General features: G+C 39.5%; 1 protein-coding gene across 5 annotated transcripts in view; it reads left to right on the top strand.

Annotated features, from left to right (window-relative positions):
- The window catches only part of PRKACB (protein kinase cAMP-activated catalytic subunit beta), a 51,218-nt gene extending 50,869 nt beyond the window's left edge, over positions 1–349 (top strand). For all 5 annotated transcript variants that reach the window (XM_069094607.1, XM_069094606.1, XM_069094605.1 and 2 more), the window contains one exon: positions 91–349. In XM_069094607.1, the coding sequence (XP_068950708.1) occupies positions 91–216 (126 nt within the window). In that variant the 3' untranslated portion in view covers positions 217–349. The remainder of the gene's footprint in view (positions 1–90) is intronic.
- Positions 350–72,089: the final 71,740 nt, after the last annotated feature.

Here is a 72,089-nt window from a genome sequence, read left to right as displayed (position 1 = left end):
GAAGGGTCTTTCTAGTTTTAGGAATGTACAACCATCAAGGACCTACTTTTTCTTTCTTCTCACATTTTTCTTTTTCTTTTCTGATTATAGGTGGAAGCTCCTTTCGTGCCCCGCTACCGGGGTGCTGGCGATACCAGCAACTTCGATGATTACGAAGAAGAGGAAATCCGTGTTTCTCTTACCGAGAAATGTGCAAAGGAATTTGCTGAATTTTAGAGTGAGCCAAGCAGTTCTCACACCTTTGCACCGTGTTATAAGAAAAGGCGAAGCTGAATATTATTGTGTAACAAAAAATCCATCTAGTTCCTTCATTCCACACCGTTCAGTCATCTTCATGCGTGCAATTATGAAAACCCAGATTACTTAGGTACAGGGCCGGCCAAGGGTATTATTTTTACTTTGCCCCCCCCCTCTCCTTCTCTCTCCTCTCTCCCTTTCTCCCTCTCTTTCTCCCTCTTCCTCTCCCTCCCCCCCCCCCCCCCCCCCCCCCCCCCCGCAACGACTTATTTACTTATTTAATCTTGATTGGTGTTCAGAAACGGGAAGTGGTACAAATAGCAGTATTTCGATGGGAGAGGGAGAGAGGGGGAAAGGGAGAAGGGGAGGGGAGGAGGAGGGAGAGGGGGAGGAAGAGGGAGAGGGGGAGGGGGAGGGGGGAGGGGAGGGAGAGGAAGAGGGAGAAAGAGAGGGAGAAAGGGAGAGAGGAGAGAGAAGGAGAGGGAGGAGGAGAAGGGGAGGGAGAAGAGAGGGAGGAGAGGGAGAAGGAGAGGGAGAAGGGGAGGGGGAAGGAGAGAGAAATATTTCTTTTTGTCTGAACCAGCTAGTCCCTTTTATTTACAATCCCAAGAGATGGTTTCTAATACTTATAATATTTTTAAAAAATTTTTCCTAATTCAAACTACCCCCAAATTATTGGAGATTTCCAAAGACAAATTCCCAGTGCTATGTAAATTTATACAAAATTAACCTAAAACAAAACAAAGCAAAAAAAAAAAAAAACAAACAAACCCCAAACCCCAAAACACACCATCATTCTGGAAACTAAATTAGGCAATAAATTGGCATCAAGTCAGGGGTGGCCGGCCGGTCCCTGTGCCTCGGTTTTCTGTGATCAGTATATTCTTTCATCTCTTCCTTTTGTTGTAATTCTTGCGTGTGTGTTCTGTAAATCATGAGTAGCCTGTGCAATGGGAAGCATGTGATCTCATGCAGCAGGAATATTTCTAAATGGTCTGGATTGTAAACCAGTTTCATTCATATAGGTAACAGCATCGCCGTCTGTATTCAATAAAATTAATGGTTTCAGTATTGTAAACAGCGCATGAGTATTTAAGTGATTATTGTCGAGGGTCATAAAAATCCCTCACTTTTAAACCTTTTCGCTTTTAAAAAGGAAAATTTAGCTTCATTTAAAAAGGGCAGTCTGTGTGATGGAGAATGCTTGGCCCTGCTAGGAAAAGACAAAAAAAATTAAGTATTTAAATGGCTTTGCTACTGCAGTTTATATTATGAATGCACTGCTAGCTGAGTGCGGCTATTTATTTTTTGTTCTTAGTGATTTTGACTTAGAGCATTTTTTTTTTGCCATGTTTTTATTCTGGTATACTATATTAGTAAGCTGAAGATGGAGTACTGCATCAATCATTTTCAAATTTAATTAGTATAACAAGGAAAGGAGAAACAAAAGTCTACAAAAACTGCCACAATTTGGTTTAATTTTAAAGGTGCGCTCTCTTTTTTTTCCAACAAAATCCTCTCTTAAGTTTGTAATCAATCTTTAGTTTCCGGTGAGCCAGAGGTTACAGCTATGTAACTGCAGCATTTGATTAAGCTTTTGGGCGTAGTGATGTTTTGTACATTCTCACCAAATGACTTAACTTAATTAGATCTTGCTGCCAAGTGCTGGCTTTGGGCGCTCTGATTTTTTTTTCCAATTTTTCAAAATTCCATTGCTCAGCACTTTTTTTTCCTTTCAGATCCATCCGGTACTCGTTTTTACACTTCTGGATCTATCAGTGACCTATCTTCACACAGCACACCTCCACAGTTTTTAAAACTGGGGCATAATTGCAGATCAATATCTATCACAACTCAAAACTTTACAGGATGATCGTTTTTTTTTTACAAAAAAAAAATCGATCTATATTGATATACCACAGTTATATCACCAAGGTTTCATAGGTCACTGAAACGACTTCCTTTTAATCTGCTTACTACTCCTTTCTGAAAAAAAAATTAACCTTTATACTCATTTTACAATTATATTTGAAAATGTACTCTTTCTCCAACTTTCAGTATAACACCAGATTTTTTAGTATCTTGGTACCAGCAATGTTGCTAAGATGCTGACACCCATTTTTAGTATTGTTCTACCCACCTTTTCCCATGTGCAAGTATAAGATTATTTGCTGTATCAGAATTTAAGTAAAAAAGATTTGCCATCCCATCAACAAATTTGAAGATTATTTGTAAGAAAAGGTTTAAATCTTTTGTATTTCATTTAGCTCCAGAACATGCATTGGTGTACGCTAGCTGTATGCGATAAGATATATAGTAACTTTGATGTTGGTTAAAGTTTTAAATAAATGCTATCTATATGTCGCAATTTGTCTCTGTTGTGCTTTTATTCGTCTGATTGATTTTCTTCTCTGTACAAACATGCCCTGTCCTTTAAAAGGAAAAGTTACTGGCAAGATTTTTTGGGGGGAAGCAAATAGAAGAGCAGCAAATAGCCTAATAGAGTAATTTGAATCTCTATAAGGTAGAAATTGAGTCCCAATGGACATGTTTTAAGGGCTATTCATTCCATTTTATTCTATAATTTAAACTGTATCAACACACCAAACTCTTGGATATGTAAGGAGTGTCCATTTTCAAGTTACTTGTTACACTGAACAAGAAAATTTGAATTTGGCTCCAGATGCAATTTCCCTTACTTTAGTAGGCACGTTGAACATAAAAAAACCTCTCATTTCAAGCCCCACTCTTGGGCAAAAAGCATTGGTATGAATTTAAATGAAAATGATTTTCACAGATTAGTATTTAGTATCAGTTGAAACTTTTCACATTTGAAGAAACTGTGCTTTTGCCCAATTGAGAACAGGAAGAGAACATGATGAAATGGAAAAGACTAGAAATGGAGTCAGAGACCTGAGATGAACACATGTAAGCTCTGCAATTAACCAATTTTGTGGCCCTATATTTCACTTACCTCTTTGTAATGAGAATGGGAATTTGAAGATCTTCCCTGCCCCTTAATAGACCTAGGGGGGAGTTTGAAGACCTCCCCTGCTTTGAAAGTAAACTCTGCCCCCTGATTGGCTGAATGTAATCCCATGGAGCCTGGGGTGGGAGGAGTTTGCTGAAGGGAAGCAGAGCCCATGGGAAGCTGGTTGAGAGCTAGCCAGCCTTGGGGGAGAGAGAGGATGCTCATTAAGGAGATGGAGAGGTTTATGAGTAAATATTGATCTTGTATTGGTTTGTGGGAGGGCTGAAGGATGCTGTGGCTCTCAGCGTTATTATGGATTCTGAAAATCTTTGGTACTATAATGGAATTGGCTTACTGATTTTGGGACTGGGTTTTCTGGTGTCTAAATAAATGCTTCAGTTCTGTCCTCTATCTGGAGAGTTTGGTATATTTTGCAATCAAACATCATGTGAACAACTTATAGTCACGGTCTTTATCGTGATCGTGGATGCTGTAAATATTGCACTGGTGCTACACTCCTCTAGGTCTCATTTCCTCAGCTATGAAATGAGAAAGAGGGACTACATGATCTCCAAAGTTCCCTTTAACTCCCAAAATTCTAAAATGATGGTCATGATTCAAAATCTTTCAGATCTAAAATCAAGTTTCGGAAAGGATATTTGAATAAAGTGATGCTCTCTAACTTAAATATCTCCCTTCCAGTGGTAGGTTCTGTATGTTATTGGGTACACTGCCTTTTCTGTCATGCAAATGAGTGGGCAAAGAAATTCATGCATAACCCAGAGATCTTTCATAAGTGAATTCAGTTAACTACCACAGATATCTTGTATTCAGCTATCTGTATTTCTGGCTCTTTATGCTCTTCACCCACACTTTACCCTGAAGAAATCTTCAAAAATAGCTTTGGGTCTAGATCACTACAGATGTGGGTAGAAGAGTATCCTAGACTCCATACTCAAGGAAACAGCACCTTTATTCTATCCCATGGAAAAATGCAAGAGACTCAGGAATAATAATAGAGAAGACTTGAAATAGCCCAAAAGCAATGAACACAATTCTTCTCTGGAGGGTCCTCAAATTCTCTCAACTCAGAACCAAGTTATTTGGACTCCTCTTGGCAGGGGAAACACTTGGGGCTCCCAGATGGACAATCCTAGCCTGGTAATCAGATGCAAATTGAATAGCTCATTTTAATAGCTTAATGCAAATTCCAGATTCCTTGTTCTTCCTTACCCAGGATTGAGCCATTTTCTTGGCTTCTCTTCCCAAAAACAATACATGCATAGGCCTTCCCTGGAGTCAAAAGAGCACCAAGGGTAGTGCTATTTAAATGATTCCTCTTCTGTTCATCAAAAGCCAGGATTACCTAAGAGACACACCCCAAGACAAACTCTGCTCAGAAAATCCTTCATTGACTACAGGGCTAGATTTTGGGATTGTTAACCTGAAAATCCCCCTTCTCTGGAGAGGACAACTTTTGGTATTCTCAAACTTGTGGCTGCTAGAAGCAACCCTCAAGAACTCTCATCAGTAAGCCACGTGATTGCCCTCTCAGTGGTTGTCACTTGCTTTAAAGACTGTTTCCATGACTGGGGCCAGGAACTCTTCTCTCAATAAAAGTTTAATGCTGGCCAAGAGATCTCTTTTCTCAGAAAAATGGAATCTGTGGTCACATTCTTTGGGAAAAATCTCTTTCTAGAGGGAGTCCAAGGTCTAGAAAGCTAGATTCCAGGAGTGTTGAACTTTAGGATACCAGACAATCAATCCTCATAAATTCCCAATACTAGGACATGGTGTTCCCTCTTTGACTTCAACATTGTGGGAAGATTGTGTTACTTCCTCTCAGAGAAAAGGAGCAGGAACTTGACATTGAGGAACTCAGCTATGTGCCTCTCCAGATCTCTCAACAAGCTACCACAGCCTTTGATGTTGCTATGTCTTGGTTCAAGAGGCTGGGGATTAGTCAGGTCAATCCCTGTAGTCTAGGAACTCTCTCCTTGGGTTAGGAACACATGCAACTTGCTATGTAATTCTGACCCAAGGCAACCATTACTGGCTTTTGGAGGAATCCTTTTCTGAGCTGCTGTTCTCCCAAGATCTCTTTGGGGGAAAAAGGGAACAAATATCCCCAAAGGATCAATTGTCTCCTTTTACTAGCTTTTTTTATAGGCTAGTACAAAGGGTTGGCTCACCCCCACCCCAAATAGTCCTCAAAATAGAGGAAGTCAACTGACTCACCTTGAAGATTAGTATAATCTATCTTCCAGGAGGTTCCAAAGGTCATGCACATACCCTCCATAGAAAGATACAAAGACCCAAACAAAGACTTATCAAGCCTTCTTGACCAAGTTTCTCATCAAGCTTTTTGATCTAGTTACTCATTTAATCAACCTCCTATACTTGAAATAGAAGGCAAGATAAATAACAAGAAACTATAAGCCGACAGATGCTCCATCATCTTCCCAAAACTCCTTCCCTCCCCTCAGTCATGAGAGGATTTGTCTGTTCATCTCTCTCCCTGCAATGGTTTCTCACCAGAGCACAACAAATTGTTGGGGTAGGGTCACTTCTAGTGTTTTCTTCATCCAAATATCCAAAATCACCATGTAGTACTTTCATGACCATGGATTGGTATTCTTTGAGAAGCACCCACTACATTCTTACACCTTAAATTGTCTCAGTCATAGGCTAGAATGACACCACATTGAATAGAACCAACCCTCTTTTTTATTCTCTCAAAAACAGAGTGCCCTTCTGGGGAATGGAATTCAAAGTCCTGAGAATCATTCTCCTCTTTCTTGGTCTGTATGTATTTCATCTTTGTCATGGAGCTAGTATCCCAATTTTAACCATGCAAGGACAACCACAATGGAGAATGTTGTTTGAATGTTGCACAATTTACTTGCATTGATGGTACATTTCAATGGAATTCTTGGGCTCTCAACCATATTTTAATGTGTTAATCATCATAGCTATGGACAAATAGGGCATATGGTGTAGTGCTTTTGAATACAAATTAGGTATCCCTGACCACTTTCTTAGAACCACTTTACCTCAGAGTTGGTCAGTACTATGACCTATCTCCAGCAAGGAGCATTCAATTTAGCACTGGTCAGAATGTATAAGTGAACTGTCTGTCCATACTAGAATTAAAACTCTATAGACAGTCTTAGAATTTATCAATAATATCTCTTCACAGTCAGAAACTCCAATTTATAAATGGGATATCAGATGTCATTGTCAGTAAATATCTTTGTAGGAACAGAAACCTGGCTGCCATTGTTTTCCTGTATAAATCTAATGTCCTCTGGGACTAACTTCAGCACAAAACAAACGGCTACTTGGATCTGTGTAAGCCTACACTGTAACCTGCACATATTATTGACCAAATCCTTGACTTGCTTATATTTCTCCCCCTGATAATTTCAAATTGTGCCCAAGAGTTCAGGTCAGATTGCCCCTTTTGTCAAGTTCTTCTGGACCATTTACCCATGGATAACAATAATTAAGAGGCTTAGCAAAAATAGTTCACTCCTTTACAAATTCCCAGTGATTACCAAAGTCCATAACCATCTTCAGTTCTTGAAAATTCTTTGGATGTGGCCAAGTGGTATGATCTCTTCTAACTCATTTCCTGCAGAGATACCAGGCATCTATGCACTATGTACTTGATGTAAGTTGCATGCAACTGTGCCATTTGCTAATTGCTAACTTTCAGACCAGAGCTTCCTAGCCAGTCTAACATTTTAAATGACCTTTTATAATGCTTTTCTAATGTCTTTCCAAGTGTTAGAGGATTACTCATATCACAACTACTTTCTCCATGAGCAACTAAAAAATGTCAAGGGCTCAAGAAATGCCTTGGGATGTTCATTGAAATTGGCAGAATCCTTTTGGCCATCTTATCTGCATCTTCTATAAAATTGCACTAATATCCAGTGCACAAATCCAACACTGAAAATGTGAGCTAACAGGTAGTAACTTGAACTCATGGTCCATCTTAGCTTTTTTTTCCCCATTTAATAATTCATTTTAATCTGGATCTTCGCAGTTTCTTTCCCTACCACCTCTGTGGGTGGTGTCTATGGTCTATGAGAACACATGATGATGACATTGATCATCAAGTCCTTTGCAGAGATTTTTAAAGTTCTCCATCTCAAACAGGGTAGTTTTCCAAGACCACTTTTTTTTTTGAAGGGCAATTGGGGTTAAGTGACTTGCCCAAGATCACATGACTAGTTTTTTGTGTTAAGTGTCTGAGGGTGGATTTAAACTCAGGTCCTCCTGACTCCAGGGCCAGTGCTCTATTCACTGTGCCACCTAGCCCCCCCCCCCAAGATCACTTTCAAGGAAGAGAGTCTTTGAGTTGGATGATAGGCATTGATTCTTAAGCATATTGTTCATGTGTATCTCAGGCTGGATTTCCTCCTCAGATGATCCTCCTCCAAAGCAATGTTGGAGTTTCACTGAAATCACCTCTCTCCAGACTCATCTATGACTTTGAAAGGTCATGTAGGGGTGTGCAGAAAGCAGCTCAAAATAACTTGCCAAGAGTTGAGTAGTAAACCCTGAGGTTTTATTTGAACCCAGGTATTCCTGACTCCAAGTCTAGTGATCTATTCACTATGCCATGTCTCTGCCATGCCTCTTTATTTAGTATTCTTTTAATGAGTACACCAAGCACGCAGATGTTTAATGAACAGCAAAAATAACAAAACACGTTGCTTTTTTTTTTTGGGTTGTGGTCCTTTCAGTGCTATGCTGAAAAATGGGCTGCTTTGATTTCTGGTGTCATGTTCCTTTGTCCTTAAAGGGATAGCAATTCTATCTACCATAACATCTTCTATTAGTCTTGCCCAAGTTTTTACAGTGGGATCTAATTGATCTAAAAGAATCTCTTATTTAGTCTTGGTGATCCATTCCTGAGGAAGGTTTTAAAGCCAACCAGAATCACTTATTCCCATTGCCTACCTTTCTGTCTCTGTACATTGTCGTTGTTGCAAATGTCTTTACCAAGAACATGAACTGCAAGTAATTGAGAAACTGTCCTTGCCGTTCATCCAAGGACAGGTACCCCCATATGGTTTTGTCATATACCAATACTTTGTCAATTTGGATCATTTTGACAGCTTTTCCAAATGGAACACAAATTCAGAGGCCTTCTCTCTACCCTGTTATAGGATACTGAGGAACTGATTAGAGGATTCTCATACATTTTTAAATTTTTATTTTTTTTTAATTAGCAAGCTTTTATTTTCTCTCCTTATCACTCTCCTCAAATTGTTAAAAAAAAAAAAAGAACCCATATAACACATGTTCATAGCCAACTAGGAGACAAAGGGGATGGAACACAGCTCAGAATCAGGAAGACGTGAGTTTGAATCAGACACTGCTGAGCTGGGTGACCCCGAAGCAAGACACTAAACCTCTTTGTATTTCAGCTTCCTCATCTGTAAAAGTGAGATGAAAATAACATCTACCTCCCAGGTTTATAGTAAGGATCAAATGAGTTAATGTATGTAGAGTGCTTTGCAAATCTGAAAGGGCTATACAGATACAAGCTATTAGTACTGGTAGTAGTCAAAACAGACTCCCATAATTGATCATGTCCAAAAATGTGCATCTCATTCTGTGTCTTGAATTCATCACCTTTCTGTTAGGGTAGCACGTTTCATTATCTGTCCTCTGGAATTTTGCTTGGTCATTAGTCCTTAAGTCTTTCAAAGTTGTTTGCCTTTACACAGTTGTGGTTATTGTATAAATTGTTGTCCTGGTTCTTCTCACTTCTCTATGCACTTTCTGTATCATGCACTGTATTTTCAGGGGGAGTGTAAGGTCGAAAGTTCCCAGGGGCTTTCCTGTAGCCTTGTATATTTCTCTACATCATTTCCTTGTCACTGCTTCATTGCTTCCATTACTTTCATGGCATGTCCTAATTAGTCTTTAAGCCTTCATTTGATGGATGAGGAGAATGACCCCTTGACAAGGACCCTATAGCTTCCCACATTGAGTCACTCGAATCAGTACTGGTAGGCTGACACTCTATATTCCACTGTCTGCTGCTTCTGTGTCCTGCCTCTATCCTGATTTGCTTTCCCCAATTAGCATGCCCCTCACTTCATCTTCAGGCACTCCTCACACTAGGAAGGCCTCAAATTTCCTCAGTCATTTCTTGTCAGCGATAAAATGTGCTTGTGAATTAAATAATTGCTCCCCTCTGTATTTGTTTTTTTTTCAAGAGAATGTTTCAAATGCCTCTTTTTTGTTGAAAGTCCATCTTTTCACACTGATAAGGCACAATTTTTCAGGATAGTTTCCATGTAATCCCATTAACAGATAATTCTTTGGAATTTCTAGAATGCATTTGTAATTGACAAATATGACCACCATTTTCTTATATCTATTTTCCCTAGTTGATACTTTATATTCCTTCCTTCCCCCAACCCTAAGTGTCCTCACCATGATGTAAAGGAGCTCACTCCCTACTTGTGCTTATTGTGTAATTATTCTCTTCTGAAATTCTTTCTTAACCTGTGGTGTTTCTTCTTTATATTTGGAGCTTTCTTCTGTTTTCTCATGTCTCCAGTTTCATTTCCTGGATTGGGACTTCATGTCAGTACCACACTGCCCTTTCTTGCATATTTGGAGGAAAGTGGGTGAATCTGCTTGGTCCTGCCCCTGTATGTAGAATATTGTTATCACATCAAGGTTTACCTCCCCCCCCAAATACAACTTTTACAACTACTAATCATGGTAATAATAATAACAATAATAATAGATTTCATTTGTTTAGCACTTTAAGGTTTCCCAAGTTCTTTGTCAAAACAATACATAGCCTGTGTAATCAAGTCCCAGCAAAAAGCATAGATCTTTCAAACATTTCATTGTCACAGAATCTCTTCAGCTATGTACCGGATACAACGGCCCTTCAACAGTGTCACTTCAGCAATAAGAAAGAAAAGTTTTTAAAGAATTTTGACACACAGCAGTACAAAATCTCAATCGTTCTTTGTCACATCATAGCACAATGATTATAATGAAATAATTGGTGTGTTCAATAGAGATTTAGTAAAAGAAAAAAAACTTTTTTTGGCTATCAATTAGAAATTTTTTTTTTTACATTTCAAAGTCTCCTCACATTGTTAGAGTAAATAGGTTAAATTAGATTGAAAACTGAGAGTGATATAATTTATGTCATCTTCAATTTGCAAATGAAGAAACAGAAGCTCTAAGAAATAAAATGACTTGCTGAAACTCAGAGTTCATAAGATGCAAAGGTGGGATACAGTTCCTGATTCTCTGGCTCAAAATAGAGCACTGACTCCACCATAATACGCTGACTCTTATAGCCTCAGTGAAACACAATATTGAAAACAATTTTATTTTTTTATGCAAAAAATCCTTTAAAAATAGTATTGTGAACTCAGTCTAATAAAATATGGTGGCCCAATACTATGAAACTTTCTAAAACCTATTTGTATTCATCATCCATTCAAAACTAATGTTAAACCCATAATTTTCTCTGAATCCCCCCACTGTGTTCAACCAGTCAGATTTAATCACATGATATTTTAGTAATGAAAAAGAATAATTGCTTAAATTAGAAAACAAGGTAGATAAGAATGTTCAAAATGCAATAGACATCCAATCATCTGTTATTCCAAACTACCTGTTATCTGCCTCCAGTCAATGGGAAAGGAGAACTCCATAGATACCAGAAGGAAAAATGAAAAGCCATAGCCAAAGGAAAAACAAAAAGGAGAAATAAGAAAAATATTGTAAGACGAAAGACTTGATCTGAAAATATTGAGTCTCCAGGTCTTTAGAAGTAATTCTCTCCAGAGATGGGATTTCTATCCTCCTGTACAGATGTTGCTAATAACAGTGCTAGAATAAGGCTTCATGATCATCTACTATAGATGCTTCTCTAATCTCCTGTCTGTCATGATGATGAGCCAGCATGGAGAGGAGAAACAAATTAACTCACCCTCCTAAGAGGTCATTTTGAATGATGGAGTATCTGCTGCTGATTTTTACTCCTTGATGGTTGCCTTGCATTCTGTGTTAATTAAATTTCAATTTGTCTTACAATGTCTTACAATGATATCATGTGTTTAATTGTATTTGGTTGAGAAAAGATTCAGAAGAAAATAGAACCTTGTGAATAGTGGTTATGCACTGATAGTGGACCCACCCAGATTCTAGGAATTTGAAAGACATATTGGGGTAGTAGGCCAATTTGGTGCATTTATTTTTCCTATCTGACATCTTTGGGTTTGAAATTTTCCCATTCCATTTTCTAAACATCCCCTTCATGCCAGTTGGAAGGTTAACTATCCAATATTTATTTGCCTCTACAACTGGCCTTTGAAACTACTGAGCTACAAGTTCCCATGGTGAAAGTCTGGCATATGTCTTCTTTCAAATATTGGGTACTTAGCAAAATCTAATCCAAAGTTCCAAAGAATGAAACAGTTCTCTATGGCTATGAGATGAAGGGAGAACAGAAACCTCAAGCCAGCTGCTACCCTATTCTTGGTCTTCACAGAGATAATCATGGGAAATTCAGTTACCTTTCAACTGTCATCACAAAGTACATCAATCATTTAAACCCTTATTTTATCCCTTGACTTTATTTTCTGGGTGTCTTTCTCTCAAGTGTACTCATTGCTGGGGAATTCTGGAATACTAAAGATGTGAGATAGATTCTGAACTGAGCTCCTCTATATCACTTCTTTTTGAGGCAGAGAGATGGCGCAATGGATGATCTCATGCTGGATAGAGTCAGAAAGAGCAGAGTTCAAATTTGACCTCAGACCTTTATTAGTTGTATGACCCAGGGCAAGTCACTTCACCTCTGTCTTCCACATCTCCCTTATCTGCAAAATGGGAATAATAATGTCACCAACACCTATGGTTGTTAGAATTAATGAGGTAATATTGGTAAAGTGCTTTGCCACCCTTAGAGTGCTAAATAAATGCTATTGTTATTGTTGTTCCATTGTTTAGTATTTCTTAAAATTGTACTTATTTTCTTTTCTTAGGGTCTTGGTTGGTTGAGATGTTGGCAAATCAAGTAACTGCTTACGTGTGTGTGGGGGGGTAGGAATTCTTCAAATGTTTCTTTTTAGTGAAAAGTTCATTTTTTTCCATCGATGACTAGGTTCAAGGTTTTAGGATTTGTCATTTGGAGTTGTAGTTTGAGCTCCATTGCTTTTTGGAATACACAATTCCAATCTCTACCAAACTCCCCAGCAGCTGACTTGCCTTGGAGTGTACTCCAAGTATTCTTCCTGACCACCCAGATGTCACAACATTCAGCTAGCCTGGGTGTCTTCCAAGCATTCTCTTGGGCTATCCAAATTCCTTAGAAGTTGGCTAGTCTGGTGGCCTTCCAAGTATTTTCTCTGACTGCCCAAACTCATAAAACACATAAAACCAAACTCCACTGTACCTGAACACCAGCCTACTTTCCAGGGACACACTGACAATCTGGGCTATCTTCACCTTCAGGTTGAATCTCATTCTTTAGCCCTCTTTGAAGTTTGACTCATTCTTCCTTCTGCCTTTTCAATCTTCTCTACTTATGTGCCTGTGATCTAGGGTCTTTTTCTGGCTTTCTTCCAGGCCTCCTTTAAGATGCAACTCAAACACCACTTCCTCCAGGAGACCTTTACTGTACCCTCTCTCCACCCACCCCCCAGAAGCTAGGGCCATCCTCCCTAAATTACCTTCCATTTATCTTGTATTGTTTGTTGTTTACTCCATTAGAACATAAGCTCCTGGGGCGGCCAAGTAGCACAGCAAGTAAGAGCACTGGCTCCAGTGTCGGGATAACCTGGAGATCAAATCCAGGCTCAGATACTTAGCACCACACCCAAAAATAACTGGCCATGTAAACTTGAGCAAGTTACTTAACCCCAATTGCTTTAAAAAAAAAAAAAAAAGAACATAAGCTCCTTGAGGGAGGGCAGGGGAGAGGAGGGAAGAAAAGGTAGGAGAGGGGAGGGGAAAAGAAATATGTGATAGGTACTTGAAGATACATTACTGGGGCTCAGATCTGGGAATCTGTATAGATATAATAGTAAAACTGGGGTGGGGGGAGCAGAGGGAGCACAGCTAATAAGGTTACCAAATGAAAGAGTGTAGAGAGAGAAAAGAAGAGGGTACAGGACAGAGTCTTGGGGCATGAGATGAACAGAGTGTCCTAACAGATAAGGGGAGAATCAGAAGAGAATACCATCAATAAAACCCAGGCAGAAGAGACATACTCTAGGAAAAGAGAGTTGTCAACAGAAGCAAACACATCAAAAAAAATCAAGAAGTTATTGAGGAATGAGAAAAGGCAATTAAGAAATCATTGGTATCTGAGGAGAGCAATTGCAATTGAGTGATGACAAAGGAAGCTAGATTGTAGAGGGCTAAGAAGCAAGCTTTTCTTAGCAGAGGTCACCCTTTGGGAGGTGATTACCCACTAGAGGGTACTGAGTTTTTAAGACCATTAGAGCTGTGTAGTTAAGTGAGAGATATAGGGAGGCCATAAGTCAAAGGAAAGATTTTATAACAAGAAATATATGTAATAAGGGGTAAAATCCCCAGTAGATCTAGCATTCTGCAGCTTGGGTTACAAAGTGCTCTTCATTCTACCATACTGTCTCCTTCATGACTTAATATTTTTACAAATAAGGTTCCTCAGAAAGAAAAAAGAAATGAAAGGGGAATAGTGTATAATAGGCTAGAAATCAACTTGGAGCTAAGCTGGCAAGCTCTTTGGAGGAAGTTTTCCCCCAGGTGGATGATCAAAGGTTGATCCTTAAGGGAGAGGTCATCTGAAGGAAAAAGGCCCTTCCAAAAAACATAAGGGTTGCTTTTTCTATCCCACTGGGAGTGCTTCAGATTTGACTGAAAAAAACTACCATTCAATCCCCTATCTCATTTAGGGGTTACTAAACCTGCCAACAAGGGAAGACAGGATAAGTTTTACTCATTATTTGTCACTGTGAGTCTGTTTTAAGTACAGCAGCTGCTGAATAACATATTGAGGGTCTGGGCATTCTATTGGGTTAAATCAGATTCAAGTCTCAGGTGGGCATAAGGGGGCAAGTTAGAGATTTTTAATTACTTTAGTATGTAAACTGGTTAGAAATAAGACCATGCACTAAGAAGCTGGTTAGAAAGAGGACAAGTTTATGCCCTCAGAAAACACAACAGTATGGAAAACACAGATAAAACAAGAGAGAAAAGCCCATGAATGAGTAATTAGAGCAGAGATTCTTAGATTTTACTGTATCATGAAGACCTTTTTACAATCTGGTGAAGCTGAGGGAGCCCTTTGCATAATAGTGTTTTTAAATGCATAAAATAAAATAAATACGGTTACAATGGAAACTGACAATCTTAAAAAAGAAACCAGCTGTCAATTAAAAAAAATACCCACAAGTTCATGGTCCCCAGGCTAAGGATTCCTACCTAGTGTATCTGAGAGGGAAAAAGGAACAAAGGATGAAATGAAAATCACATTTTTATAGGGATGTTAAAAATGAATGTCATGAAATTAAGAGAATGGTTGATGCAGAAGAACAGAAAGAATGTGATATCACACTGTTCTCTGACAGAAAAGGAAGAGTAAAAGGAGAAAGAACAATAAAATTAAACTCAAGGGGAATTTGCTATGTAGAAGGGTAAATTGATGGAAGGAAACTAGACTCGGATTGTTGTAGTGGTTTCTCAACCACATTTAGTCAAGCCAGACAACAAATATTTATCAAGTACCAACTATGTGCCAGGCACTGTGCTAAGCACTGGGGATACAAAGAAAGTCAAAAGACAGTCCCTACTCTTGAAGAGTTCAAAGCCTAATGGGGGAAATAACATACAAACAACTATGACACTCACACACACACACACACACACACACACACACACACACACACACACACACACACACACGGAAAAAAAACCACTAAGATAAAAGATGACTGTGAAAGCCTTCTTGTAGAAAGTAAGACTTAAGGCCAGACTTGAAAGAAGCCAGGGAAGCTAGAAGGTAGTGATGAGAAGGGAGAGATTTTCAGGAATGGAGGACAGAAAGTGAAAATGTATGGAGTCAGGAGGAGATGGAATATCTTGTGAGAGGAACACACAAAAAGTCATTGTCACTGGATCACAGATTGTGAGAAGTGGCCAGGTTATGGAAGACTTAAAAGCCAAAACAGAGAATGTTGCCTTTAAACCTGAGGGTAATAAGAAGCCACTGGTATGCATTGAATAAGGGAGGGGCACATAGTGATGTGATCAGAACTGCCTTTAGGATGATCCATCTGACAGATCAGTAGAGGATTGACTGGAGTGAAGAGAGACTCGGGCAGGCAGATCCACCAGCAGCCTATTGCCATGGTTCAAATGTGGGGTGAAGAGGACAAGAGTTTGATAGAAGTGTCTGAGGGCGAAAGAGGATATATACAAGAGATATTGCAAAGGTTGAATAAACAGAAATTGACACCTGATTGGATATGAAGCAGAAGGAGAGAGTGAGGAATTGATAAAGACCCCCTAGGTTGTAAACTAAGTAACTGGAAGGAGAGCAGTACCCTCCAGAGTAATAAGGAAACGAGTAAGAATGGATGACTTGAGGGAAAATATGAGTTTAGTTTTGAATATGTAGAATTTAAGATGTGTATAGGACATCCATTTTGAAATGTCAAGTAGGTCATTAGAAATGTAAGACTGGAGAACCCAAATGGTATAGGGTCTAAGTTCTTAAATTAAATTTTGATTTCAATATTCCTCTCTCAGAGTTAGATAAATACAACTTTTTTTAAAAGAGGAAAAATATAGAACTGAATAGATTTTAGAAAAGTAAATTTGAATAGCCTGTAGAAATTTTTATAAAAAATGCTAAATAATATAAATAAAAGACACTAATTTTTACTTCATTTACTGAATTGTGGTCTTATACATAGGAAGCAATGAATATTTGTTGGATTAAAATGAATTTAAATGCCCAAATAAATCCAAGGTTTGCATAATTCACTTGTGAAATGTGACTTTGTTCACTGAATAAATATGTTTATAGTTTTGGTATACTAACTCAAATTTTAAGCTACTTTTGGCAAAAGTAGAAAATAACAGATTTCCAGTGGAATAGAAAAAGTCTATAAGAAAGTAACATTGTTTTCCAGGCATGTGAAGATACTATTATTATTGAATTCAAAATGAATTCTAATTTGTTGGGGTTTTTTTTTTGCTCCCAGTATAAGGTAGGTTTACAGAGAATGTCATCATCTGATTTATTTCATGTCAGAAGAATAATAGATCTCTCTGACCAAAAACACATTTTTTTTTGCAATAGAATTTCCTCTGATTATAGTAGATACATAATCTAGCAAATGGAGCATATGTAGAGTTTTCATAAGACCTTTTGTATTTTTTTGTAATTTGTAAAGATAAAAGTCTGAATCTAGAGTCAGAAACCCTGAATTCAAGTCCAGAAATTTCTACAGGCTATTCATATTGAGATCCAGACCCTCCTTTCCTTATCGATGCCATTTTAGGAAGGCTCTCAACCAATGTTTCATATCATTCATGCCTAGACTCTCCTAATCTTCCTCATTTTTGCTTGCAACACTGCCCTTGACCAGTTACCCTCTCTCTCTTCCAGTTCTCATCTTATGTACTTCACCTTGGGAGTAGGTACTGTCTTCTTCACTTACAGAACTTAGTACAATATGTGGCACATAATTATTCATCAAATAGCACTTAAGTGCCTACTATGTGCCAGAAACTGTACTAAGAACTGGAGATGCAAAGAAAGGCAAAAGACACTCCCCTGATCTTAAGGAGCTCACATTCTAATGGGGGACACCACATGCAAACAACTATGTACAAAGAAGATACATACAGAATATATTGAAAGTAATCTCAGAGGGAAGGCACTAAATAAGAAAGACTGCGAAAAGCTTCTTGCAGAAGGGAGGGTTTTTTCTGAGAGTTGAGGCAAAACAGAGAATCTAGGAACTGGAGGTGAGAAGGGAGAGAGTTCCAGGTATGGGGGACAGCAGGTGAAAATTCCTGGAATCAAGAAGAGTATCTTATGTGAGGAACAGACAGAAGGCTAGTGTCACTGGGTCACAGTGTACATGTGGCTGAATGTGATATAAAAAGATTGGAAAAGTAGGAATGGGCCTGGTTATGGATAACTTTCAGTGCCAAACAGAGGACTTTATATTTGATTCTCTGGGTAATAGGGAATCACTAGATTGGAAAAAATCTGTTTATGTCTCAATCCTAAAGAATGGCAATGCCAAAGACTGTTCAAATTACCAAACAATTGCATTTATTTCACATGCCAACAAGTTATACTTAAGATTCTGCAAGTTAGGTTTCAGCAATGTGTGAACTGAAAATTGCCAAGAAGAGCAGATTGGCTTTAGAAAAGGTAAAGGAACTAGAGACCAAATTGCCAACATCTGCTGGATTATGGAGAAAGCAAAGGAGTTCTAGAAAAACATCTACTTCATTGACTTCATTTAACTTTGTGGATCACCAAAAATGTGGCAAGTACTCAAAGAGATGGGAGTATCAGATCATCTACATGTCTCCTGAGGAACCTGTATACAGAAAAAGAAGCAACAATTGGAACTAAATGTGGAACAACTGATTAGTTAAGATTGGAAAAGAAGTACATCAAAGATATATATTACCACTTTATTTATTTAATTTACATGCAGAGGACATCATGTGAAATGCCAGACTAAATGAATCAAAAGCCAGAATTAAGGTTGCAGGGAGAAATAAACAATCCCAGATAATGCAGATGATACCACTCTGATAGCAGAAAGTGGAGAGGAATTAAGAAGACTTCAAGAGATAGTAGAGGATAGAATAGGCTGGTGTGTTATGTTCCACGGGGTCACAAAAAGTCCGGCATGACTGAATGACTGAACAACAACAAGGAGTTTAATGAATAAAGAGATGGTATGATATAGTCAGACCTATGCTTCAGAAAGATCAATTTGACAGCTGAGTGGGAGGTTGGACTGGAGTGGGGAGAGACTTGAGGCAGACAGATCAGCAAGCAAACTATTATAATTCAAAGATGAGGTGATAACCTGCTGCTCTAGGGTGGTGGCAGTGTCAGAGGAGAAAAGATAACATGTTATGAAGGTAACAAGAGGATTTGACAAGTGATTGGATATGAGACAGGGTGAGATAGAGTAAGGAGCTGAAATGATACCTAGGTTGCAAGCCTGAGTGGCTGAGATGATGATAAAACTTTTTTTTAAGAGTTTAATAAATGTCTCTCCTTTTCTCCCTTCCCCACCTCTCTCTCTCCACCCCCTTTTGGAGAAGAGAAGATTCAGAGGAAACGTGATAACTTTGTTCAAATATTTGAAGGGTTGAGTTATGAAAATGGATTAGAATTTTCTGTTTAGTTCCAGAGAGCAGAACCACTAATAATGAATAAAAGCTACAAAGAAACAAATTTAAATTTGATGTCAGGAAAATCTTTCTAACTCATACAGGCATTTGAAAGTGGATTGGGCTGCCTTGGAGGAAAGGGAGAAATGGATGCTTAGTTCCTGCAAGCAGAGATTAATTTAGTAGGCATATTATAGCTGACATTTCTTTTAGGGTATGGGTTGGGCTAAAGGTCATTTCCAACTTTAAAATTCTGTGATCAATATTCAGAGCTTGACTTTGTCAACTGTGGGTCCTTGAGCAAATGGTTCTACTTTTATGAACCTCATATCTCAGCTTTAAAATAAAGGCGTTGGACACAGGGCTGTGGAACCTGTGACCCTCTAGGTCCCCAAGGGTAGCCTTTTCACTGAATCCAAATTTCATAGAATAGATCTGGATTGGATTGAGAGGGCCACAACTGGGGACCTAGAGGGCCACATATGACCTTGTGACCACAAGTTCCCCATTACTGGGTTACTAGATAATGTCTGAAGTCCCTTCCAGTTCTTAATCTATATATATATATATATTAACTCCACACAAAGTTTATGAAGATCTTATATTAAGACTTGGAATTAAACTCTTGAGTTTCCTATGGAAACTTATAATACCTTTTTTTTGTGATAGCAAGAACCCTAAGGATTAATTCATCTTGATTGCCAAAGGAACAAAATTCTATTCCTGAATGATATACTTCTCCCCACATCACAGGAAGGACCTGAGAAAACCTTTCTCCAGTTTCTCCTGATACCAGCACCAACACTTTTTACTACATTGGTAAATTTTCTGTTGGAGAAAGGTTTGTTTTTTTAGTCTTTTGTCTGCAAGAAGTTGATCTAAGCAGAAGCATTTTATCAAATGAACCATAGTAACAACTTTTGAAATGTGTTTTCTTTTCATTTTTTACTAACCCTCTGAAGGCTTATGTTAGACTAGCATTGTTCTGTGTTACAAGTTATAGTGTCATTCTCTAAACAGAATCCAGGCCAACTTCACTTTTCCTAGGTGGCAGAAAACTATTGTGAAAATAGAAATCTTGGGGCAGCCAGGTAGCACAGCGAGTAAGAGCACTGGCTCCAGTGTTGGGATGACCTGGGGATCGAATCTGGGCTCAGACACTTAGCACCCACCCAGAAACACCTGGCCGTGTAATCTTGAGCAAGTTATTTAACCCCAATTGCTTAGGGGTGGCCAGGTGGCTCAGCGAGTAAGAGCAATGACCCCAGTATTGGGATGACCTGGGGATCGAATCGGGGCTCAGATACTAAGCACCGCACCCAGAAATAACTGGCAGTGTAACTTTGAGCAAGTTACTTAACCCCAATTGCTTTAAAAAAAAAAAAAAAGAAAAGAAAAATCTTTTTTTTTCCCCTTTAATATGGGACCTCTCTGTCTAATGTCAATGGAATTATCTGCTTTGCAGCAGCGTAACACTTATGCCGTGAAGAATAAGAGGAACCACATTCAAATTCCTGTTCAAGTCAGTTAATCAATTTGTACCAGGGACTGAGGATACATAGAAAGGTAAAAGACAGTCCCTGTCCTTGAGAAACTCACAATCTAATGGGGAAGACAACACATAAAAAGAAGTTAAAAGGGGGAAGACAGAGAGAGGGCAGCTAGCTGGTGTGATGGTATCATGAAGTCCCGATGGGGAGGAAATATGATGAGATGGGTGCCCTGGGAACCCTCCTTAAATGGAGGATATGTGAAAAGCTCTCCTATTTCTGATTTCCACTCTTTCTAGAGTGGAGAGGGACCCTAGTGATAGGGGATACTGAAGAGGTATGATTTTCAGACCTCTCTCCATCTCTGTATGTATGTATATTCATACACATTTCTATATAAATGTAGCAAGCACTGCCCCCTCTGTAACATGGAGTGAGAGGTGGCTCAAAGGGAGGCAGAGTAAGTATGTCTAGCTTCTCCCCCAACCCTTCTCTCCAAGGGAGGTTTTAGTTCCTACCAGGAGGGGAAACAGGACATGGAAGCTGACCATTCTGCTCTCCTTAGATATAGTTCTAACACAGTTGCCCTAATCTCTATCTGTTCTCTTCAACATAATTAGTCTAGGGGATGTGATTTTCAGATTCAAATTAATTTCTGGTTGTTATGTTATTATTGGGAGGAGTGGGACCTCAAACTTTATATCCCAGACAACTCCCTTTCACTGAACACAAGGTCCATGATGAACACACACACATATCCCTTAACCAAGAAATCCATTTATCCAAATCAGTAGCAAAAAACAAAACAAAACAAAAACAACAAAAAACAAAACAGAACTCAGAGAAAGTATTCCTAGGAAAATATATACCGGACAATACTGAGTGAAGGAGGCCTCCCATTGGGAGCTAAGTAACTCAACCAAGAGAGACAAAGAGTCCCAGATCTCACCTAAGGGGAAGTTCCCTGAAATTTCTAGTGTAGCAAGCTGGGGATAAGGTATGATGGAGACTTCCAGCTTCACTCATACTGACTTTTTCCCAGAGGTTTTTCCTCCAGCAACATGAAGTGGGATTGGAATCATCCATCTTTTCTCTTGAAGCTGGAAGCTATAAGTGCCCAAAGAGACTTGGAAATGACTTAAAGTTTGAGGAAAATTGAAGCCCCACCACCCACCCTGTTCTCACCAATTTTATCCTGCCTCTTATATACAAACATATATGTGTGTGTATATGTTATCTATACAATATACACATATGTTTATATATACATATATACATACACATGCAATTTATAAATATATACATAGGTGATCAACAGATATCTTGTTTGTACATAATTGTTTCCATTTTGTTTCACTCACTAGTCATATGACCCTGGACAAGTGTGCATCAGTTTCCTTGACTGTAATATGAAAATAATACCACTTAACTCCCAGGGTTATGACGATCAAATGAAATAATATTTGTAAAGCACTTAGCACAGTGGTGGCACATAGTAGGTGCTATAAATGCTCATTTCCTTTCTTTCCCATTAGACTGTGAATTCCTTGAAAGACAGAAGGCACTATGATTTGCCTTTCTTTGGGTCCCCAGCACTTAGGACAATGTCTGGTACATAATAGGTGCTTAATAAATGTTATTGACTGACTGACTGACTTGAAGGCCCCTTGTGACTATAAATCTATAATCTAAGTCCTTCTCCAGTTCTAAATTCATGGTCCTATGCAGTGAACTCCCTGCAGTTGGAAGGCAGTGGTTTGTCTACAATGCTAATAGTAGTATGGAGACTGATTCTCGAATTTAGCAGGAAGTTAGGCTAGAAGACATCCAAAGTCCCCTCAAACTTAAGATGCTAGGTTTCTATGAAATAGCCTCCAAGTGATTTAGCAGCTATACAAACTCAGGTTTGTAGAGTAAGTCATTTCCATTTCTCCCACTGGTAAAAATGAGTAATGTTCATACATTAACCTTACCAGGGAGTGGGAGGCACAAATTTTCAAAACTCTGCTATTCTAAGCTTCCTTGTTATGTACCCTGGAATGGCAAGATGGAGGGGGGCGTGGGGAGAGAAAGTAGTCCATATTTTTGTGCCTTCTTAGAAATGGCAGAGGTCACTTGGACAGTAGCTATGCCTATTTCTTGGAGTAAAAATCTCATAAATTCCATTGTTTGGGGGAACTGCTAGATCAGTCCCAGACCCAAAGTTAAGAAGGACCCCAAGTAAATGTGGATGTTTAATAATAGGATGAGGGGGTATATGTTCTAGTAAAGTATGCATTGGATTAGATTAACTCATGGAAAAATACTTCAAGGAACACCAGAATTAACCCCCTCCCCCCCCCATAAAAAGAGTCAAAATGAAAGGGTGATTATGTAAAAAGAAACTGACTTTAAAATGAAATTTCAAATCTTGCAGCATGTAATGTTCTACGTGAATCAAAAAGATAATAACTGAATAATTCCCCCACCCCCACATATACACATGTCAAAATTGAAGTTTTAAGAGACTGTTACTGTTAGCACTTACTGCCGTGGCTACATGCCAAACCTAGCTGTCATGCTACTGCTGCAGTTTGGATTGCTCCAGGCCCTCTCTCATTTGCTCTGCGTAATCAAGTGGTCCTCCTTCCCTGGAGAATAAGAGGAGAAAGGCAGAAAAGAAAAATGAAAAGAGGAAGAGCAGGAGGCAAAGGGGGATAGAGTAAAGGAAGGGCGGGGGAGAGAATAAGAGTGATGATAGGGAGTAAATTAGGCTTTCAAGTCAATGTTCTCTTTTCATTCTGAGCATGTTGCTTCACAAGCCCAAGTCATGCAACCACATGGGATGGGAGGGGATGGGAGGTAAAATGCAAAAGGGAGTAGAAGTGAAAAAAATCTGTCAGTTCCAGCAAAGAAGGGGTGGTCAGCACCATGGCCAGCAGTTGTGGAAAAGCTAGCTGGCTCACATTTTGTTTCAGTTTGAGAGGCAGCTTTTGACGGGGGGAGGCGTGGATGGGGAAGGATCTGGAATTATATCCTCATTGGGAGTAGAGAATGCTCTTCTCCCCTGAGGAAACTCCATTTAACATACAGATACATACATGCTCTGCAATTTATCATCTCAGAGAATTGCAATGCTGAGACTTTGCTCAGGATATGACCAGTTATATTTCAGTGATAGGACTGGAACAAAGGTCTTCTAACTGAGGCTGCCCTATCCACTGATCTCATGCTGTCCCTCACTACACAGCATTAGTCATGATATTTGGGGCAGAATAAGAATGGGTAAAGATGATGATAAATTTAATTAGGCTAGTCAGAGTTTGTGCCTTTAGGTGATTTGAGTTATTAATGAAGCAAAAGTAAGGCATTGGTGAGATCCTGTAAGAAGTGAGAAGGGGAACACCACTTTGGGCTTCCAAAGAGGAAGTTTCTTTCACTTGAGCATGTCCTTGTGTCTTTTCCCCAGCTAATTGTCAGGAAGGCAGCTTGGAGATTTTATGTCTGTGTATCTTTCCTTGGAATATTTAGTATCTTGTGGCAGCTCTTGGTACTACTGTTTCCAAGTGTTAGGGATTCCATTTTCTGGTAAGAACAGTCTATTCAGAGAAGAATTTTGAGAGATGGCTTGTTCTGAGATTCCACGACATCACTTTAGAAGTATATTTTGAAAGTCCAGATATAACAGATTAAAGTGAAAAATTCATTCTACTCTGAAAATTCAGTCTCTTCATAATATCACTTTATGATTTATACATAGCTTTCCTCAGAATAATCTAGTTGGCATTTAAAGCTTTTCACAACCTGGTACAAAGTTACTTTTCCTGCCTTCTTTCTTACCATTTTTTTTTTTGCTTTTTGGAGGGAGGGAAGGTAGGGCAATTGGGGTTAAGTGACTTGCCCAAGATCACATAGCTAGTTTTTTGTGTTAAGTGTCTGAGGCTGAATTTGAACTCAGGTCCTCTTGACACCAGGGCAGATGCTCTATTCACTGCACCATCTAGTCACCCCCTTTTTACTTATTACTTCTCTATGTACAGTGAAGAAAGATATACAGTAAAAATGAACTTCTTATTCTTACTCACCCATCTCTCACCTCTGTGCCTTTGCAATAGCTGTGTACCATGCCTGGTGTGAACTCCCTTATTACCTTACCTTGTGGAATCCTGAGTTTCCTTCAAAATTCAGCTGAAATGCCACAAATTTACAATTCAGGGAGTCTTAACCTGGGTTTGTAAACTTAAAAAAATGTTTTTGACTATATTTCAACATGATTATTTCCTTCATAATCCTATGTATTTAATTTTATACATTTAGAAAACATTATTCTGAGATAGGATTTGTAGTTTTGATAGTACCTGTCAAAGTAATCTGTGACTCATAAAATGTTAAGCAACTCTGGTCTACGGAGAGCCATTCCTGATGCTCCAATTGCTAAAGCCTTCTCCCCAAATATTTTATATTTTTGCTTCTCCTCCTCCTCTCTCTCATATATATGTGTTTGTACATATGCACATTCATGTGTGCACACACACACAAATGATGTCTCTTCTGACTGGATTATCAACTCCCTGAAGGCAGGGAACTGTTGTTCCCTTTTATCTCCTCAGCATCTACCATAGGGCTTAGTACTGCTTAATATTTGTTGACTGATTGAGTAAACTGAAGTTCTTCATCACGTTCCTTCCAGTTCATATATCAATATAATGGGGAAAATACTTTTCTGTAGAAATGTTTCCTTCCTGTCCTCCATATTAGTTCTCTTCTGGCTTTTTCTTTTACTTGTAATGTAAATAAATAAATATTTATTCAAAAAACATTAAATGCTTTGAGGAACACTGTGTTAAATGCTAAAGAAAATGCAAAATCAGGGTGGCCAGGTGGCTCAGTATTTTAAGAGGGCTGGCCCCAGCATTGGGATGACCTGGGATCGAATCCGGGCTCAGATATTTAGCACCACACCCAGAAATAACTGGCCATGTAACCTTGAGCAAGTTACTTAACCCCAATTGCTTAAAAAAAAAAAAAGAAAATGCAAAATTTAGGTATGGTACAGTCTCTACTCTCAACAAGCTAACATTCTGGTAGAATAGTAATAATAATAATTCACATTTATATGTCATTTTATATAACATTTTAAGCCTTTGAAAAATGCTTTCCTTGCAACGCCATCAGGGGATTGTGCAAATATTATTCAATTCATTTGAAAGATGAGGAAAGCGAGACTCAGAAAAGTTAAATGGTTTGACTTTAGTCAAACAACTACTGAGTAAAGGAGCCAGGATTGGCAAACAAGTTTTTTTGATTCCATAAAGAACATAACTCTTCTTTTATATGGCATTTTGGGAAATGTGATACTGAAAAAAATAAATAATAGATATTGATTAAGATGGGGTATTCAAGATTGGTGTGTGTATATATATATATATATATATATATATATATATATATAATTGTAGATTTTAATATTTATGTATTTGTGAAAAACAACCCAAAAAAGTTTCATTTAAAATGTTTTAGTATAAATGAAGCAATAAATATATAAAGCTTTTTAAGGTTTTCTAAGGGAAAAATGTTCTGTAGTCAATTTTTAATCTTTCATGATAATGGGTAAAACTCATGGTATGATAGATCTGTGATCCTGCAAGTTGAGTACAGCTTCCAATGATACAAATCAAAACATAACCATTACTTCCATCCTTTGTGACTCTTGCCTATAACCTCCCATGAATTATGCAGGGAGAGTCTACCCATCATTCTGGGATTCTCCTCTAGACCATTTGACATTGTATAGATAAAAATGGAAAATGTGGTCTCTCTCTCTGTTAACCCTTGCTCTCCCTATGTGGCCACCTTCTTTTATAATCATACATCTTCCTGATGATAGTTCAATAAACTGTGAGACTCCTTAAAAACAGCAATTGGCAGGGTTTTTTTGGGGGGGAAGAGGGGGTATTGTATTTTTGTTTTATCTCCAGCACTTAACTGAATGTCTGGCACATAGTAGGTGTTTAATAAGTTATTTTAAATTTGACTTAATAGACTGTATATTGTTTCTGCTGTATAAACCATTTTTTGTTAATGGTGGTAGCCTCTTAATTTCCCTATGCACTGCCCCATTATCTTTTTAATGACCCCAAATTTTAATTCTTTAGACACTTTGATATTCCACAGTTTACTGTCAAAATGTATCATTGGAAAACTACTTTTGTTTTTTTTCTTTTTTTAAGCAATTGGGGTTAAGGAATTCGCTCAAGGTTACACGGCCAGGTGTCTCTGGGTGGGTGCTAAGTGTCTGAGCCCAGATTCGATCCCCAGGTTATCAGGACACTGGAGCCGGTGCTCTTACTCGCTGAGCTACCTGGCCACCCCAAAAACTACTTTTGTTAAGAAGATGGGGTCTTCCTTTTGGACAGCCTTAGGGTCACTAAAATCATTGTTATTTCCCAAAGTCATCCAGGTACTGATGGGTCAACCCCAATGACTGGCCATATCATACCATAGTCTGGACAGTAAGCATTCTTTATCCTTTTGGCTTTTCCTTTGTTGATGGTCATGCCAAAACTCTTTGGAATGCTTATGTGTCTCATTTTGTGGGTTCTGCAATGTTCTGGGATTTGATACAATCAGCACAATGCCACCCATAAAGAAGAGCATCTGAAAAACCTTTTTTCATTTGTAGGGAATCCATTTTCATTATGTGCAGCTTGGAATCGTGGGGAAAGAACTGACTGTGGAGTCAGAAGATATTGGTTCAAACGCTGATTCTGTGGTTTGCTACTTCTGTAACATTATACAAGCGACTTAACCTCTTTGTAACTCAGTTTCTTCCCATGTAAAATGGAAAGATTGAATTAAATTACCTCTTATGTCATTCTCAATCTATGATGATTCTCTAATCTCCCATGACAGTGGCAAACTCCTTTAGTGGACATATATTGTCTTGTCTCATGCCTTGTTCAAATTAATGTTCTAACAGTTCAATCAGTAAGCATTAATTAAGAATGAGCTAATATTTACAAACCATTTAGCATAGATTCTGGCACATAGTAGGCACTATATAAATGGTTATGCCTTTCCCCCTTCCCTACTAAGTGCCAGGCATTGAGCTACGGACTGGGGAATATAATAAGAAAAACAAAATAATGGTTGCCCTCAAGGACTTTGTATTCTATAAGTGAAGAGAGCATTGCAACATGTATGTGTGAATATATACAAAGTAAATATACATGAAATAAAGATAAACCAGTTTTAGGGGAGCACAAGAAGCTGGGTCAGATAAAACCTTATGTAGAAGATGTCATTTCAGGGGAGTTTTGATGGGAACCAGAAATTAATAGGCAACGATGAGGAGGAAATATATTTTAGGCATTGAGGAAAAAAATCTGTGCAAAGGCATGAAGAAAAGTAATGCTCTGAGTACAAGACAGTATAGTTGGGTTGTAGAATACATAAAGGCAAGCAATGTATAATATGATTGGAAATACGGAATTAGCACAGTTATCTCTGTTGTTACAGCTTTCAAGAAATGCATGCTTTTTTATATATGTTCATGGAGGACAACTTTCTGGAAAAGAGCCATCTAGTTTGCAGTTCACTTAATCTAAATCAAATGTGGTTTTATGGTCAAGAATCATTGATAAACATTTTAATAAACATCTGTGTGCCAAACATGGCTAGATACTAGTGATGCAAATATAAAAATGAAACAGCACTTGCCTTCAAGATTTTCTATGAGATGACATACATGTACATACATGAGTATACACAAAATAAACATGCTTTAATTTTTAGAGTAGGTACCAGCAGCTGAGGGTATCAGAAGAACCCTCACCAAAAAAATGGTGCTTCTGATGAGCTTTGAAGGTGACCAAGGATTCTAAGAGTGGAAGTCAAGAGGGAGCATATTCTAGATTTTGGGGGACTACCTGAGAGAGTAAATAGAAATGTTAAATGCAAGTTAGAGTAAGTAATGGGGAGAAATGTGAAATCAGTTTGGAAGGGTAGGTTGGACCAAAGTTGAGATAGAATTTAAATGTCAAAAGAGTTTGATCCTAAGGATAAAAGTGAGCTACTGAGGTTATTGATCAGGAAAGTAATATGGTCAGATCTTTGCTCTAGGAGTATCGCTTTGGCAGCTTTGTTGAGAAAGACTTGGAGGAGAGACACCAATAAGTAGGCTATACAATAATTCAGGTGAAGAGAGGGGAGGAGGAGGGGGAAAGGGGGAAGAGGAAGGGGAAAGGGAGGGAGAGAGAAGAGGGCACAGAACAGAGTCTTGTGGCACACACACACAGTATGGGACAGAATGTGGGTGATGCTCTAAGTAGTAAGGCCTGAGAAGGTGCAATAAGTATAGTTGTCTAGACTTTGAGTGTAAAAATACACTCTACTCCAAAAACAATATTTATGAAAGCTGTCCTACTCACTTCTCAATACCTTTATCCAACAAGGTGTTGATATGTATAGATTGTCAGCAGAAAAATATGATAAATTTGAAAAAATAAATTTATGGGTCAGTAGTTACTGATTTCTCCATCGTTTTTTTTTTTTTTTACTTTTTGGAGGGCAGGGCTAATGGGGTTGAGTGACTTACCCAAGGTCACACAGCTAGTGAGTGTTAATTAAGAGGCTGAGGCAGGATTTGAACTCAGGTCCTCCTGACTCCAGGGCTGGCACTCTATTCACTGTACCACCTAGCCGCCCCACGATCACTCTTTTTTTTTTTTAAATAGGGTCTGAGGTTTTTTTTTGGCCTTCTGGTATCCTCTCTTCCTTCAGATAAAAATAAAAATATTTGTATAGCACCTTATTTACAAGGTGTTCTATGAATATTATCTTTTTATCCTCACAATACTTCTGGGAGAGGCATGTGCTAGTATTGTCTCCATTTTACTGATGACACTACTGAGGCAGACAGTGGTTAAGTTACCTGCAAAAAAGTCACATGGCTAGAAGTATTCAAGGCTAGATTTGAACTCTTGGTATTTCTGATTCCAAATTCTGCACTCTATCCACTATACCACTAACTGCCTCAGATACTTTGAGAACTGATTTCTCAGCCCATTCACAATATTATCTACTTGGTTTATACCTGGTTTAGTCAAATATTTCTTCCTGTTTCTGTTCTCTTTGGTGTTAAAGTCTCAGTGTGGTAGCTTGGGAGTGTAGCAGCAAGCACCCCAAGCATCCTCAGGGTTTGCTGCCACCACAGGTTCTTGGATCTGCTTTGATAAAGGAAAGCAACTCAGAATGGGTTAACAAGCTTACTTTAATCAGTCAAACATATATCGTTTACCTCGTTCAGGGGAAAAAGGTCAGCACCCCGAACTTCAAAGTATACAGGCAGAATTATCAAGACAGAAATAGATCAAGTAGACAGATTTCCAAACTGTCCAACCATTACATCCATACCAAATCAACATCTGGGTTTCAACATCTGGGTTTTTCAAAGCCGGGGGGCTCTGGACAACGCCTTCCCAGAATCCATATCAAATCACAGAACACTTCTCAAAGTGAGCCCCAAAACAAAGCTACACATCAGGGCTTATATAGCCTTCTCCTGGCTCAGAGAATGTAACAACCTTATTGACTCACTGGCCAATCAAGAAGTATCTACTGAAAAACAAGCCTCCCACTCCAGGCTCCAGGTGCACTTTAGCCTAGGGGCAGGGAAGATCTTACAAATTTACATTCCCATTACAGGGAGTCATGGAGAAGAGAGTTTGCTGTGTGAATTTGTACAGATTTTTTCCCAGTTTTCAACAGCTCTATTTTTTTTCCTTCCTATTTCATTCTTAAATTCTCTTGGAATGATTTTCATTAATTAATTCATTAAATCAACATTTGTTAAACACCTGCTACAAGACAAAAATTAAACAACCCTTGCTGCTTAGGCACTTATATTTTACCAGAGGAAAACACCAGGTACTTAGATAAGAAAAGAAAAAAAAATTAAATGTAATGTAGTTTTGGATGGTGAGCAGGCATATGATGACAACTATGGGGATCAGGAAAGGACTCATAGAGAAGGTAGCCCCTTGAGCTGAGCCTTGAAGGCAGCTAGGACTTTTAAAGAGGCAGAGAAGAGAGTATGTTCTAGGACAGCTGAGCAAAAATGTGGAAGGTGGAAATGGATTATCATGTACAAGAACAAAGAAGGAGGACCGGCTCAGTGGCACAGTGAATAGAACCCTGGCCCTGGAGTCAGGAGAACTTGAGTTCAAATCTGGCCTCAGACACTTAACACTGGCTGTGTGACCTTGGGCAAGTCACTTATCCCCAATTTCCCTGCCCTCCCCCCTCCAAAAAAAGAAAGAAAAAAGAAAAAAAAAGTAGGTAAGTTTGACTGGAATATAAAGTAATGTGAAACTATTGTAGAAACAGACTGGTGCCAATTTATGGAATTTACAGGGCATTTCTTATTCAAACCCACTCCCCTTCCTTTCTTATTTCTGTCAAGAACACCAACATCTTTCTAGTCACTTAGGTTTTCAACCTTATAATCACCCTAGACGATGTTTATGTCTGTTCTTTTATCCATTCTCCATTTTTTCAGCCTTCACAAAATTTTTTAACAAGTCAGGTTGGGGTGGCCTCACTTGGATATCATGCTAATTCTTCTAATTTTAGGAAAGATTTTTTTTTCTTACATGTTGCTGGTCAGAGTATAAACAGATGCCTGGTTCTAAAATTAATCCCATATCAGGGACTAGTCATTTCCTCTCTATTAAGATAAAATCAAATTTGTTGTTTTACAGTATCATTAAATGTTTTTTTTTCCTCATGTCTTAGCAGCCATGTACAGAATGGTAGAAAAGTAGGGGTAGGCAGAAGCTAAGCAGACTTTTATGAGATTTTAACAATAGTCCAGGTTAGAATGGGATAAAATCTTATAGGAGGTGGCTCTGTAGGTGGAGAGAAGGGTACAGGCACAAGAAATGTTGTCGAGGTATAATTGAAAGGACTTGGCAACTGACTGAATGGGTAAGGGAGGGTGGTAAGGGAGAAAAGACAATCAAGGATAACTCCAAGATTATGAGCCTGAGTACATGGGAGGGTGGTAATAATATACAAATAAAGGTATTTTATTTTATAAAAATGAAAGCATTTATTTTATAAAGTCAAAATGGGAAAGTACAGAGGATAAGCAGGTTTAAGGTGGGGGAAGAAAGATAAAGAATTCTGGTTTGACTATACTGAATGAATTTGAAATACTCATGGGATAACCAGAAAATAAGCTCCAGTAGATGGTTGGAGATTAGGAACTAGAATTCAAAAGAGAGATTAGGGCTGGATATGTAGATATTGGAATTATATGCATAGGCACAATAACTGAACCCATTAAAGCTCTTACTGCTACAGATAATTATCATGATTATAATTTATTTTTATTATTTGTTGTGCCTTTTTTTTGGAGGGCAATTGGGGTTAAGTAACTTGTCCAAGGTTACACAGCTAGTTTTTTGTGTGGGTGTTCACTCAGGTCCTCCCACTCCGGGGCCAGCGCTTTACTCACTTCGCCACCTAGCCACCCCTATTTTTATTATTTTTAGGAAGTTTAGAGAGTAAAAGACCAAGCCTTGGAGGTAACATACTCATGTGTAGGGGGTGGGAGTTAGATGCTTATCAAAGAGTAGGTGTGGCTGGACCAGAAGATGAGTGTGTCATGGAAAGCAAAGTAAGATAGAGAATCCAAGAAGAGGATATGTAGTCAACACAGTATCAAAAGTGGCATGTAGTCCCAGAAGAAGAGTGCTGGCAAAATGCCAATAGACTTTGCAATTAAAAGATCACTGGTGACTTTTTAAAGAATAGTTTCAGTAGAGTAGTGAAGCAGGAAGTTAGATGGTAAAAATTTGAATAAATGAGTAGGTGGTGAGGAAGGGGAGGCAGTGAGCACAAAAACTCTCTAGGAAGCTGGCCGTGAAAAGATAAAAGATATGAAAAGATCACTTGAGGGGATGGCAGTATCTTTTGAGGATGAGGGAGGCTTAAACATGTTTGTAGAGAGCGGGAAGGTGCCAATCGTAGATGCCTCTAGTATTATCCTCCACTACCCCTCCAATCCCTGGGAAAGTTACCCTAACCATTGGTGTTTACTAGCTTTACTTCAATTGGCACTTAACACTTTTCACCCCTCAAGAATTCCCCTCCCAGTGGGGAGGACGATGAAGAAAAAGGTAAAGAGATGAAGAAAAAAATTGATTAATTTTGCCATTGCAGCATCTCTAAACTAAAAAGGAAACTTTTGACTCAATTTGGGAATTGAGTGTTATCTGTGTTTTTATAATGTAATCCACAAAGCCCTACTATAATATTTTGTTTATCCTGGCATGGAAATAGCCTTAAGGTTTTCCAAGGTTATGGCAGTAGCATAATGCAAGTTCTAGCAGGACAAGATATTCTACTATGCTGGAAAAACTTCAAAAACAGTCTCAGTGAATGGAACTCTTAGGAGAGGAAATTCCCTCCTTGAATTGGTACAAGATTGGTACCTTGTTTACAACTTAGAGTCTCAAGTTGCTTCCTAGACCACCAACAGGTTAAATAATTCAGGCAGTCACACAACTAGTATGTGTCAGAGGCAGTAATTAAATCTTTATCTTCTTGGCCTGAAGAGCAGTTCACTATCCAGTACACCATTGGAACAAAGGAGTGTATCAATGAAAATAGAGGACTGTGGTTTGGGACAGATGGGATAACAATGCCAACAACACAGAAAAGACCAAACTGCCCAAGTCTTACTTTGCTTCTGTTTTCTATTTCAAGGAGATTGATCATTGGCCTGGAAAAGTGAGAACAAAATGACTAATTGAAATGACACACCAGAGATTGGGAGATAAAGAGACTACCACATTGTTCTTAAGGAGTATGTTCAGGTTACCAATCGCAGATGAAGTCCATGCTCAGACACTGGAAGAACTGACAGATATGATTGTTGAACCACTATCAATAATCTTTGAAAGATCATAGAGAGGGTGGCTAGGTGACTCAGTGAATAGAGAACCGGTCCTGGAGTCATGAGGACCTGAATTCAAATCCAGCCTCAGACACTTAACACTTATTAGCCATGTGACCTTGGGGAAGTCAGTTAACCCCAACTGCCCTGCCTTTCCCCCTTCAAAAATCAAAAGAGAGGGAGAGAGGGAGAGAGGGAGAGAGGGAGAGAGGGAGAGAGGGAGAGAAGGAGAGAGGGAGAGAGAGAGAGTATTAATAATAACTGCAGGGCTAGAAAAGAGCAAATGACCTGATTTTCAAAAATGAAAACTGGAAGAGAGTAGAGTATGATAAACTGTGAGCTCCTTGAGAGAAGAATAGTGTCTGGTACATAGTAGGTGCTTAATAAATGCTTCCTAATTATAGGTCAGTGTGTTTGATATTGATTTCTAGTGTAACACATCTCTCCCAGCCCCCAGCCAGAGATGGTGCTGAAGACCTCAAGGGGTAAATATCTTGAATGATGGTTAAGCATCTTGGGATGTGTGGCTTTGGTTTAGCCTCCTAGCCAAGAAGTATCACATGATAATTAGTCAGCATGTATTAGCATGTAAAACAGATATTAATCATACATTGCATTAGATCCCCAAGCTTAGATTCTCCCAACTCAAAAACCCTTTCAGGGCTGAAGTCTGTCTTTCCTTCTTTCATCTCCTAGCATGGCATGGAGAGCTAACCTACAAGTTCACTTCTAAGTCACTCTCAGTTGGGTAAGAGCTAAAAGTTTTTCAAATCATACATCCACAGTGCACAATGATAGACTGCTAATTAACCCACTGTAAGGGAGGAGGCATTGGAAGCCCCCTGAGAATTCCTTTTGAAGGTAGTTTAAGCACATAAGGTAGGACTGGACTGGGAGTCGTCGTTAATACTACAATATCATTTCAGAGGCAACTCTTCAGTTGAGTATCCCAGTCCCCAAGGATTTGTACTTAGTCTTGTTCTCTGTAACATTTTTATCAAAGACATGAATAAAGGCATAGATGGATGGTGTGCTCATCAAATTTACCAATGGAACAAAGCTTACTGAGATAGCTATCACACCTGATGACAGGGTCAGGATCCCAAAAGAGCTTGACAGGCTAGAACATTGGGCTACATCTAACAAGATGAATTTTAATAGGGATAAATCTTATACTTGGGTTAAAAAAAATCAATTTCACAAGTACAAGATGAGGTATGGCTAGTCAGCAGCTCCTCTGGAAAAGATCTGGAGATTTTTAATGGAGTTTGGCTCAATATGAATCAACAGGGTGAGATAACTGCTAAGGAAAAAAAAGCTAATGCAATCTTAGGTTGCACTACAAAAAGTATTAGTGTCCAAAATTAGGAGTGTGATAGGTCTAAGGTACCCTGTCCTGGCCAGACCACATCTAAAAGGTCTTCGGTTTGGGGGCAATGTATTTTAGAAAGGGATAGGGTTAACTTAAAGCATCCACAGAGGAGAAACCAAGGTGGTGAAAGGCCTCCAGTGCATATCTTCTAAGAATCAGTTGAAGGAATGTAGGGTTTTAGCCTGGAGAAGATTTAGTAGGGACAGGCTGGCTATCTATTTGGAAGGGCTGTAACATGAAGAAGGGTTATATTGTTTTACTTGGCATTAATGAGTAGAATTAGGGTGGGGTAGGGAGGTGATAGTCTCCGTGCAGGTCAGTGCAATATTGCAGCCAGTTCTGGGTACCCTATTTTAGGGAGGACATTAACAAACTGGAGAGTGTCCAGAGGAAGACAACCAAGGTGGTGAAGAGTCTTGAGTTCATGCTATCTGAAGGTTAATTGGAAGAATTGGAGTGTTTAGTTTCAATGCTATTTGTGGCCCAGGACTTGGGCCAGGTAAAAATCTCAGAGATTGACTCAAAAAGGTCCTGTCCTGCTGGCACCCATCCCACCCCTGAATGCTTTCTGGGAAATCTCAATATCATGCTCAAGTCAAGGCTTTCACAAAGGGAGGTAACAGGGTGTTCTGCTCTTATACAAGTACTCAAAGTATCAAATACACATCTGGTAGAAAATAACTTAATTCCATTCTATTAAAAAAAAAAGGAGAGAAGATATGAAGAACTCACAGAAACCCATAAATAGATACAGAAAACACATAAAGTAGTCACAGGAACCAACAAGTTCTCAGAAGGGAATAAAATTTGCTGCCACCAGGGCAACTGTTGGCCTGTTGGACAGGCAATCCCTTCTCAGTAAGAACATTGTTCAGTCATTTCAGCCATGACCCATTTGGGATTTTCTTGGCAAAGGTCCTGGAATGGTTTGCCATTTTCTTTTCCAGATCATTTTATAGATGAGCAAACTGGAGCAAATAGGGTTAAGTGACTTGCCCAGGGTCACACAGCTACTAAGTGTCTGAGGTCACATTTGAACTCAGGTAGATGATTCTTCTTGACTTCAGGCCCTGCACTCTATCCAATGCATCCTCTAGCTGCCCCATAAGCATTCCATAGAATAGCACTGTCCAAGTAACTCACAGTAACAGCATGTTTATGTCTCTTGGGGGCAAAGTGTAGGTCTTTGGCTCTTCCTGTCTTGGAGCTATAGTCTCTTACTCCTCAAGTTCCATGGGCTATGGGAGTGACCCTCTTTTTTCTCTAAGAGACATGCTGCTTGGGAGCTATTCTCTCCTCTAGGAAGTCAGATCTCTAAACTCTTGAGTTTAAAGTTACTTGCCAAACAACACTCAAGACTGAAATGAGACATTTCCTTTGTTATCTAGAGGGCTAGCTGCTCTTGAACTCTTATCACCACCCTCCTTAACCCACACTTTGTATGTCCCAATCTAACTCTTCTTGCCCCTTCCATTATGCCCGATAGAATTCCCATTCCGTTACTAACATATTTGTTAGACTTTAGATCTCTGTTGTGCTTTTTTCTTTTCTTTTTTTGTATTCTCAAAGATCTAGATTATTTTTGATGACATTTTATACTTGGCCATCCTCTCTAATACTGGATACACCTTTCTTATACCTTTTGTCTCACTGTTCCTAGAGAAGCAATCAGTGTCTGCCGCCACTTGCAGCCTGTCCATTTGCACCCACGACCCAAAAGTTCTATTTCTTTGAAATTTACTCTGCCAAAATTTGTTATTCAATCCATATTATGGCAGCTGTTGTCATCCTTTTTCAAGTAATTCAGGACCTGTCTCACCATCTTCCTCTCCTTTCCAATTCCTGCCCTTATGATAGAACACTTCAATATACATGTCGATACTCCTTCAAACATCCTAACTAACCTCAGTTCTTCAGTATTCTCAGATCCCATAACCTACTCATTCACATTTCAACCAGAAAGAGGTCAGATCACAATCTAGATCTTACCATCACCCACAAATGTTTCACTTCCACGAATAAAAGAAAAGACATCCCTTCCTGTACTTTACTCCTTCTAAAGCTCTACTTTGTCTTCATCATGGCTTCCAATTTCCTTACACCTTCGTACTTTCTTAGGCCACTATGTTGGATGACTTCACTTTCATCTCTTGCCAATCTCAACCATATACTTAACCAATTCAACCCCTCACTGTTCTCTTCTCTCAAACATCTCGTCCATTGCTGCTCACACTTTGCTAAAGTCCAGCCTTGGATGACTCTCACCAGCTAACTCCTTCATTCCTACTCACACACTGATGAATGGGGCTGAGGACAAGTTACACAATCAGACTGACTAGCTCTGTTACACATTTACATTATCTAATTTCAACAGTGAGCTTCTTCTGGCACTGAAAAGCAGGCAGAGGGTGACTTGGATCACATCTGAGCCTGAGTATTTCAAGATGCTGCCTTCCACAAAAGCCCGCGTTCTTAACATCAGTATTCTCTAAATGATGTTATATGCCATTGAATCATTGACCACTCTAGTCTCTGAGAAAGAAAGAATGAAGGTATCTTCCAGGGTAATTTAATGGTAGGTCTAAATGGGTAGCAGCACCTTATCAACAATGACGTGTAAGCAAGAAGCAGTATCAAAAAAGCATGTTAAGCATATGTATAATCAAAAATTGTTGTGGGCAATGACTTATCAAGATTAAGGGATGAGAGATAGAAAACTCCAGTGCTATCCTATTACCTACAAGATAATGGGAGCTTCCTTTGACTGTTTTAATTAAATTGAGTGGATCCTCCATGGAAGACTTTGGGAACGATATCAGGAAGCTGGTGAGGAGGTGTGGAGGGTTTGTGATCAGTCCCAAAGTAGGAATTACCACCCCTCCCCCCCAGAAGAGATCACAGATTCCCCACATATGCACTGAAGCCCCTGGGAGAGGAAATCACATGAACTTCTTATATTTTCCTAAATCTTGTTTTCACATAGGCCCAATCAAGCCAGCTTTGCTGTAGGAAAGGATGCTTTGTATTTTGACCATTATTTCCATCGGGTCTTAGAGAGACTCAAGGGATCTGCCAAGCTTCTGTAAGTGTTCCCACCCAACCACTCACAGTTACAGCAGATAGTTTGAAGTTAGATGAGAAAAAAGAGCTAGAATCAATGAATCTTACACTTGGAAGATATTGTATGAGGGCAGTACCTCCTTCCCTCACCCTCTTGCTCGCCCCTTAGCCCAAACATTCAATTTAAGAATCTCTTCTTTAGGCTAATTGCTTGTGTGTCTATGGTGCTTTAAGGTTTATACAGAAAAGTTTACATTGTCTCACTTTGTTAACACAAATATTATTATCCCATTTTATAAATGATTGACCTAAAAAATGCCCAAGGGACAGGGCAGTCTATTCCATTGTTAGGTAGTTGTAATTTTTAGAAAGTGTGGTATATACTTTCGAGAAAAGGGAAGGTAACAGCAATAAAGATTACTAAGTAGCCTCCACAGAGACCTGGGATCAAATCCTAATTTCTGCAGCTTGCCACATATGTGACTTCAGCAAGACACTTAACCTGCCTAGACCTCAGTTTCCCCTCCATTAAAATGAGTGAACTAGATGGCCTCTGAAACCTCTTCAACTGCTCTGATGCTTCATTGCTCAGTGAAGATGACCTAGGATTCTGATGAAGGAAAGACATCAACCAGCCATGGACACATGGGTAGATTCTACCCAACTCATCCCTTTTCTTTCCTTATCAGAGAGACCAACTCCCTAGTCACTGACCGTGCCCTACTGAGCATTAATGGAGAGAAAACCATAGGAAAGGCAGTCTGGATCCATAGTATCCATTTCTCTTATTAGACCACAGTGGCTACCAGTTCAAAGCTGTGGGGCAGGGGCAATCTCTGCAATATTTTCAAAAGTTAATAAATCCAAAATAGCTGAGATTCTCTTTCATATGGTTTAAGCCTTTGGTTGGGAGTGGGAGAAACGAGTTCTTTTTACCTTAACATTCTTACACAGAAGGATCATTCTCTTTATCCAATCTCTACGTACCATTCATTGTCTGATTTCCCTCTGCCTCCCCCTTTACCAATCACATGACCAGAAACAATTAGGATTGATCTTTTATATCAAATGAGTCTGCTTTGATACTAATTAAAAGAGCAAATAAACACCTTTATAGAAATAGAAAATTCAATATAAATGTCCATTTTTTCCCCAATGGAAAGGGAAGTAGATGGGGGAAAGAGGGACATTGTCAAATGAGTGAGACCTTTGCCAAGGGAAGGTCAACACCAATAAATCATGCCTTTCATTCTAGCTTCCAGTGGCAACATGGAACCCAGGTTCACTCAATACTTTCCCCACTAGTCACTTGACTAATTCTGTCAGGAAGGGAGGAAATAAGCATTTATTAATCACCTACTATGTTCTAGGCACTATGCTTAGTGCTTTACAAATAATAATCTCATCTGATTCTCACAACAACTCTAGGAAGTAGGTATTACTATCACCCCCATTTTACAGTTGAGGAGATAGAGGTTAAGTAACTTGCCTATAGTCATACAGCTAGTAAGTACCTGTGGCTGGATTTGAACTCAGATCTTTCTGATACCAGGCCCAGCACTCTATCCATCTTGCCACTTTTAACCCTCCTCATCATTCTCATCATGGAACAAAACACCATACAAGTTCTGTTCCCTCGCTCACTTCTCACTAGAGCTCTTCCCCCTGGCTTCTGCAATTCTTGCCTTCCAGGTGAAGGGAAACTAATCCCATTATGGACTACAGTTCTCAGAAGTTTATACAGTCAGGCTCTGGGTGCCTTACCTCTGATTTCAGGTGTCAGATGCCCCTCCCTGCTGCCTTCCCCCAAACACTGCTACATTTAAATTAGCCTCTTTGCAATTTCCACCCACTCCTTTTAGCTCAGGCCACTGGGGCCAAAGAGAAGCCTAATCCTTCCTGCACCTGGTAACTCCTCAAAGACTTTATAAAAGATGCCCAAGTCTTCCCTTCTCTAGGCTAGAAATGTGGTTCCTTCAACTGATCTCAGCATAGCATGCTCACTTGTCACTGGTCACCCTCTTACAATTTGTCAATATTCCTCCTAAAGTGAACTTTCCTAAAACTTTCCTATTGTGTAAACTATACACAATATCCCCCCTCTCCTCTCCCTTGGTATTTTTTTTTTTTTAAGAAAAAAGCATTGCATACCCTTTAAATAAATCTCATCTGGCACCTTAGGCTGAGCTGGTGATACTTGAGAACCAAACAAACTTGATTGGTTTCTCAAATGACTTTTCCAATCTGAGACACCTATAAATATTTAAATGTTAGCTACACCCACACAGCCAGCCAACACTTCATTAAAGTTACACAATGTTTGCTTTGGTTTTTTTAGCCTCTCAAAATATTATATTGTTTCTGATGCTCTTGGGGCCTTGGTTACCTCATCTCATTTCCTGGCTAGTCCCAAACCGTGTTGCCCATGCTTTAGCCATTCTCTTCATCCATCTCCTTTCAGAACCTAGGCTCTGCCTCTGGGACCCTGGACACTGATCGTACCCTACCTCAAACCAGACACCCCTTCTATTTCCTGGCCATCTCTAAACTATGATGTTGGCCTCATACCAACATCTCCCTTCTCACTCCTCTTCTTCTGTTGGTGTTGTCTTCTCCCATTAGAATATTAGCTTCTTGAACAGACTCTTGTTTGTTTATATTTGTACCCCTAGCAGAGTAAGTTGGGCAGCTAGGTGGAAAAGTGAATAGAACACCAGGACCAGAGTCAGGAAGAAAGAACATCTTAAGGTCAAATCTGGCCTCAGACACTTACTAGCTATGTGACCCTGGGCAAGTCACTTAACTGTTTGCCTAAAGTTTCCTCATATGTAAAATGAGCTGGAGAAGGAAATGGCAAAACCACTTCAACAATCTTTGCCAAGAAAACTCCAAGTGAGGTCACAAAGAGCTGGGCCCAACTGAATAACTACAGAGTAAGTGCTTATGAAGCACTTTCATTCTTGTGTTCGTTTATCTTGCAAAGATTAGGTAACTTCTAATTTCCAGACAAAGGGCCCAAGGAAGAATGTCATACTTGCTAATAACATTCTTAAGTTTAGTGCTTGTCTAAATGGATGGTGTGACCCCTGAGAGACACAGTGAGAAGCGTGAAACTTCAGAAGACCTCTCAGTATGTTAGAGTGGAGAGAACTGTCAGAAAACCCCAATTCAAATCCTTCCTCTGCTTGGGGTTACTCTCAGGGCTACCTTGAGCAATAATAATATGGTGCCTTCTATACTTTACAAACATATTTGAGTCTCAGGACAGTACATGGAGGTAGAAGTTATCACCCCCATTTCAGAGATGAGGAAACTGGGGCAGTCTAAACTTTAAGTGACTTGTCCAGGGTCACGTAGTAGGGTCCTAAGGAGGATTTGAACTCAGGTGTTCCTGACTCCAGGTTTAGTGACACCTAGTTAGTCTTAGTTACCTTATTTGCAAAATGAATGGGTTGGACTACATGACCCAGGAGGCAGGCCCCTTTTAGCTCTAGAGCTCTAAATCAACAATTCTACTAGGAGTCTATGAGAGCTTTCCTACCTAAATCTTCTTGCAGGTCTGATAGTTGAGGGGGAACCTGAATACTTTTGCTATACCATAGCTCTAAATGTGTAAGTACAAGACAGAGTAAGTGATCTTTGGGTAGGAAAGTAGACCTTCTCAGAAGTCATCTAGTCCAATCCTTCATTTAAGGAAGCTGAGGCTCAGACAGGTGCAGTGGCTTGTCAAGGTCACACAGAAGTCGGGATCTGAACCAAAATTCCCTGTCTTAAGATATTAAAATTCTTTCTACTGTATCCCACTGCCTCTCTGTTGCCAGCTCACTTTTCCACATAGAATTTGAAGGAGAGTAGACTTTATGACAAGCCCTGAGACTTCTTGTCATCTCCTCTACCTATCTGTGACTTCATAACAATGCCATAGTGTCTGTCTGTCTCTCCCCCCCCCACCCCCAAACTATGAGTCAACAGATGTTTTGCAAAGCAATTGTAACGCAGTTCCTTTGGGTGAAATATGCTGCATCCAGGTGAGGGAACATGAATGCATTTTGGTTTGTTGCTATGCATTTTACTATATTTCTCCTGCTACTGATCATAGAAAATGGCTAGTTTTCCCTTGAATATACATAGAATATATATAGATCAGTTTATCTGTCATTTGCTATTTGTCATTTCTATGCAACCTTCTACAGAAAGTGGAGAACAGTCATATGAAGGTTAGCTTCCCTTACCCCAGTAGAAAGCAAATGGTGCCTTACAAAGCATCACTTCAATAGCAGTGGTTCCCAGGGTTTCCTTTGGAACTATGGGCCATCTTATCACACTGTTTTCATAGCCCATGTGGCATCTGAATCTGTCAGCTGACCTTCAAGGTGAGAAGGTCAACCTTCATCTGGAATTTCATGAAGACAGAGAAAATATGATTAAATAAAGATCTTTACCTTAAAAAAAACCAGTTTTTTTCTACCAATGTTGCATATTGGATTTTGTGTAAACATACACAACTTTTCTTTCTGAGAAGTAATATAATCATAGATAAGGGTCACCTGTCTTCTATGCCAATAGATCCCATCAGTATAAAAAAATGAGTATGTGCCCCCAGTACATGCATATTTATTTATTTATAAATGACATACTACCTACGTGAACTCTTTGGGCCTCAGTTTCCTCATCTATGAAATCAGGAAGTTGCACTCGATGACCTCTAAGAGATCATTTAACCTTTTTTCTACTCACACATGTAAAGAGGTAGGCTAACTAGAACATACAGACTCCTCAATGAGAGGACCCATGAAGGGTCTAAGAAGGCTCTCCTATGTTCCTGGTAGATTACAGTATCATACTGTTCACCTCAAAATAATTATGTGCATAAAACGTGGATAAAAATAGGAATTTAAAAATGGCAAGGTAAAAATGAAATTATATTTGATACTTGAGTCAATAGGGAGCCATTGGAGTTTATTGAAGAGAGTGAAGTGGTCAGATCTACAATATAGGGAAATTACCATGAAAGCTATGTGGAAGATTAGAATGAGCAGAGGTAAGGAGACTAATTAGCAACCCAAGGCAATAGACCATGCAAGAGGTGAAAGGGGCTTTCAAGTACAGATGGGAAAAGCTGTAGAGGGAGAAAAAGCAAGATTTGGCAACTGGTTGGACCAGAGAAGTGAGGGAAAATGAGCTTGACAATGACTCTGAGGCTGTGTACCTGGTGACTAGAAGGAGGTTTGGTGCTCTCAATATTAATAGAGAAGTTGAGAAGAGGGGTGAGCTTGGGAGGAAGGCTAATGTAATTAAATCTGGGGTACAGACTTAAACTACTCACTCTTGTTCAATCTACGAAATTCACTGTCCCATTAAAAAAGGGGCAAGGCCAAGAACAGGGCTCTTACTGTTCAACCAGTGCCCCCAAAAGCAGAGCCCAAAGTCTTAGAGCCACTTATCCCAGACATCAGGTGATTGGGGGACAGGAGGTAGAAGTGTGTCAAAGAGACAAAATTGTCATAATGGCACCTTCACAATTCCTGATGAGAATGCCTAAGGAACGGTTAGATTATATATGCCCCTAGAAGGCTACAGAGGGCTCACAAGAGAGAAACTGGAAGTTATACAGCAAATAAAGAGGTGGGGTAGGTAGGATTGGCTGAGTGTTGAAGAATGGGGATAGGTGTGGTTGTGCTAGAGACAGGTCTCCATGATATGGATCTTCACGGAGAAGGTGAGATGCAACTAATCTTCCCACTTTCTTGTCCATTGCATACCTCTTGGGGTCATTCCAGGGCCCTAGTCAGGTCAGGGGACCCTAGCCCATTTTGGAAACTGTTGCTTTATGCCACATTGTCTCTGTTATTACACTGTACTGTATTACTGACGTATGTTCCATATTCCTGTATGGAACCCCCTGTATAATGTACTCATGTAATCTTTGCTTGAAAATAACCCAAGATGGGAGAGGATTCTGGGAAGATGGCAAAGTACTTCACAAAATTTCAGTCTCTCAAGATTTTCCTCCAGAAAAGAGATAAAATAACTCCTCTGGGTGGACATAGAATGGTGAAAACAAGTAAGAGTAGGGGCAGATCATGGGTCCTCCTGGGACAATCCAAGAAGATTTGAAGAAAAATCCCAGGATGCTGTTTCCTCCTGGTAAAGAGTAAACACCTCTAGGCTAGGGACTGCTTAAACTGGCAAGCCCTGGTGTTAGCTGGGTTGGGAGGCTGCCTCAGCCCCACCACAGAAACTTTTACCCCCAGAACAGTGAGGGGAGTTTGGTATCTGACCTGAGGAAAATCTATGAACCTCAGCTGACAAGGAACAACAGACCCAGTTGTGCTTTGAAGAGTGGCAGGGGCAAGAAGGACCCAGTACATGCCTAATGAGTGGAGAAGCAGTGGGACCACACACCACTGAGGGCATTTATTGGAGGCTGGAGGTCTTGGTTTGAGTTCAAAGTCAAGAGTGGAGAACTGAAAAGAATCATAGGCCAGAGGCAACATTCCCCTAATACCCCTACAACTAGAGGTGATTATAAAAACTAAACTATTACAAGAAAAAAAATGCACATGCAAAGGAAAAAGAATCCAACCATAGAGAGCTATTATAGGACTAGAGAAGACTGAACTGAGGTTCATCTTCAGAGGAAGATACTGAAGCAAAGAAACCCTCTTCTACCCCAAAGAGTAATGTGAAATGGTGACCTGCTCAAAATGAATTCATAGAAGAACTTTAAGATTTTAAAAATCAAATGAGAGAGATTGAGGAAAAACTAAAAAGAAAAATGAGAATAATCCAAGAAAAACAAGAAGATTATGAAAAGAAAATCAACCAATTAGAAAAGATCCAGAACTTTAAGGAAGAAAATGACTCCTTAAAATATCAGAATAGGGCAAGGGGAAACCAGTGAAGTTAAGAGGTCAAGAAATTTAAAAAATATATATAAAGAATGAAAAGGTAAAAGAATGCAAAACATCTCATGAGAAAAACAACTGATCGGGAGAACAAATCAAGAAAAGAAAACATAAGGATAATCGGACTACCTGAAAACTATGATCAAAAACAGAATCTTAATAAAATAATACAAGAAGTAATTAAAGAAAATTGTCCTGAAGCATTAGAACAAGAAGGGAAAGTAGAAACAGACAAAAATCTATGAATCACCACCTGAAAGAAATCCTACAAGGAAAACTCACAGGAATATTATAGTCAAATTACAAAATCCCCAACTCCAGGACAAAATGTTACAAATAACAAGAAAAAAAAAACTATTTACCTATATCAGTACCACAATTAGAATCACACAGGATTTAGCAGTGGTAACATTAAAAGATTTCAGGTCTTGGAAAACTATACATTGAAGAGCAAAAGAACTGGACTTCTGGCTGAAAATATCATACCCAGCCAAGTTAAGCATAATTCTGTGGAAAAAAACAATAGAATTTTAACGAATTGTCAGATTTTCAGGACTTGGGTAAAAAACAAATAATGACAACAAAAACCAAATAAACCTCAACTTAATAGAATATTTGACATACAAGAGCCAAGAGAAATATAAGATACATACCAATGGTCAATTACAAGGAACTTAATCAGGATAGACTGTTTACCTTTTAAGTATGTAAAATGTAAAACCTATTTCTAAGACTATCAGTAATTAGGTAGTTTATAAGAAAGATTGGTGTAGATGAGTATGATATGACTTCAAAAAGTAAAACCATTCAAGAACAGTTAAAGGAATAATTATCTTATACAAATGAGGGACAAGAGGAAGAACCAATACGAAAGAATTAGATGGGGGAGGGGCGCTGTTAGTTCTAGAAACCTACTTTCATTAGGAATGGGTTCAAGAGAAGAAAATACATATTTATCTAGAAGAGTATAAAAGTCTTCTAAATTTAGAAGGAAATGAAACTCTAAGGGGATAGGGAGGGGGAGAGGATAAACAAAGGGAGGGTGAAGGAATAGGTCAAAGGGGTGTACAAAATGGTGTTTTGATTTATGGGGAGGATAAATGAGGGATTGTTGTGGGAAATAGGTTAAGTAATAGGAGAGCAAGGTAGTGGGTAGAAGTAAAATAGTGGAGTTAGGAGAGAGAGGAAAAAAGATATGCACAAATATAAAAGCAAAGATTAGGAATAGAATCACTTGGGGAAAGTATATTTATGTATGTATGCATATATATGTATACACATATGTATATATGTATATATCACTATTTCTCTATAAATACATCCACACTGAATTGTAACCTGGGGAGGAAGGAGGAGGAATGGAACAAAAAGAACAAAGTAAGAAGTATACAGCAGAGAACAAAAGAAAACCTACAAGGAAACGAAGATGGAAACCTTTCAATATAATGTGCAGTGTTTAATATATAGGCTTTCCTGAAATGGAAAGTTATTGCTAAATATTCTGATCTTCTATGTTCTGCTGTACACGTGACATGTTTTTTTTTCCTCTTTCTTTTCTATTTAAGTATATGTTTCTTTTTATTTTCTTATTATGTATTCAAGTATGGGTCTAACATAACAAAAAGGAAATATCACAAGACTCACATATGGCATAATGGATGGAGAGCTGACTTAAGAGTCAGAAAAATCTGAGACCTGACATGTGCTATGTGGGTGACCCAGGGCAAGTCTCTTGACTCCTCTGTGCTTCCCACTCTGGCTCTGCACTAGGAGAGATCATCACCAGAAACTCCCTATATGATGAAATCTCAAGTCCAAAAAAAAAAAAAAGAAAAAAATCCCAACCTTCTCATCCAGTCTTCATTTTCTGATTTCATTAGATCTTTGATTTCCTTGGCATGGCTATACCTTTCACTGACACCAGAACTCGGGAATCCCTTGCTTTCTTCACTCTGGGATTTCCTTAAATCCTTAATTCAATTAAGCACTTATTAAATCACTCCCTGTGATTTAAGGCACCATCTTAGATGTCAGGGAGGCAAAATGAAACAGACCCTGTTATTGCCTTGTTGGAGGGAGGAGAGTGGAATTGAGAGAGGAACATGTACACCAGTAAGGAAATTTTAAAATATACAAAATAATTTAGAGGTAGAACACTAATAATTGGGAGAATCAGGAAAGGCCTATCCATCTGAAAGGCTAGGGACAATCTACTGGTTGAGCTTCTCTGTAGTTCATAAACACCCATATAATACACACAGGCTGTGTTACCCCTCACTACATGACCCTCTCAATTCCTTTTGCAGTGAGGCATAGGTATATTGATATGGAAGGCTTCTAAAAGGCTATCTAGTTCAATTTCTTGCAATTTACTGATGAGGAAAGTGCAGCCTAGCCTGGGTAAATGACCTACTCAAGGTCACGTAGGGAGTAAGTCTCAGGGGAGGGATTCCAACCCAGGCTTTTTGACTCCAGAGCCAATGCTCTTTCTACTGTCCCCAACTACTTCTTCCCAATGTCTTTTAGGCCATTTTCTCTAAGGCAATATGCTACAACTTATTTATAACCACTTCTTCAGAATGAAGGAAAGCACACCCAATCAATTGTAGTCAATGGGGGAGAGGCTTGAGGCAGAGCTCAGTGATTATTAGGCATCAGAGAATGCACCCTGGAGAGAAACCTTATAAACGCAGTGAGGAGCCAACATCAGACCTCAGACCTTCTAATAAAGTCTGCTCTGTTCCCTTCCAGTTCTGTTTGGCAGAGTGTGCTGGGAAATTCCTAAAATCAGTTAACATCTCCTTGGCCTGAGCCTCACAGAGAGGCTAAACACTCCACTTCCTCTGGTTCTTCCAGACACTTACCAGCATCCTAATCATCATTCTCTATTGGCCTGGGATGTGAGCCACTGGAAGCATTATAATCATGGTGCCTGGTAGACTTTTCAATTTGAGGGGACTAACCTTGCCCAGGAATGATGGATTTTCTTTCTGTCCCTAGGCTAATTCCCCAGACTTATTTAATTAGATAATTGGTCACAATACTGGGCTAAAATTTCTTATGAATTCTTCCACATTTACATTTGCATTGATTATCATGAATCTCTGAGGATTTGGATGAGCTGCATAGGAAACATGCCTTGTTTGATTTCCAATTTCTTAAGAATACTTGTGCCAGGTGTGAGGGATACATCCATATTTTATATGTGCATAAATATTAGGCTCACCATTACTGCAGACTAACACGATTGGACCTTGTCTTTTGTTTTTGTTTTTTTTTTTATTTGATTTACATTCCATTTAGTCAGTAAAATCAGTCAAGAAGCATTTATTTATTTACCATGTGTCAATCTTTGTGCTGAAATTTAGGAATACAAATTAAAGCAAAAACATGATTCCTGGCCTCAAGGAGTTAACATTCTAATGGGGCAGACAAAATGCAAATAACTATGTACAATGAAGATATGTCATGACCATAATATGACAAAGAATAGAATAGAATAAAATAACAAAAAAAATAGAAATATGGTAACTGGGAGATAATCTGAGTGAAGATACTAGCAGTTGGGTGTGGGGTGGGGTAAGAGGGTGGAATAATGTGAGACCAGGGAAGGAAAAATTTGATCTGAACCTCAGAGGAAGCCAAGGGAGTTGGAGGTGAGGAAAAAGCATTCCATGTATGAGGGATAGCCAATGAAAAGGCACATAGTTGAGAGGAATGTCACATTCAATGGACTGCAAGAAAGCCATTATGCTTGGATCACAAAGTGGAAGGAAATACTTGTAATTATACTAAAAAGCAGGACATGACCAACTTACCTGAATTGGAAAATGAAGAGGGATAAAGGGTAAAGGTCTAATTTTCTACATGCTTTATAGGTTAAGTATCCTACAAATACTCATGAACCAAGTCTTTCTCCATGGAAGGTTTCATGAAAAAGATTCCTTTGGTTAATGACTTGGGCTAGATGGCCACTGAGGTCCCTTACAGCTCTCAGAATTGATGACTCTGATTCTGTGACATTTGTGGAACTTCATAAAGACACTCACTTAGAAACAGCAAGGATTATCCCCATTTTGCATATGAGGAAACTGGAACTCAGATGAGCCTTGGCCAAAGTTATATGGTTAATCAATTTGACTTTGACTCATATCTAGTTTTTCCAAGTACAAGATCTTTCTGCCTTCTTTAATCTGAAATGTCTTGTAGTAGAGAATCAGAGGCTGGACATCCTTTCTTCAAAGAATCATAGAAATTCAGAATTAGCAAGGAACTTAGCAGTCATCTAGTCCAACTACATCGACCAAGAATTACCTGTATAACATAATATATATAACACAATAAATAGCCACCCAGCTTCAGCTTAAAGAATTCCATTCAGTAGTGGCACAACTTCCAAGGGTAACTCTTACTTCTGTATAGCTCTGATTGTTTTGAAATTTTTCCTTACATCCAGCTAGAATTCACCATTTTCTACATTATCTCCTTTAGTCCTTATTCTACCCTCTGGGGTCAAACAGCACAAATCAAATCCCTTTTCCCCATATAAACCTTTCAAATACTTTAAGAATCCTAAATAACCTTAAATCTTCTCTTCTCCTTGCAAAACATCCCTGGTTCCCTCAGCAGCTCTCCATATGGTATGGGCACAAGGCTTTTCACCATTCTGGATTTTCTCCTCTGGTTATCTCCCAATTTATCAACATCTTTCTTAAACTATGGCACCCAAACAGAAAACTCACAAAACCCAAATGTGTTCTTAGCAAGGAAAAGTACAAAAGGATTCATACTTCTTTATTTCTGGAGGCTATACTTTAATGTAATCCAAGGTCACACAATGTTTTTGGCTGCCATATCAAACCGTTTTTGAAGTCGAGAGATACCCCAAGATCTTTTTGCAAACAAACTGCTATCTAACCATGACTCCCCATCTTCTATTTGTGAAGTCTATTCCTTGACTTAAGTATGACTATATTTATCCCTATTAGATTTCATCTTAGCAGATCCATCTCAATGTTCTACCCTACCAAGATTTTTTGGGATCCTGAATCTGTAATCCAAGGTGTTCACTATCTCTGCCAGCACTGCCATTTGAGAAATTGATAAGGATGGCACCCAAGCCTTTCTCTAAGTCACTGATGAGACAGTTAAATACCACAGGGATCATTACAGATCCCCAACGTTCTGTTTCCAAGGTGGTATTGAACAATTAGTGACTAATCTTTGAGATGCTCCATTCAATCATCTAATTATATTGTAGGGAGAGAATCAGATCAATTGATCAATTGATTTCCCCCAGTCCAAAGGATATATCAAAGCAAATAAAGAACCACCAGTAGAGGCAAAAAATGTCAAGATATTAAGGTATGTTGTCCTTTTACAAAGTCTGAAGAAATTTTTCTAGGTGGAATTGGAGGGCAACAAGCTGCTAGGGGCTAAAGCTCAGTCACACCCCTGGAGCTTCTTGATAAAGAGGGATATACTTTAGGGGGCAAGGGGAGTAGGGAGTCAGTTAATCAAGGCAGTTCTGGGAAATGTGATCCCTGGCATCAGAGAAGACAGCCATCTATGGAGAAAGAATACAGTTCTTGAGAGGGTATTATTCCTTGCCTCATTTGGATCTCCAAGTAGGTTTATTCTCCTGGCAGGAGACATTCTACCCAGAAGAAAGCAAGAAAGGGGAATCAAGGCAGGAGACAGAATTGAGGAGTGTGACTCCTGGCAGCAGAGGAAGAAAGAAGCTATGAATCAAAGGGAGAATTAGCTTTGGCAGTGCAGAGCTGATCTGTGTTTTTGTTTACAGTGTCTTATTGACTACATTGACTGCTGTCAATTTTATCGATCGTACTATGTACAAATATGTCATTTCACATCTGTAAAAAACAAACAATTCCCTTTGTGTTTACATGTATAATTTGCTCCCGTACATTTTAAATTAAGCAATTTACACATCTGATTAAATAAAAAAAAATCTCATGTTTTTAGTTTGGCTTGCCTCTTAAAAAATAAAAATAATTCCCCCAGAATTGATTTGTAGAGTCATAGGCTTGGGTAATCCATGTGAGTATGCTGCCCAAAGAGACACTGTGCCCATGGTGAGGAGAATCGAGAGAACACCCAAAGAAGAGAAAGAGCCCTGGGGTCTTGTATGACTCGCCTTGAGGACATGCGTTCTTAGTCAGTTCTTTTGCTTCCAGATAATCATGTGCTCTGGATGACTATTAGATTGTAAACTCCTTGAGTGCAGGGCCTGTCTTGCCTCTGTGTCACCAGAGCTCAGCACAGTTGCCTGACACATAAGTTGTTGCTTAGTCGCCCCATCAATTCTTCATGACCCCTTTTGGAGTTTTCTTCACAACTACATTGAAGTGGCTTGCCATTCCCTTCTCTCCAGCTCATTTTGCAGATGAGGAAACAGAGGCAAAAAGGATTAAGTGACTTGCCTAGGACCATGAAGCTAGTAATAGCAAGTGTCTGAGGTCTTCCTGACTCCATGCCCTGTGCTCTAGTCACTCTGCCTCTCCACTACCTGCCCAATACATACTTAATAAGTATCAATTAACTGACTATTTTTAAAGTTATTTTATTAAGTTTAGTTTAGTTTTCAACATACACTTTTATAAGATTCTGAGTTCTAAGTTCTCCCTCTCTCGACTAGCCCCTTCCCAAGACAGCATGCAATCTGATGTAGGCTATACATGTATAATCATATTAAACACATTTCCACATTACTCATGTTGTGAAAGAAGACTCAGAACAAGAGGGAAAACTATGGGAAGGATCGATTGACTATTAAAGAGAAACAAGTAGACAGGTGGAGGTTGTGAGCTGACCGTAGGTGTGTTGACTCCTCCACACACACAGCTGTCCATCCCCCGGAAGACCTGAGCTATAAATGTGAGTTGGTGAGATAGCCCGAAGGAGAAAGGGACTTTGGGAGCATGGTATGTGTTCTTTCATCTGGACCACATTTCTCCATTGTTTCTTTATCAAACTTTTAACTAAAATATGAAGATAGATAATTTTGCCCTAATCTGTCCAGTTAAAAACTTTGTCCAAAAGGGAATGAAATCTTTCAGGCATAACCTGTTTTCAATGAACCCACACTAGCTGTCTGTGATGAAGGATTCCTTTTCTAGGCTCTGGAGCTACTCTCCTAGTCCCAGAGCAAGACTGACTCTTCTCCCTTTCTAGCGTGGATGCCAAGTATGTGTTTACCTACAAGACGATCTTACAAAGAACTCCAACAAAACACTCACATGGAGGTCAGAAAAAGTGGTACAAGGACACTCTCAAAGTCTCTCTGAAAAACTTTAATATTGATTATTGAGACCTGGGAGACACTGGCACTGGACCATCCAGCATGGCAGGCCCACATCAAAGATGACACTGTGCTGTATGAGCAATGCAGAATTGCAGTAGCTGAGAGGAAACAGGAGAGATGCAAATCTAGAGATATTCCCACCCCAAGTGTTCAAAGAGACTATTTGTGCCTGACCTGTGGTAGAGTCTTCCCCAGCTGATATTGGACTGATCAACCACAGTTGAACACACTGACCTTGACCCTGACATAGTAATGTCATTTTGTTCTCTTCAAGTACAAAGAAGGGTTTTGAATGCTGTGGATAAGTTCACTTACCTTGGTAGTGTACTTTCCAGGGATGTACACATTGACAATGAGGTTGATGTATAACGAATCTCAGTGTTTGGGAGGCACCAAAGGAAAGTGTGGGAAAGAAGAGGTATTAGACTGTCTGCCAAACTGAAGGTTTACAGAGCCATCTTGCTGGCCTCATTGTTTGTCTATCAGCACCATGCTGGGAAACTGAATCACTTCCATTTGAATTGTCTTAGGAAGATGCCGAAGATCACCTGGCAGGATAAGGTACCAGACACTGAAGTTCTGCCTCAAGTTGAACTGCCAAGCATTCAAACTACAGCAGAGAGTGCAACTCCAATGGGCTGAGCACACTGCTTAAATGCCAAACAGATGCTTGCTTAAAATCTATTTTACAGAGAATTCACAAAAAGGCAAGCACTCACACAGAGCACAGAAGAAAGGATATAAGAACACTCAAGTTTTCTCTGAAGAACTTTGGAATAGATTGTTAGACATGGGAGACACCAGCATAGGACTGCCCAGCATGGTGTGCCCACATCAAAGGGGGCACTGTGCTCTATGAACAAAGCAGAATTGAAGTAGCTCAAAAGAAATTCGAGACGTGCTCCACCCCAAATGTTCATGCAGACCATTTGTGCCCAATCTGTGGTAGAGCCTTCCAAGCTCACATTGGTCTGATCAGCCACAGTGGGATACACAGTCAGTACCTTGACCCCAACATAGGGATGTTATTTTGTTTCTCTAGCAGAAAAAAGAACCAACCAACCTTTCTAATGAGATAGCTCATCTCTCCCACTGGTCGGGTTTCCCCAGTGATAAGGAATTGTTATCCATTAGCCAAGTGGACTTAATTGGTTAATAACAATAGCTAGCATTTACATGGTGGTTTAAGTTTGGCTTTACAAACATTATCTCATTTAGGTGCTATTATTTTGCCCACCTTACAGATGAGGAAATTGAGGCCGACAAAAGTTGCTATTAGGCCTAGGTCACTTACTCTCTAAGTGTCTACACCAGGATTTAAACTCCTATTTTGCTTTCTCCACTGCACCCACCTAGCTGCCATTTTGAATAATATATATTCTACTAAGGTAGTATAAGAAAGAACAATTGCTACAAACAGCCCCCTCTCCAGAGTCTGGGACACATTCTCCCACAAGTTCACATAGAGTCCTAGGGAAAGTGAGCACTAGTTTAGAATATATGTGGCCAAGGAGGTGTAACTCACCGGTCCTAGAAGCTCTTCTCCTCCTTTCTGGAGCTTTCACGGAGTTCATCTTAAGTATGGTGTGCCTGGTGTTCTGGGCATTCTGGGCATTCTGCTAGGATGCTAATGAGAAGCCCAGTCTCCTGAAGCAGACCAAGGTGGGATGGGGAGGAAGCTGAGCCTCTTCTCACATCTCTTATCCTGAAACGATTCTCCCTAGCTCAAACTGCTGTCTCCTAGCTCACCACTGGAATAATCTGGAGTACCAACCTGACTGACATATAGGAGATCCGCCTGACAAGGCACTCCTTTGAGGCCTCTAATTGATTTAATCAACAAAGGTGTTTTCACCTGATGAAGGTAACTAGGCTAGAATGTCTTGCTAATTACTTTAAGTGAGATGGAGTGATTGACTGATTGATTGACTTAGTCTTTACAAAGGTATTCACCAACCATCTCTTAAATAATTCTTTCTAGAATTTTTCCAGGATTTGAAATCTGGCTCACTGGTCTATGGTTTGTAGACTCTTCTCTTTTATTTTTAGAAAATATGACTTTTCCCTTCTCTATCTAGGGACTTCCCCTGTTTCCACAATCTTTCAGATATCAAAGATACTGACTCAGCAATCACATCCCACAGCTGTCTCAGTATCCACAGATATAATTCATCTGGACCCAGTGACTTCAATTCCTCCAGGGCAACTAGGTACTCTCTTATTATCTTCTTATTAAGAATCTTATTCAATTGAATCTGATTCAATTCAGGATAATTCAGTTCAGTTCAATTCAACAATTATATACCAAGCACCTGCTCTCTAATTTACTTGGAATCCAGGGAAGTCCACTTTATTGTGAGACTGTAACTAGCAGATGGCAGTTCCAAAGTACCCAAAGTTTGGGGTGACTTTGGGGTGACTTGATGAAACCTATGGCACCCAGGAACGTGGGGATGTTGATCCCCAGCCAGTGGAATGTTCAAAACCCAAGCCGGAACTTCACTTAATTAGAATGACAAACTCTAACTCCTGAGAAGAATTGAGAAAATAAAAGAATCAACCTTCCTTCTCTGGAGAGGTGGAGTAGACTGTGGTCTAGAACTCCTAAAATAAGGTGACTGGTCTTACTGAATTGATTTTTTATTCTTTGTTATAAGTAATGCCTCTGGGGTAGGGGGGAGCATCTATTCAGAAATGAAGGTGACATATAAACAAATGGAACAATTAAATCATTTAAAATTAAATTATTTTTTTTTAAAGAATGTAAGTCTTGAGGGTGGGTACTACTTTTTTGTCCTTATGTCTCCCCTTCTGGAGATAGCAGAGGTGTGATGGATGCCGTAGTTGTTGTTTGGTCTTTTAGATCAAAACCAACTCTTTGTGAAGCCTTCAAATCAAAACCAGCTCTTTGTGTTTGGTCTTGAATTCAGAGAAGTTGGGTTTAAATCCCACCTCTTACCCAGACTGGCTGCATGACCTTGGCCCCTGCACTTGGTGCTCTAGACCAGAGGCACGAAAACTGAGGGCCAAATCCAACCCCCTCAAGCCAGTTTTCCCCCAAGATCTTCTTAATAAGAAGGGGGTTTTACATTTTTAAATAAATAAAACTTTATTTTAAAATGTAAAAACATTCTTAGCTCCCCTACAAAAGCATCTCCCTTTCCTCACATCAGTAAATTTGCAGGAGCAATCCCTGCCCCCTACCAGCTAGCTTGGGTCTAGCATATATTCCCACTTAAATTTTATCCACCTCAGGGAATAGGTTCACTTCAATTCAATTAGACTGCAAACACCTGCAGGACAGGGACTATCTTTTGCCTCTTTTTGTATTTCCAATAATTTAACACAGTATCAGGCACATAGTAGGTGTTTAATAAATGTTTATTGAATGACTGGCAGCAAAACTTTGTTAAGCACCTACTATTTTCCAGGGGTACTGAGAACACAAAGATACAACCAAAAATACCCCTACCCTCAATGAGCTTCCCCACTTACGGGTCTTTTATACTGCAAAAACAGCCATACCCCCACAAAGATCCTAAAGAAATGAGAGATTTATTAAAGATGAAACTATAAAGAAGCTCCAGAGATAAGGTTTCTTAAAGGGGAGGAGTAGGATTTATGAGGTAGTCTAGAAATGGTCATGAGTGAGGCATGCAGCAAAGTCAAGGAAATTCCAGAATAGTAATTCAAGTTTGGTCCTTTATGGTGAAAAGGAGTAAAACTGTACGGAGTCTGGTCACCAAAATGAACTTTCTCAGTTCTTCTTTTCCTCTTCTAAGAAGGGATATTATGTATCTTGTTTTGCTCCCACAAAAGTTATTAGAAGATAATCAATAGCTGTGGAGAAGCTCCTGTATCTTTTTTTTTCTTTTTGGAAGGCAATTGGGGTTAAGTAACTTGCCCAAAGTCACACTTTTGACTAGTAAACCTGTCAAGTGTCTCAAACCGCATTTGAACTCAGGTCCTCCTGGCTCCAGGGACCATGCTCTATTCACAGAACCACCTAGCTGCCCCTCCGGTATCTTATTTTACTAACAGTGGCCTTCTAGGAAATAAGACAATGGCCAGAGGGAACTGGAAAGGTGGCAAACAGCTCAGACCTTAGAAGTCATGACCTGTCACAAGTATCCTCCCTACCGCACCTATGTAATCTGCATATCATCTGCATATCAAGAGGGAATGTAGGGAAATAAAGTGAGGAATTTGGCTAACCCTAACTCTACCTGGAAGGACTGCTTCAGGGGAGGTGTATTCCTAGTGAGCCCCACACCTTCTTCCTCTTCACACTCTGCTTCTGAGTTCTGTCAGTGAGAAGGAGGTTGCTGTTTTTAAGGATCCCCAGGGAAGCAATGGGCAGCAGGAGCTCATCCTGGCTAACTCTCTTACTCTGCCTGGAAAGTCCTGTCATCCCCATAAGCATGTTTCTCACACTCTCTTTTGTGTGGAAGTGAGACCTAAGGTTTACTAAAAAGAAACCTCCTGTCCCTTCACTGTCATTCATTCCCCCTGTCTTTTACTCTCGGTCAGCCTCAATCATGTAGAAGCCAACATACAATGAGAAAATCTGGTCTTCCTCTTCAGTAACTCAGTCTGTCATGATCCACCAATTATCTCTACCTTGATAGCTTTTTATTCCTAGTCCTGTTATTTTTCTTCCCCTCAGGAATTCCATCCAATTAGTCTTCACCAAACCTGTCCAAAGAAGTGGGAATAGTTCCCCTGCCTGGAGGAGAAGGCCTGAATTCTTGATCTTGAGTCTGTGAGGATGCTGACATCCAGATGTCAAATCTTCATCTGCCTTATGGAGACCCTAAGGGGCCACCTGGGGAGCTGTTAGTTACTCCACATTTCCTCAAACTCCTCCTGAAAAGAGCAGTGAAATCTTGACTTAAGATTTAAACTGCCTTACGCCTAGAAATGGCCAGTACCTATTCCCAGACTAATCTGTTTAGCTTTGAAGAGCTTACCTTTGAAAAAGCCAAGATTCCCCTCACAGCCTCTTTCTCTCACCCACTCTTCTCCCTCCCTATAAAAAACTCCACTGTGGTGAAACTTTCCCTTCCTTTGCTCCTTAAGCCAGAAAAGCCATCTGGCTAAGGAAAAGAAGTGGAAGATTTCTTAAGAGAAATGAACAATTGGAGTTTCTATTTACAGTGGCTGAGAACAGCTCTTCACATTTTAAAAGTGAGAGCACAAACAGGAAATAAATCGTGGGGTTGAGGGAGAAATATTACGAAAGTGTGACCAATGCATCAAGGTCTCTGGATGGCTTACTGAGATGGAAAGAGTTTATTTGACCCTTTCAACATTTTCCTGGATTCCTGACCTTGGTCCTGGTTTATAAATGTGTTGCTATTTTCAGGCTGGAACATGATTGAACCAAAGACTTCCAGCCCAGAGTCCAATATTGGACTATTAAACTTTTGATTATGGTGTCTTGGGGGTAATGATCAGCTTCTCATCCAGACAGGGTAATGATTAAACCATTTTAGGCAAATGAGAAGGGTTCTTGGAGTTGGAAAAGCCTGGATTCAAAACTCACCTCTGAGGGATGACCAGGTGGCAAAGTGAGTAAGAATGATGGCCCCAGAGTTGGGAGACCTGGGATCGGTTCCAGCCTCAGATACTTAGCACCCACACAAAATAACTGGCTGAATAACCTTGAGCAAGTTACTTAATCCCAATTGCTTAAAAAAAAAAAAAAACAACCCACCTCTGACACTATTATGACAGTGACCATGGGCAAATCACTTGAATTCTCTGAGACTCAGTTTCCTTATCCTCAGTTTCCTTTGAGAACAGTAATGTTGGTAGTGCTGGGAACCCTGTAATACAAGGGCAAAAGACACAGGTCCTGCCTTGAAAGAATTTGACTCAAGCTATCTTTCAGTCAGAGACAAGGTTTATTAAAACACTGGTTGGGGTGGGCAAGATTCCTAGTTAGTCTGTACTAGTGACCAGATTTTGAGAAATCTGAGCACTTGAGTGGAGGCAAGTTGGACCTTTTATACAGAAAGACTTCGGTGAGATCTGGATGTGTTCTAGGAGTGGCCAAGTAGTCTGGGGTGACTGGGAGGTAACAGAGAGGGAACTAGATGGAATTAAGAAGTGGCAGTGGTGAGGTTCATCATAAAATGATGAAGTATAGGGTTAGGGGTGCTCGAGACCCCAAAATACCAACATGCTGAGGCCTGCCAAATGAATTAGACTCAAGTCTTCTCTCAGCAAAGTTTATTAAAAGTTCACCATATTGGGTAGACTCTTAAGGAGCCTCAGTATCTGTAAGGCTTGTGTTAGAAAATTCTATGGCGCTCTCACACATGGGGGCAAGATGGGATCTTATATACAGAAAGGTTGTGGGAGGAATCTAGGGGTGGTCTAGAGGAGGAGTTTGGGGAGGGTCTTCAGGAGGAGTCAATGAGATCAGACTCCAGTAAAGAGTTTGGGGAGGGTCTTCCGGAGGAGATAATGAGGTCAGATTCCAAAAAATGAGTGATTAAGGGTGGGAAGTTGCTGGACAAAGGAGGGATTGAGATTTGGGCAGAGCCACAATGAAAGGCTTATGGCCTGATGAAAATGCCTCATCAAATGGGAAGACCTGATCAGAGCTCAAGGAGGTCCCCAGAGCCTGCACACCATCAGCAGTCTAGGGTGGGGCCTGGTGCAGACATGAGGGCCACAATGAAAGGGCAGTTGAAAGGCCTATTAAATAGGAAGGGCCGGATGCCCTAGGTGAATGTCAGGGACCTGGGCCACCTGGGAAAGTCCCGGGTCTTAGTGCTAGTTATTAGTGCTTTGTCTGATAGGATTGTTGGGAGATTCCAATGAGATAATGCTGGTAAGATGCTTTGCAAAAAAGTGTAAGTTATTTGACTCACCATTAACCAACAAACATTTATTAAGCTCCTACTGTGGCCCTCTCTGGATATATAAAGAAAAAAAAGGTAAAGATCCCTGCCCTCAAGGAACTAGGAGTTTCCCTTTTGAGGTGAGTACTTAGTCTCTGCTGGTAGTAAAGCCATCCTTTCTGACTTACCTGAATTTCCTCCACTACAGTTTAAGCAGCTGTGCTTTGCTTCTGAGCTGGATTGTAAATTTATTTCCCCTCAAGCCTCTCTTCCAGCTAAAATAATCAATTTTTTTCCTCATAGGTTGAATTGTCCATTTTTAATCTTGTGTATTTTTCTCCACTAGACTTTCTCCAAGTTACAGAATCATAAAACCCTAGAATTTGAAGCTGGAAGGCACTTGAAGCATCACACACTCTAACCCTCATCCATGCAAAGCATTTATATGGTGCCTTAAGTTTTGCAAAGTATGTTCAAAAGTTGTCTCATTTGGTCCTCCCAAAATATGAGGGTTTTCCTGATAAGGAAACTGAGGGAGGTTAATGACTTGCCCAAGGTCACATAAGTGTATGAGGCAGGATTGGAACTCAGATCTCCTGACTCTAAGTCCCGAACTCTATCTACTGCACCACCCAGCTGCCTATGTTGCAAAGGAGGGAACCAGAGCACAGAGAAGGAGAAATCATTTTCCCAGGGTTCCCCAAGCTGATTGTTGGCAGAAGCAGGACTCTATCCCCGGTTAATTTTCCAATTAGACCACTCCTGGCCAAATTTTCTTTCCATTTCAACAAAGTTGTTTCTCTAGTTTAGGATACTCTTCAATCATGGAGTCCAGAACTAGGAACCTAACTAGGGGCTTTGCTGCTGCTGTTGAGTCATGGCTGACCCTTCTTGATGCCATTTTGGGGTTTTTCTGGTAAAGATATTGGAGTGGTTTGCCATTTACTTTCTCCAGCTCATTTTACAGAGAAGGAAGCTAAGGAAAACACAGTTTAATGACTTGCCAAGGGCCACACAGCTAGTAAGTGTCTGAGGTCAGATTTGAACTCATGAAGATGAGTTTTCCTGCATCCAAGCCTAGTGCTCTACCCACTGTGCCACCCAGCTGTCCAAATACAATGGCCACTAAAGATCACCTCTCTTTTTCCACTTGCTAGACACCTCTGCATGCTAGAAAGTACAGCAGTCTCTTTCTAAGCCTAATGTTCAGGATGAGACTAACATCTACCTTCTGAAAGAATCATGTTAAAATGCATAGGATTATAGATTTACAGCCCAAAGGATCCTTAGAGGCCATTAAGCCCACCCCTGCCCTTTCTCTAGATGATGAACCTGAGAAACAGGGGTTAAATGACTTGCCCAAGAGCACACAACTTGTAAGCATATGAGGTAGGGTTTGGACCAAGGTCTTCCTGACTGCAAGACCAGGGTTTTTTCTTTCCACTATGCAATGCTGCCTTTCATGAAAATTTTCCTGTGAATAGTCATACCACAATGTGACTGCTATATTATGAGTAAATTTAAGCAGCAGAACTACATTGAGAGATAGCCTATTTCATCGAATAGAAAGCGACCTCAACATCAGGAAGACCTGACATCTTAACTTTGGCTGATTATGTGACCCTGGCCAGTCATTTAACCTATTAGTGCCCCAGTTAATTGTCTTAAGAATATTAAATCCTTAGTTTCAGGGTATCTGCTGATCTGTGTTGAGAGGGGATTTTCTTCTTGTAAGTTTAGTAGGCTAATGAAATCACATGTCTAATCCAGGAAAAAAAAAAAAAGAACTCCATTACTAATTCATATTCAGAAGTATTCCACCCCCAGAACTTTTTCTTTCCTATTCATAATTATCATTTTAATATTTCTAAGAAATGTGATTTAATTGGTGTACATACTCCCTCCATTGATGAAAATTATAAGCCTTCCTATTCCTTAGTACAAAGTCTTCAAGAATTACTTTTGGTGGGGTGGCCAGGTAGCACAGTGAGTAAGAACACTGGCTCCAGTGTCGGGATGACCTGGAGATCGAATCCCAGGCTCAGATACTCAGCACCACACCCAGAAATAACTGGCCATGTAACCTTGAGCAAGTTACTTAACCCTGATTGCTTTAAAAAAAAGAATTACTTTTGGCCAAAAGACTCATGTCCAAACTTAGACCGGTCTTCATAAAACAGGCTCTGGACTACATTTTGAAGTCTTTCTGCTTTGACAGGAGCTGACCTAATGAGGTGCTGGAAAGGAACATTAGTGAAAAATTTATATATGAACAAATGCTTATTTGATCCATTCTCAGACATACACTAGAAGATATAGGAAAGGACTGCCATGTCTGATGCTCATTTGCCTTCCTAGTGCTTCGGGAAATATCCAACTCATAAGGAGTGAATGCCACCAGAAGTCTTTGAGATCAATATGCATACACTGTTGAATGCTGATCGCTGAGTCCTTGAATGATATCGTAACAAGGAGATTGCCAAAAATTGTGATCCACACAGCAGTTAACATAATTTCTACAGACTGATGATAAACCCCCAGGGACCTAACATGGTTCATCAGCCAACTCCAGGGAAACCCATCAAGAAATTTTCATTGGCAAGCTTTTCTTTAAGAGACTGAAAAACAGAACAAGACGTCCATGCAGGATCGGGATCCAAGGGAAATTCGTGGCTTACAGAGCAGGAGGACCAGCACAAGGAAAAATGATGAGACAAGCTCAGGTTTAGAAGCCCAGTTCTTGGTTTACACAGATGGTATTTTCTTGAGGAACTACCCAAAAATAAGTTTTTGACATATGTCCCTATCCAAGAGTTTTCCTTGGGAAACACAGAATTTGACTTATGGTCCTCAGGACCCCTATACAAGTACCCAGGATAAAAATAGATGTCTTTCTAGCAACTATGGAATGCCCCTCAGCCACATGCAAAATGAAAAACCAGAAAATATTCTTAACCAAGATCATAGTTGACCAAACAGTCAAGACACTTCAAAAAAGAGGGACAGAGTCATGAGGAGGGCTAGTAAACCTAGAACGTGCCCTCCTCTTCTATTGTAAGTTACATGAATTGTGCAAGTCTGATAGTGCCCAACAGCCTCAAATGCATTCTTTGCCTAAGAAAACCACAAACACTGGTGTGAGTCTGGTGGACCATAGAGATCCTGGAAACTTGTTTCTTTCATTTCAGTCAACTGGAGCCAGGGCCTGCCTTTGTATGACAGTAGCCTTTGGGTTGGCACCCTTGCCTCAAGACCATTCCACAGCTCCAATGCATCCTCCACTAAGTTGCCAGAGTGATTTTTGTTGCATTCTTTCTTTGTATCCTTTGGTCTTTAAGCAATGACTGACTGATAGACATATCCCAGAAGGATGGGTCAAACTTGGTTAAAGAGTTCTCACCATTTCACCACTTCCGGTAGTGTTCATTTCTCAGTGGTAGTTCTCATTTCTCATGTGGTTCCTTCCCCTCCTAGGGCCACTGGCTTCCTTTCTCCTCTGTGAAAATCTTCCCTGATCTGTCACTGCTTCTCTGAGGCTGAGGGATTCCCAGGGGCATTGGATGGATAAGCAGTGTCTTCAGCTCTGCTCTCTGCCTATATTCAGCTCTAGTTTCCATTTTTTTCTGCTCAACAATTTCTGCTCCCTTTTTTAGGCTCAGAACTATAACCATGACTCTTATCATCCCCAAATGCCATAATGTAACCAGTCATCTTTAATGGACCGACAAGCACTGAAAACTAGAGTACTCATTCACACCCCACTATAAAGTAAATGATACAACACTCCACCTCTGGTAGCTTAACCATGTGGGAATTCAAGCTGATTGAATGAACTGGAATTGACATTGCACAGGAAGCATTTGGATTGGCTGAGAAATGTGGTCATACTCTAGGAATCATCTATAAAATAGCAAGCTTCTTTGGGCCAAAAGAGTTTCAAAGTCAGGTGAGTGGCAGCAAAAGGGAAAGAGAGAGGGGGGGGGAGGGAGGGGGGGAGGGGGAGGGGGGGGGGGGAGGGGGGGGGAGGGGGAGAAAAGGGGAAGGAGGGAGAGGGGGAGAGAAGAAAAGGAGAAAGAGGGAGAGAACTGTCTCTGAGAAGGAATTGCTTGGGGAGGGAAGAGAGCATCTCAGCTTTTGTCTTGGACTCTTCTCTCCTCATTACCCATATTAAGTAGAGTAAGATCTTGTGGAACTTTGGAGGTTCAAAGGATTTTCTATCTACCTATATGTGTCTTAATGGTGTCCCTGGAACAGCTGAAGATGGTAACTGCATGGAGAGCTAAGGATAGGTTGTACACAGATTCAAAGTTCTACAAAGGGGCCCATACTCTACTACTCCATACTTAAGGAGAATATCTTGAGAACTCTGACAAAGGGACTTCCAGGAAGTATGAGTATCCCTTTGCCCCATATATTCTTCAAAATTTGAGCCTACTTTCCTCTGAACTCTTATGTACTTGTGGGAGAGTATGTCATAGGTATTTGGTGAGATGTCTTATACCAACAGTTTTTACTGTACCACTATAGAAAATGATATTTTTTTAAAAGCTACTTAAATCTGACTTACTAAATGATTCTTAACTGATAATTGTGATGGCAGATATACTGGTGGAGACTTGTAAGCTAAGTCAGATTAGAAAGAACTCACCAATATCTCAGTACTGCTCCTAGATCCCTAAGGGCATCCACCTTGTCAATGGGAGTGGGAACTGGGATAGTCACTTAGGAGCATGTGCTTCTTGTGGAAACAAGAAGAGGTACATGTCATCTCTGAAATCCTATTTGCCAGTGAAATTTTACCAGGACTTTTAGTGAAACTATAGACAATGAGCTCACATTCCCATACTTATTCAACTACAAAAAGGAGTTATTTTATCCTCTTGTGAAATGACCCATAAAATATTAACTATAAAAGAATAAAAGCATGATATTGATTTTTCCAAGAACTATTTTTATGTGAACCTCATCGAAAAATGAAAATATAATAATAATTAAGATTAAGAAAAACATCATTAATCACTTTATTTATATGGATGATACCATACTATAGCACTCCACCAAAAAATATATTAAACAGCTCCTTCATTTCAAGGACTCTTCCTCCAATGATATCCAAATGTCATTTTGAGTCAATATATATGAAATTCTCAACATATGCCAAGAAAAGACAGCATGGAGGCTTCAAACTTGAATCTAGAGATCACATTGAACCAATGGTTAGACACTACCTAAAAATGACTTGGTCTCCACCAGGCAAGATATAATAAGCATCAAGTTATCAAAAAGTCTGTGACTGAGTATATTGAAGCTTATCAGAATCTTGAAATCAGAGCTACGTGGAAAAAATATGTTTAAAGCAATTAACACCTATGTAATGTGGCTTTCTATATACACTCTAAGAACTGTAAAATGGGTCATAATAGATTTGGAAAGTATTCTAACAAAAATACACAGAACATTAACAAAACATAGGACCTATTACTCTAAGTTAGTTTATCCAAAGACCCCTTTGTAGAACTGTGAATCTGTGTATAATCTATCCTTAACTTTTCAGCTGTTCCAGGGACACTGTTAAGACACATAACACTTCTCTGCCAAGAAGGAGGAAGAGGGTTGATAGATATTCTTAAATAACATGACAAACATTCAAAAACCTTCAGAAATACCTTTGGAATAGGAAATCATCACTTTGTCAAGTCGTGGTAAAGGCTACTAACAACAGGTACTCACCACTGGATTTGTCTAATGTAATGGATAGTGGTTAACCTCCTGAAGGGGCTTATAGAATGACAAAATCCAAGGATGAGAGCAAAAGGTTCTCCACAAGTGAGAGCCATATGAACTTAGCCCACAATATGTTGACAAAGAAGCACCAAACAATGGCTGAGTCATGCAGACTTTTTTTTTTAGTAGGGTTTCTGCTGACAATTCAAGACCAGGTCATTCACACAAGAAATTACAGAAGGGTCTTTCTTCTGGATCATGGACTTTGTGATCAATGTTGATTATGCAAGGAAGTGGGAGAAACTATGCAACATTATTGCAGGCTATTAAAAAGTTAGCCCCTATCAAATACTTGGTAAGACATGACCTTATGGGTAGAATTATACATCAGAAGCTTGCTATCTTTCATGGACTGACATGACAACCCCCCACATTACAGATATCAATCTCAAAATATCCTGGAGAACTCAACCAATAAATTGTACTAGAAATTTCAAAATATAAATATCTAGCAAAGGAGATCAAAATCATAGGGGAAGATGATGATGTCTATCCTACCTCTGTTATTGGAATTGTATTAAAGATAATTTCAATGAACCTACAGAGGATGAATTTATTTTTATCACAAATTATTTCCATAATAATTTAATAACGATTATCACTTTTATTCAACTACAAAATGCATTGCTCTTATCTGTGCCATGGTCCATAGAACATTAAATATAAAGGAATAATTTGTCATAGGACTCTTTTTCTTTAAACACCATAAAAAATATGAGACCAAGATGATAATAACAATAGCTTGTATATAGCAAGTTAAGGTGTGTAAAATGTTTAATTACCTTGAGTCTTACAAATCTAATTAAAAAGTCTTTACATTGAAAGGGAAGGCAGATAAAGAGGGAAAGAAAATAGCTTTTGTTTATTTACCAAGCTAGATATCATAGAAAGTAACTACAATGAATGAAGAATAGGAATAGAAACACCCAGATATTCACAAGAGGTAAAAATCCAAGATAGGAGTCAATATTAAAACCCAGGGTCTTCAATATCTACACAAAAATTATCACAGTATGACTAACAAGCAAGATGAGTAAGTCAGAAGGCCATTGGGATGAAACACATGACTGAAATGTGGCTTTGGATAAACATATCTTATTCAAAAATAGTAAAAAAAAAAATGTCAAAATGGGGCCAGAGGGGCAGTTATGTTTTACACTAAGAAGATTAACTCGTGTGAGGAAATCTAGGAATCTGAGGGAGGATGTCACATAGAAAGCATTTGGATAAATATCAACAAAGGAAGAGACAGAGGTAATGTTGTCATTAGAGTTTATTAAGAAGCACCTAGAAAGAAAAAGAAACTAGATGAGGGATTTGGGAAGCAGATCACACTCTTGGCACGAAAGAGGGATGTAGCAGTGATGAGGGACTTCCACTACCAGACATTTGCTGGAACTCTTAGTGCCAAAAATAGAGCAGCAATCCATTTAACTTTCCTTAATGGCAATTTTAAACTTCAGAAGGTGGAGGAACTATTGGGGGGCGGGGGAGAGGGGGATTCAGCTCTGGCTGTGTTCTCACCAAGGAGGAGGAACTGGTTACTAGTGTGGAAATGTTGGGAACCTTATGGGGAAGGGACCCTTCTCATCCTCAATCTAGAATGTGTCATAGAGAAGGAGATAAAAAGCTGGAAATAGTCTAGTTCCCTAGACTTTAGCCAAGTAGTTTTCAAAGGGTGGAGGAAAAGGACATATAGAATCTCATAAATAATGGAAACTGGGAAACCTTAGAAATTAGGACAAACTCCAAATTAAGACTTGATTTATTGTATTGTTGATTGTCTATATTAAAGGAAATAAGGGGAAAAATGTTAATAATAGAGATACTTAAGTGTGTTGTTTGTATGTATGTGTTTTTCCTCTGGAGAGCCAGTTGTTAAACCTTTTAGCAGCATACTGACATTGCTGAGCCACTGTAATACCCTTTCCTTAGACTGCAATTCAATAGGGAAGGGAGGAGAAGGGGGGGATAGAAACTCATTAATGAAATTCTGAGGATATAAAGAGACACAATTTTGATGAAGAGGAGATAGAAAAGAGAAAGTTATTCAAAGAGTCCTATATTGATATAGGAGGAACTCATTAACAAACTTTAATTTAAAGAAAAATATAATGTCACAATAGCTAATATTTTTATATCATTTTGAAGTTTTAAAGGGGCAGCTAGGTGGCACAGTGGATAGAATACCAGGCCTGGAGTTAGGAAGACTCATCTTTTTGAGCTCAAATCTGTCTCCAGATGCTAACTAGCTGTGTGACCCTGGGAAAGTCACTTAATCCTGTTTGCCTCAGTTTCCTCATCTATAAGAATGAGCTAAGGAAGGAAATAGCAAATCATTCCAGTATCTCTGCCAAGAAAACTCCAAATGGAGTCATGAAGAGTTGGGTACAACTGAAAAACAACTGAGGTTATAAAAGTACTACACACACACACACACACACACACACACACACACACACACATATATATATATTTCTATGTATTATTGATATATATTATATAATATTATCTCAGATAATGAAGCATCCACGTTCAGGTGAGAAGCATCCACGTTTAGTACCACAGGCCGGCCTTGGAATCAAGATGAACTGAGTTCAAGTCTAGCCTTTGTTTTAGTTGGCTTTATGATCTCTCACAAGTTTATTAAATTCTTTTATTTTTGGAGGGGGGAAGGCAAGGCAATTGGAGTTAAGTGATTTGCCCAAGGTCACCTAGCTAGTTAAGTATCAAGTGTCTGGGTCTGGATTTGAACTCAGGTCCTCCTGACTCCAGGACTGGTACTCTATTCACTGCACTACCTAGCTGCCCCTAGTTTCTTAAATTCTCTAAGTCATTTAACCTGCCCAGAGAAGTCCCAAAAGACAGAAGAGAATGCAGAATAGCAGTAGAGACTCTGATCTATATTCATGGAGAGAGTTTTCTCACCAAGAATCCCCCCTACACCGATGTGATCCAGACCCAAATGTACTGAAAATGGAAGCAATAAAAACATAGAATGGCCTTTTGAGAATGGTGAAAAGTGTTAATGTTCTGCATGAATTTAGCAACCTAAGTAGAAAATGAGGGATAACAACATTATATGAAGTTATATTAAGGAAAGAGAAAGAGAGTATGCTTGGTAGAGTGACTAGAGTGCTCGACTGGGAGTCAGGAAGACTTGATTTCAAATCTCTTCTCTGACCCTTAGCAGCTGTGTGATCATGGGCCAATCATTTAAACTCTTGGAGCCTCTGGCAACTCTTTAAGACTACAAATTATGGACCAATTGGATTCAGTATCAGTAGAGGGAATTCCCTCTAATCCCCAGGAGCTCCCACATCTGTGACATCACAGATCTTTAAACATACCAATGTTCTGAAGAAGGGAGGAGGCTTAAGTAAGATCTGGGACTATTGCTCAGAGTAAGTCAAATGGTGATAAATGACAATGGAGAGAGGTCAGAATCACTAGAGTCTTAGTTTGCTTCTTTTTATTTGACCCTGGCAAATGGCCTTTTCACTGGAAAACTAAAACAAAAATGATTACTAGGGAGCTGTTACTCAAGACAGGTAGGGAGAATGAGAGAGCATCTAGCTCTCAGATTCTGCAGGAAGAAGAGGCCAGACTTTGGGGCAGAGGCCAAGAGTGGGAAGAGTCAAGGTTAGGGCAAGGTAAAGGGTATTTCTGCCATTTTCTCTTTCCAGTGATGAATCCTTGTCTCCTTTGCCATTTGAAATGAGTTTTCCATTTCTGGCATTCCCACTAGAAGTATTTGGTTAGAGAACAAGGTGATTTTTTGTGTAGACCTGCTAGGTAAAGTAAGAATCTGGAATGTGGAACATGCTGTAGGTACTCATGCAAATAGTAACAGTGAGTTGGGACTTGTGGTCCGTGGAGGGATCCATGAGTCCTGGTGGACAGCAGAGAGCAAAGTCTCCGCCCCTCACTCCTGTGACTACTTCTTGGTGCCACTTTTTTCAGTACCCTCTGCCTCTACCTCCCCCCACCCTGCTGCCAACCACACATCACTATTGGACAGTGGATCCTGAGAAAACCATGGTCTTGGCTTAATCCAATGCTCAAAATGTATCAATATTTCCTCTCCATCATAATCTTTGTTTTGAGGCTATGAACCCTGGTTAGGTGTAGGTATATGTCCAACTGTGTGGGATTTAGAAATGGGGAAAGGATATATGAGCAGAAGCTGGATTGGTGATGGTCATACTGTGTACTTGGGTTGTGGCCAATATGGAAACCATGGTATTTGTAAACAAGAAATAATACCAGGCAGTTTTGTTGGTATGAAACTGGTGCTTAATATAGCATTGAAGGTACTTTTAGAATTTAGGGTAAGGATAGGGTGGGGCAGAATGTTGTGAAAGTATTTGTAAAAAGGTGTTGATTTTATTTTCATTTTCAATTTTCTGAGATTGAAATATGATCACTTTGCAATTTAATAAAAAAATATGCAGTGCAAAATCCATACAAATAATCACTTGGCACAGTGACTCTTGACTAGTAAATAGAGTCACAGGGGAGTATGTTGACACGCTCTTTCCAGCAACATTGGTGAGGGATGAGAGTATGAAGGATACATGTACAGTTGCAAAGCAGATGACAAAGAGCTAGCCGGAGAATAAAATACAGCATGACTATAACCCTTCTGGATATAGTAGACCCCAATACAACTACCAAGATTCAGAACTGCATAAATGACTACACCCAAATGGTGGCAATTAATGGTGCAATGACAGCTTGGAAGGAAGTCCCTGGTAGAGCAACCCAGGAATTCAGTGCTTGATGGATTATGCAGTCAGTTTGAAGAAGATCTAGCAGTTTTAGTGATCTACAAACTTACTTTTATGCAATAATGTGATATGACAGTCAAGAAAGCTAAAGTAATTGTAGCCCTGCTTGAAAGATCCATAATGTGTTGATCTGGGAGAGAGTCCCACTGTCTCACATCTGATGATGGTCGAGCCACACGCAGCTAGAATATTGTGTTCAGTCCTAAGTACCACACTTAAAAAGGCTATCAGTACCATGGAGAGCACCCAGAGTGGTGAAAGATCTCAGGTTCAAGCCACATAAAGATAGGCTAAAGGAACAGGCATATTTAGACAGGAGAGAAGACCTAGATAGGATGTGTTTTCCAGTTGTTTACAGTTGTGTCTAATTTTTCATGACCCCATTTGGATTTGGGTGTTTTTTTTTTTGGGGGGGGGGGGTTGGCAGAGATACTGGTGTGGTTTGACAATTCCTTCTCCAGCTCATTTTATAGATGAGGAAACTGAGGCAAAGAGGGTTAAATGACTTGCCCAAGGTCACACAGCTAGTAAGTGTCTGAGACTAGATTTGAACTCATGATGATGAGTCTTCCTGACTTCAGGCCCAGCATTCTATCCACTACACCATTTAGCTGCCCCCTGGTAGTAAGTGCTTAAGAAATGCTTTTAAATTGTTAACTTAATAAATCCTTTTTAAGTTGGAGGGATAGGAGGAAAGGGGCTTCTACTCATTTGTACAGGTTGTAGCTGAGGGAGGGGAGCCCTCATTTGAGTTTTTTAGCCCAAATTCTTTACCAACTTTGCAAGATATAACCCATTAAATAAGGTTAGGGTAATTTAACTACTTGAAATTTTTAAAAAAATATTTGCCTATGGAATTTTCATAGACCATAAATTCTTTATGGACAGGAACTAGTTCATGTTTGTCTATTTCCAGGATCTATAGCAAACATGTAGTATTTGATTAATAAGTTTTTGTTGATAGATTGGTTGATTGATGTCTTATCCGAGGGAGTCAATAAGGAAAACAGAATAAGTGTTACTGTTAAGCCAACACTTTCTTTGTTGATAGTAGGGTGAAGAATATATATTGCTTTAGTTTTACAAACAATAGAATTTGAGAGGTAGAGTATTAGAAGTTCAAGTCCAATCATTCAAAACACCAAGAGGTACGCAATGTAAATTTTACAGTATGAATAGTACAATTAGCAGCCCTAAGGGAACATGGGAGTTCTACTAAGGCACTTCTCTGAAACAAGAAGGGCTAGAAAAAGACATCAGGATTTCCCAGTTAGCACACAAAATATGACTGGGAATAAGCAGTAGGAATGAACTGAGATATTCTTCCAAAGCAGTCCTGCTCCCCTATAACTCAGAGCTCCAACACCTATAGTGCAGTGGAGAGAGAAAAATGTTTAATAACTGTCTGTTGAGTTGAATTTGTTTCCAAAAAGGTTATTAATGATGTTTGATATTTTGCTTTTATCATTTTTTGGTCATGGAAACAAATTAGGATACCTCTAGAATCATAGCATGTTATAATTTAAAGGGACCTCAGAGATCACCAAAGATCATAGATGTCAGCCTGAATCAAATTCCCTTTTTCATCAAGGAGGAACATCACAGATATAGTGACAAACCCAGTGTTTGAACCCAAGTTCCTTGACTCCAAATCCCGAACTCTATAAACCACACTTCCTCCCAACTGGATCAACCTCTTCATTTTATAGTAGAAAAAAACTGGGGCTTGGAGAGGTTGAGAAATATTCCAAAAAGAACAGTTAGTTATTGCAAATCTGGGACTAGCAATCAAACCCCTGACTCCCAATGTGTTCTTTCTATTATCCCATCATACCCATAGTGACAGTCAGTCTCGGAATTTGGATCCTATTTTATGTCAAACACCATGATTCAACTTCCCTTCTTTATGTTTCTTTTATTTTTAAAAAAAAATTTTTTTCTCTATCTTGTTCTTGACCCCTTCTTTCTACAACCCTTCTATTTCCTTGACAATAAACTCTTGGATTTCTGTCTCTGCATCTCCTATTTCAAGAAGAGTCAATTCAATTAATATTTGTTCAGTGTCTACTGTATACCAAGCACTGTGCTAGATACTGAGAGGTACAAAAGAAGAAAACCCAACAGAGCCTCCTGCAAAGGTCTAACACTCTATTTGGTGGAGAGGATACATCCTCCCCTTTACAAGGGTAACTTCTAGACCTATATCCTTGATCCAATGCCTGATGCTTTCTCCAGATCCCTTTCTTCTTCTTCCTGTCTTCTCTATTCTAAGTTCTCCCATACCCTAAAAAAAGCAAGCCTTCCCTTGGCCCTGCTACCCTCTTGTACTATCTTGTATCATGTCTTCTTTCAGGCACCAATTAATCCTTTTGTGTTGGCTTGACTTAACCTAACTTGATTTGGGTTCATGTTCTGACTCTGAGACTTAAAACCCTTGGTGATTCTGGGCAGGTCACTTAGGTTCTCTACCTCAGTTTCCCCAAGTGTAAAATAAGGTAATTCTACCACATGGCTCCTCAGTTGTCTTCTACTTTGCAATCTATGATCCTATAATGTGAGGGGCATTTAGCACACTTTTGAGTTTTCCACATTGTTTTAGCTTTTCTTCTTTTGCATATATTGTCATTCTACTTCCTGGTAAACAGCAATTGCTACTGTTTTGGCCAGAAACCCTGAGGGTCTTCCCCTTGAAGAAGGATTTTTTTTAACTAGGTAAAAGAAGCCATTCTTTGTCTCATTTCTTACCTAGCCTTAATCATTGCCTCAGTCAAACTGAGACCAGGTAAAGACCTTAACTTTAAAAGGCCAAGGTCTCCCACTGTATACTGGGCCATCTCCAGGCCTCCTGATCCATATCTTGTCACTGGATCCAGATGGCTCTGGAAGAGAGAGTGAGACTGGTGACTTTGTACAGCCCAGCCTCACTTAGATCCAAATCACTT

The sequence above is a fragment of the Petaurus breviceps genome, unplaced genomic scaffold (assembly GCF_028583685.1).
Source record: "Petaurus breviceps papuanus isolate PSGF00001 unplaced genomic scaffold, PetGlider_PUasm1.0 220, whole genome shotgun sequence".
NCBI lineage: Eukaryota > Metazoa > Chordata > Mammalia > Diprotodontia > Petauridae > Petaurus > Petaurus breviceps.
The sequence above is the reverse complement of the archived record's forward strand: the minus strand, read 5'-3'. Positions and strand labels throughout refer to the sequence as shown.